General features: G+C 35.6%; 1 protein-coding gene across 1 annotated transcript; it reads left to right on the forward strand.

Moving 5' to 3' along the window:
- The first annotated feature begins 40191 nt into the window (after positions 1-40191).
- On the forward strand, positions 40192-52435 carry LOC131041479 (hydroxymethylglutaryl-CoA synthase). Its single transcript, XM_057974624.2, has 12 exons — positions 40192-40416; positions 41787-41893; positions 43737-43869; positions 44490-44633; positions 45210-45368; positions 46773-46846; positions 46964-47039; positions 47175-47230; positions 49723-49810; positions 49956-50096; positions 50208-50357; positions 51749-52435. The coding sequence occupies exons 1-12, from the start codon at positions 40345-40347 to the stop codon at positions 51965-51967; spliced, it is 1419 nt and encodes a 472-aa protein (XP_057830607.2). The 5' UTR covers positions 40192-40344; the 3' UTR covers positions 51968-52435.
- Positions 52436-72089: the final 19654 nt, after the last annotated feature.

Raw genomic sequence — 72089 nt, forward strand, 5'->3', positions numbered from 1 at the left:
TTTTCGATTTTTAGTTCTTTTTTTATGTTTTTGGATTATGTGGATCGATATTTGAATGTTTTTGGTTGATTTTTTGGGGACATTTTTTAGATGTTTTTTTTGGTTTTTTTTTTTTAGGACATTATATGGATGTTTTTGGTATTTTATGATTTTCAATGTTTTTGGATTTTGAATATTTCAATGTTTTTTGGATTTTAAGTTTTTCATTGTTTTTGGATATTGAGTTTTTCATTGTTTTTGGATATTGAGTTTTTCAGAACTTTATCTGATTTTTAATATTTTTTCAGGACTTTATATGGTTTTTTAGGATTTTTTTCAAGACTTTATATGATTTTTTGGATTTTTTCAGTTGTGCAGATCTATATGACATGATGATTAGAAGAATGTATGTGGAGACGAATGAATTTTTGACATGACCTATGTGAATGCAATATGCAGGATGAAGATGCATTTCCTATTTGAACAAGGTTGATTGTGTTTGTTTTTTCATTTGTAATACACCAATTGAAATGGAGGTGCAAAAAATTTCATAGATAAGCGGTCAATCGATCCCTAAGGCCCTTTGGAACATTCAACTCAACACACTTAGTGACTCGGATTTACAAATGGAGACACAGAAAACTTCCCCACTGGTTCTTGAAACTTAGATCTTTGTTTGCCCATTTGTGTGCAGATGAGTTAATTCCTTCTCTTGTGTTCACTAAAGATCCTTAGCATCCTATATGACTAGCTACATGGATTATCCTAACTTCAAAAGCATCCTGAATGGAGCCTCGCTACCAGCAAGCTTTTAGAGCTCCGACGAGGTTATAGACTGTAATTTCTCAAATATTGCTCCATTGCCAGTAGGCGTTCATATCCCTGATGGAGTTACTTACATGTTCCCATAGTCAATCTTTTTGGCACACTCGTATGTGTGATATTTCAGTTATATATCATTGCTCTTTTGCCTTGAGATGGATATTTGGCATAGCATTTTTTCTTTTTGTTTTCTTGCCTTGACTTGTAAGTAATGAAACCTACTTGGGTGTGACAATTACAGTGGCACTAAAGCATAATTTTAGATTTTTCACTAGTCATATGATCAACTAGGTGTCTAGAATGAATTAGAGATTTATTGTGTTTGAGATATAGCAATTGATATATTGTGGGTTAACAAGTCTCAAATAGTGAAATCATTACCCAGCCATGAGTAAAGCGTCGTCACAGGGTAATGTTGAAAAATGAATGACCTTAGGACCTCATAGACTTCATGTCTAAATATCTAAGAGAGGAGATGACCCTTGTTTCTCTTGAATGCAAGCGAATGATAAATTTGAACAGTTGCCTTGTGTTCTTGATGATCTAATATGAAAATGCAGAAACTTTGAGGATGTGATGCATTTGAAAAAGGAAACTATATGTAATGCAGGGTTTTGAATAATATGATATGCAATGCGGAAAGTAAACCCTAGACTAACCCAACCTTTAGGTATAATATCATGTAGGTAGTTCATTGGCCTTTGTTTTAAAAGTCAGATAAAGATGTCTTTTCCAATAGGATATAAGGACTCAGCTAAGTGTACATGTTCAGCATCTCCAATATTGATTTTATTAGTTTTTGGATTTTTTGGATCATCAGAGGGAAATCAAGCTCTAGAACCCATGAATTCAGCTATAGCCTTATCAGTTTCAAAGAAATTCAACTGTGGTAGATTCTCTTGCCCCCAATCTATCAAGTGCAGGTGTATGAGACAAATTGGTTTCGAATTTATGACATGAATAGGTGTTATGCCTATTTTTATTGATGCACTTGAAGAGGATGATGAAACCAACCAAGTGTTGATCTTATTAGCTGGTTTTATGCTTGTGCATGAAGAAGATGATAAAACAATTTAAGTGTTTATTTCATTAGCTGGTGTCGTGCTTGTTTTTGTCACCACTTTGGCATTTGATGATGGCACACATACAATTGTTGACAAGTTGCTCTTTGTAGTGTGATCTGGATTGGTGATTTCATTGATAAGGGGTTCATGAACAACTTGTGTAGAGGGATTGGGATCATGAGGAGAAATGGTAAATTTATTTGAGAGGAAATATTGTGAAGAACATGGAGGATTATGACATGGAGATGAAGGGATGGAGGTATCTTGATCAAGATTTGGAGAAATAATGGGATCTTGTTTAGGACATGAAGGTAAAGGTATGCTTTGATCTTGTCTTGGAAAGGGATTATTAGGAAGGATAGAAGGGATGTCTTGATCTTGTTTAGGAGGTGGATGTTGGATGGGACTTGAAATGACACTTTGCTCTTGAGATGGAAGGGTTTGATTATGAATGGAATAGAAAAGTGTGAGGGGATCATCATAAGATTCTTGGTCAGTGGGATCTTGATCAAAAATTGGGTAGGATTGAAGTGGTTGTTCTTGATCTTTATTTATTTCAGGACTCATTTCTTCTGATTTTGGATGATCCTCTTGACACGAGGAAGGAGTTTGGAAATGCATGGGAGATTGTTGGAATGTTTCAATATTTTGGATTGATGAAGAAGGATTTTGAATTAGATGCTCTGAATCATGATTTGAATTAGATTGGATTTGTACGATGAATAATGATTGGGAGGTTGTGTTATTAGATAGAGATGGCATGGATTGGTCTTGCATGACTTTAGGGGATGATGAAATGGTGGATAGATATGGTTGATTTGGGATTTGTTTGAAAGGGATTTGATTTTGGTTGAAAGGAGTATGATTTTGGGTGAAAGAGGTTTGATTTTGGTTGAATAAATTTTTATTTGGACTTTGATTGAAAGGGGTGTGATTTTGGTTGAAAGAGGTTTGAATGTTGGATTTATGTGAATTTTGATTTGGACTTTGGTTGAAAGGGGTGTGATTTTGATTGAAAGAGGTTTGAATGTTGGATTGATGTGAATTTTGATTTGGACTTTGGTTGAAAGGGGTGTGATTTTGGTTGAAAGAGGTTTGAATGTTGGATTGATGTGAATTTTGATTTGGACTTTGGTTGAAAGGGGTGTGATTTTGATTGAATGAATTTTGAATGTTGGGTTGATTTGATTGGTATGATTGATATAGTGGGTTGAAACAAAAAGAAGGTTTGCATGACTCTAATGTTTGTTGAACTGAGGTAGGAACAATTTTGTTGAAGAATGAAGGTTGGCATGTTTTAATGGTCTCACAAGAAGAAGAAGCTTGGTCTGATATTGATCCCCTCATGGCCATTACTTCTATCATCATGTTTTCTAACCAGCCCCTATGGTTGTCAGGACTAACCATGTCTGTCACTTGTTGCAAGGTTTTGATTTGTTGCAATAATATTTCTATTGATGGTGATGGAATAGGAATGGAAGGGATGAATCCTTCACCTTCCCTGTGAAATGTATAATTCCAATCCATGATGTTTGCTTGTTTGGTTTAGACCTAGGATCACATGTAAGATATTTTCTCCATTTCTCTGAATGTGATAATGTTTGATTTATTGAACTTGACAAACTTGTTTGAGTTGAGGTTGAGTTTGATTGATCCTTTGATTGTGATTTGGATGTTTAGGGTATGACTTTCTAGGATGATTATGCAAATGACGAAGGACTAAGACAGACGTATATGAGGTCTAGACAAGGATGTATATGAGGATGATAATGTAGACTCAAAATTAGGACTATGCAACAACTATGGATGATAATGAAGACGTGAATGAGGACTATGCAAGGACTTTAGGATGATAACGAGGATGTAAGTGAGGACTATGCAAGGACTTAGGACGATAATGAGGATGTAAGTGGGGACTATGCAAAGACTTCCTAGGGTCACAAGTATGTTAAACTTTTGAGTTTTTGGTTTCAAAATGGACTTTGTTTTCTGTAACTTCGTGTGTATGACAATGTTTTGTAGTTTTCCAAATCTGAGAACAATTGCTTGGAGGTAGGTGTAGCTGACTGACTCAATTTTCACACAATCTCAGAAAATTTAGAGATACGTAGGATAGGGCCTAAAATAGCCCAAAAGACTGACTCAATACTGGTATGACACACCGATACATAAAAAAGCACAGAATACAATCTTAGGCTGGAAAGTGGACACCATTCAAATGAGGCCCTTGCAATAAAATACTGAAACAAAATGAACAGATAGAGAGTCTGGCAGCACTAGCTCCACTCCATGGCACACACTTCTCGGACATGCCAGTCTCTCTTACCCCGAAGATCCGAAGATCTTATAGCCAAGGGATTTATGTATCATAGTGTAAGGTACATGAAGGGTATCTATGGGGTACGATCCGCACTCCCGGAATCACTGAATGTAGGATTTTTGGCAACTAAATTGGTTCGTAGTATTAGGTTTTGAGGGGTCCCAATCCAACAATGGATTCTCAGAGCAAGCCACTTAAGAATTTATTTGATCTTATCGGTGCAAGGAAGGCCCCCACATATGTCGAATTAACTCAACACTCTAGTCACCTGACAAGTATATTTATATAGCAGCTCGAAAAACCCGCTCGAGAGTACACTGGGAGAGATGATATCCCAAATGCATCCCAATTCAAAGTACCTTTATGGGGTGATGAAATCCCCAATTCAAAGTACCTTTGTGGGGTGATGAAATCCCCAATCAAAGATACCCCTCACTACGTAGAATAAAATAAAATTTGGATGTCGTTGTCACCTTCCTCCTTTCTCCCAAGACCCCGAAGGCGGGTGGAAAGTCAGTTAGTGCAACAATAGGTCCACCCCAGACACAATAAAAATTCTTTACCTTAAAAAAAAAGAAAAATTATTTAATCTAATGCAGCCTGATTCACGTTTGTTTTATAGCCCAAATTTAGGTGTTAGATACGAATGTGCATGTCTATTTTAAACACCAAATCGAAATATGAAGGCATACATGTCAATTTTAACCATTTGTTGATTTTAAGCACCAAAAGACCAAGTGTGAAATATATGCATGTCAATTTTAGCCCATGTTCATTTTAAGCACCAACAACGAAGTGTGAAATTATCCATGCATGTCTATTTTAACTGTTGTTGATTTTAAGCACCAAAAAAAACAAAAAAATGAAGTGTGAGGTGATGCATGCAAAAATACTAATCTAATCCTTTCTGCAAATCTGCCATAGGCTGTAAATAGGAGATTAGTAGTAAAATCAAACTAACAGAAACTCAAAACTTGACAGAAGCGAATGCGTAACTTTACCTGTGTGATTGCGTGATACTTACAGATCGAATGCGTAATTCTGACAGAGCGAATGCATAATTCTGACAGATGAAATGTGTGATGATGACTGATTGATTGTGTAGCACCAACAGGTCGATTGCGTGACAGACAAGCAGACAACAACAAAAGTTAAAAACTAAAAAAATAAAAGAAAATTAAACCTGATCAGGAACCTGCAAAACCAATTGTGAAGCCCTAGCCAAATCTCTCATCATCCATTCAATATTGATTAGATCATATTTAACTTGATAAGAAAGAACTAAGCTATTATATCTATCAAAGGCCAGTTGCTCTTCCGAATTGTATCAATTTTTCTACCTGGAGAACCTTTTGATAGCGTTTGGCTTCTCTTCTTTGTTGTTTCATCCTTCTTGCACCTGAAATCCTGAACTATACTTTTCTTGCCATAAACTTTATAATCAAATCAGGAAATAAAAGTAATTTGATCCCAGATTAACCCAATTTGAGACAGAATTAGATAGACGAAATAAAAAATTAGAGAGCAATTTTCCCTGCGAATGCATAATCCAGAAAAGGCGATTGCATGATCTGAACAGGGTGATTGCGTAACCCTATCAGAGCGAATGCATGACCCCGAGGGGTCGAATGCGTGATGATGTCTATGCGATTGCGGGACGATGTAATCGTGATTGCGTGATGGAATATCTGTGCGAAATCTATAAAAAGAAAAAGCAAAAAATTGTACGACCTACAAAATTACACAGAGAACAGAGAAGGTAAGTTAGTTGTGTTTCACGTCGGGTTCACTAAAATGTATGCTTGTAAAATTTATCTTATTCAATAATGTATCAATTAGAATCAAAGGGAAGTCATGAATCCCTATCTAATCAAAGAATCTAACAAACAAGACAATGAAATAATACAATATAGCAAAATAGGAATTAAAATCATTCAATAAAACTCCCTATTGCGAGATCAAATATAGCTTTCATTGCTCTTCTCTTCTCTATGGTATGATGGCTCTCAGATATTGTGCTGGTAACCTGCAAGTGACACAAAGATTCAAAGTTCATGATTCGGAGTAATTGTTCAAGATTGAGGAGGATTGAATTTTCAATTTATAGAAAATTGGAGAAGATTGATTGAAAAGTGGAACTTAGGTGAGCTCAAATGAAAATTGATAGTTGAATTGTTGATTGTAGGAGTGGAGCTCAATAGATTGAATAGATTAATTGAGTCAATTGATTGAGAAAAAGCTTACTGGAGGAAGAAAAAGAATGATTGGAGGAAATAAAGAAGATGACAAAGAAAGCTTAATTTAGAAAAAGCTAATTGAAAGATGGAAATAGAGATTGCAGAGATAAATGATTTAATTAATTAATTGATTGAGTTAATTAATTAATTTAGCATGTGCTTGCATTTAGATTTAGATTTTCAATTTAATTTTTGCATGAGATTTTAATTCAAATAATTGAATTTATTTAATTCAATTTAGTATTTGAATATATTTAGAACTTGACTTTGATTTTCAATTTGATTTTTGAAATCATGCACATGTAATTGAATTTGGAAGAAATTAGAAGAATATGAAATTAAATGAAATTTGAATTTGGGGATTTGAAAATAGAAGAAGTGGTTGTTAATTAAATAATTTAAAGAAACTATTTAATTATTTTAGAATTGGAATTTAATTAAATAATAAAGATTATTTAATTTAAAAGATTAAAACATAATTAATTAAATAATTAATATTTAATTAATATTTAGAAGAGGGTTGAATGATTAGATGATTAGAGGTAGAAATTGAGAATTAACTTATTTATTTAAATAATAAAGATTATTTAAATTGGGGAATTAACCATAATTAATTAAATAATTAATATTTAGAAAATGATTAAATGATGATAGAATAGGAAATAGAATAATTAGTAAGATGATGAGGAAATATGAAATTTGAAGAATAAGATTAATTAAATTAATTAAAGAATTAAAGAATTATTTAATCAATTAGAGGAATAATTAATACATGATCAATGAGACATTTTTAGTTGTCTAAACTTTCTTTAAATTCTCCAATGCCTCTTCAAATTCTGAACCATAAGTGGTAAAATCATCCATATAGATCTCCATGCTATCCTGGGAAATATTTGAAAAATATGCTTATGACTGCTCTTTGAAAATTAGTTGGAGCATTACACAACCCAAAGGGAAGAACAAAATATGCATGTGTTCCCCAAGGGCAATTAAATATGGTCTTTTCTTGATCCTTGGGAGCAATTTGAATCTGGTTGTAGCCAATGAATCCATCCAAGAATGAAAAGTATGGCTTCCTTACCAAGGAATCTAATACTTGATCCACAAATGGTAATGGAAAATAATCCTTCCTAATTGTTGAGTTCAAATCTTTGTAATCTACACATACCCGCCATTTACCTCCTTTCTTTGGAAATATGACTAGAGGCGACACCCACTGACTATCTGATATAGGATAGATAAATCCAACATTTAACATTTTTTGCAGTTCCTCTTTAACTCTCTCCCCTAATGCAGGATTGATTCTTCTTTGTGGTTGTCTGAGCGGTCTACAGTCTTCTTTGATATAAATACGGTGTGTACAAATCGTAGGATCTATTCCTTTCTTATCTTTGTAATCCCATGCAAAAGTGTGCTGATGGCATTTGAGAAATTCAATCAGTGTTAGCCTTTGAGTTTTTGTGAGTTGATTAATGATATTCAAACATTTATTTGGATCAACTTCCACCTTGACAGTAAGACCAACTTGAGCTGATTCAGAAAGATAAGAAGTGCGGACTTCCTGCGACAACAAGGTATGCAATATATCAGTGGTTGTAAGAAAATTCGATACTATAATACTTGATGTTAACTCCTGCGATTGCTACTCCAGATTATACTGATTTTCCATAATTTTAGAAAGGACAGAATCATCATCCTGGAGTCATATAAATGATTCTCTATTAATCATCATAAGATGACTCACAGAGTTGACTTCCCCTTCTAATTCCTCCCCCACGTCAGGCCAAACAACTTGTTCTTGATCAAGTTGGGGCTGAGCAGGTGAATACAGAGCTAGAGTTTTAGTAGTATTTCCATCAGAAACAGTCATGTCCCCTTATCGGCATCCAATATATGCATCGGTTGTAGCAAGCCAAGGTCTCCCTAAGATGATCAGATATCCCCCCAATGTAGCTTTAGGAGACAAGATCATACAATCTATCAGATATTCCCATGAGTCTAAAGTAACGACAACATCTTGAATCATACCATCAGGTCAAACCGTGGAACTGTCAGCAAGCTGCAGGACTGTAGGAGTAGGCCTGAGACTAGTTATGTTAAGTTTTTGCATAATGTCCTTTGTCATTACATTGATGGCTGCTCCTAAATCTTTTAAGGCATTATTTATATGAGTGTCATTGATGACTATTTTCACAATAGGATTACTAGGGTCAAAATATTTAGGTATTGAAACTTTTCCCAATATAATATCAGCCAGTTGACCCATTACATGCACTGTTTGTGGATCCTTTTTCTTCCTGCCAAGTTTTATGGTTCTATTTACGACAGTGTAATTATGTGTCCTTGTCCATGATGTGTTCTAATTTTCTTAACGTCATTTTTGAATGAGTTAGTACTGATGTGAAATCCTGTAGCACAAGTGAGTATACCTTTTCTACCGCCATAGTTGATGAAAGGTACTGAAGATAAATAAAAGGTTATGGGGCATGAATTTTCAAATCTCGCAGGATATTTCAACCTTTCATTTTGTTGTGATGATATTCATTTTGTTATGGTGAACACAAGAATTTCCATTAAGAAGAAGTCATCGGGTTAAGCAAAGAAATTAGGCAACAAGAGGTGTGAGTAAGGTTGTTAATGTGGAAACATCAAAATTAGGGCACGAAAGTTAGAAAGAGGGCAAGCCGCAGGAAGGACATGAAGCTGAAAGACTGTCAAACTTAGCCCAAATAGCAGAGCACTTTGAAGAACTAGGTGATAAGATCTTGAGTCCTCAGGTAACTACTCACAGGCTCCCTTCATGTCTCACTAGCTTATTTGTTGCACTCACATTTTATAGACAGTGGGAAATAGAAAAGGCTAGGCTACAGGAGATAATGGACAAGCAACAAAAAGAAATTGAAAAGAGGGACAACCAAATTGTTGTTACAAACTAAAGTAGATACTGAAAGATACCTGACTATAATTCTTATCCAAACTGTTGATTGTTTACAAATTCAAATTCTTTGACCAGCGAAAAGTGTTTTTGGAAGTTTATTGTATTTTCATTTTTTTGTAGTTTTTTGGATTTTTGACAATACATGAAAAATAATAAATGCAATACAATAAATATAAAACTGATAATAGTTTCCAGAATTTTGATTATTAATTGCAACAAGTACAAATAATTAATAAAGAGGATTCTTGATAGAAATAAGTCGTTCAAGGCCTACCAGGAGTCCAACGCTAGGGTTTGAAGGTAGAATTTGAGCCTAAACTAAAGAAATGGCTTCTCTAAGAACCTCCAGCTACTACTAAGGGTTGTAAATAACTTTATTTAACTCTAGCATAATTACCAAAAACTAATACTGAAGAATTATTCAGACCCAGTTGGAATTCCAAATTCTTGCCAGGCAAGATTCCCAAATTATGTCCCTTTTCCTCAATGAATTGCTTATGTAGACCACATGTGCTGGAATTCCTCTGAATAAAACATGGAACTATTCTTCCTTATTGCTAACAATAAAACTAATCCCAATTCCAACTCCTAAATACCCCTAGTTTATTTATTTGGCAACCACACCTCCAAGCTAGGGTACGACTGGCTGCAAAATGGTACGATTGGCATTAATTACTAATGATCTGCAAAGAACTCTCTCCAAAACTGCCCAGATCTGATCAATTCCACTTTCCCTTAAATTTGATGTCTGAAACAAAGGAATTTGGGCCCTCAATGGCCTGATAAGTGCATAAATATGAGTGTTGGAGTGATGTAGAAGGCTGGGGTAACGTCCAACCAGTCCAAGATTGAAGAGTTTCATCTTCAATCAAGCTTCCACAAGTTGTACCTACTATGGCAGACTATTGCAGAGACCAAATGAATAATTTGCAAAGCAAAAAAATTATACCTCTTTCGAACTCCAAGCCTCCTTTTTACCCCTCATACCCTCATCGTACTATTTGGCATCATTTAAAGATTTCAAAAGAATTTTTTTTCCTTACAAAAGTTTGACCAGCAATGAGGGGGTGATTAGTCATTAAGAAGGGGCCATAATAAAGTTACTTTACCACCTAGGGATGTGTGCAAGGTAACTTAATAAAGTATTTATTAAACATCTTTTAAATTAACTTTTTTTTATTTTTAGAAAAAGTAACTTATTTAACTTTATATTATAAAGTTACTTTATTATTTCCACCAAAGTCATAAGATGACTAAGTCTAGGTCCCCTTTGGCTAGCAAATTCATCTCCAAACATCGAACTTCACCTGTGGAGATGGATGACAGGTGAATCTGAGCAACTGAATGGCAACTAAAGAAGAGGGGACATTATAGTCCTCCCTTCCTAGAATGCTTGTCCTCAAGCAACTGAAGAGCGAGATGTTGAAGAATAGATTCTCCTTCCCAAGTGGCATCCTCTATGGGAAAATCCTTTCATCTAATAAAAATTCTCTAATCACCTTGTTCCTCAATGTCCTCTCATGCCTATCTAGGATCTCAACAAGAACCATGATCAACTTCCCTTCCTCATCCAAGGGTGGTAACACTGAATAAGTCATCATGCGTTGTCCAATTGCCTTCTTGAGGCAAGATACATGAAAGACATTATAAACCTTTCGCTCCAGTGGAAGCTCAATCTCATATGCCACTTCCCCAACTCTCCTCAAAACACGATATGAACCATAGAATCAGGGCTTAAGTTTCTCTGCCCCCACTCATCGTCATAAAACTTTGTCAATAAGGCTGGAGGCGCAAGAATACCATATCCCCAACCTCAAATTTTCTCTCAGTCCTATGGCGATCAACATATAACTTTTATTGATTCGAGCCTCGTTGAATGTTCTCCTTAAGTGCCTTGAGAATGTCTTGGCTTTCCTAAAGCCAATCTTGTGCCATTGGTGCTCTACTATCTCCAAGTGTCAAATCCATGAATGTCATAGCATTGTAACCATATAGTGCATGAAAATGAGACATATCAATAAACATGTGATGTGTTGTGTTGTAGCAAAACTCTCCCAAATATAACCAATGAACCCATGTACGTTGTTATCCTGACACATAGTTGTGTGAATACCCCTCAAGCTACTTGTTCACAATCTCAATCTGTCCACCAGTTTGAGGGTGATAGCTGGCGCTAGGTGTCAACTCGGTTCCAGTAAGTTTAAACAACTCCTACCAAAAAGAACTCATGAGCTGGCTGTCACAGTCACTGACAATGGTCTTTGGAAGACCATGGAGCCTAAATACTTCTCTGAAAAATAGATCAGCAACCTGTGAAGTTGTATATGTTGCTTCTATGGGAAAGAAATGAGCATATTTTGCCAACCTATCCACTACTACATATATGTAATCTTTCCCTTGCACCTTGGGAAGACCTGTGATGAAATTCATTGAAATACCAGTCCATTTTTTCTCTGGAATGGGTAAAGGTTGTAGCAGACCAGCAGGGTGTGTATTTTTAGTTTTATTTTGTTGGTAAGTAATACACTCCCTTACATGCTATAAAACATCAGCTTTGAGGCCTTTCCAAGAGAACCACTCTCTAATATGTCTGTAAGTCTTACCATACCCCTGATGTCTTGCTACAGGAGTGTCATGAAAAACATGTAAAATCTTATTTTTAAGTTTAGATTCCAAAACTAAATAAATTCTCCCCTTGTAGTAAATCACATCATCCACAACTGTGTACCGGTCATCCTGAATGATCTCATCCATAAATTCACATGCATGTTGATTTTTGGAATACTCTACTAAAAGTTGAGGTTTCCAATCAGCTGAAATCTCACTCAATGAACAAAGGGCAGCAATGGATGGCTTTCTAGATAATGCATCAACAGCTACATTATTTTTCCCCTTGACATATTCAATATCAAAATCATATGCTTGGATCTTACTGGGCCATTTTTGTTGCCTCTCATTAAGATCTTTTTGTCCTAAAAAGTACTTAAGGCTGTTATGATCAGTTCTAACAATGAATTTCCTCCCTACTAAGTGCTGTCTTAATTTTGTGAGAGCATGCATAATAGCCAACATTTCTTTATAATAGGTAGAGTATAATTTATCATTGTCTTTCAGTTTTCTACTCTCATACACAATAGGATGATGATTTCGCATAAGTACTACACCCACACCTTTTCCTGAAGCATCACTTTCAAGCACAAAAGGTTGGGTGAAATCAGGAAGTGCCAACATAGGACAAGTGCTCATTACTTGTTTAAGTTTATCAAATACCTTCTATGATTCCTGGGTCCATTTGAAAGCCCCTTTCCGAGTGAGATCTGTCAAAGGTGTTGCAAGCTGAGAATAACCCCTTACAAACCTCATGTGATAAGCACATAAACCAAGGAAACCACACAACTCTGAAATCTTCCTGGGAGGTGGCCAATCAATAATAGCTTGGATCTTTTCCTGATGGAATTTGACTCCATCAACTCCTATCACATGATCCAAGCATAAAATCTCAGTTAGCCCAAATTCATATTTGGACATCTTAGCATACAAGGATTGAAATTCCATAATGCTCAACAACTCATCTAAGTGCCTCAGATGTTCCTCCCATGATCTGTTGTAAATCAATATATCATCAAATAATAACAATACAAACTTACGCAGATGCTTATTAAATATGTGGTTCATACATGACTGAAATGTAGCAGGGGTGTTAGTGAGACCGAAAGGCATCACTAAGAACTCATAATGACCATAATGTCATCTAAAGGTTGTTTTGTGAATATCAGACTCCCACACCTTAATCTGGTGATACCTTGATCGAAGATCAATCTTTGAAAAATAAACTGAGCCATGAAGCTCATCCAACAACTCATCTATGCATGGAATGGGGTACCGATTCTTAATAGTTTTCTTATTAAGTGCACGGTAGTCAATACACATTAGTAGGGTCCCATCCTTCTTCTTCACCAACACGACTAAAGAAGCAAAGGGACTAGAACTTGGTCTAATGAATCTCATGTCCAAAAGTTCCCTGATGGTCTTCTCAATCTCATCTTTGTAGGCCTTAGGATGGTGGTAAGGAGTGGTCATGACTGGTTTCTCTACATCCTCTAATTCTATCACATGTTCAAATCCTCTATCAGGTGGTACTCTAGGAGGTATATCACCAAACACCACCCCATGTTTATCTAAAATATGTTGTATATCAATGTGATATGAATTGCCATCCTAAGATGAAGGTGCTTTAGATGAAATAAAGCACTGTGTAGCCCAAAGGATATCTTTGTGCCTGATAATAGTCTCCATCCTACAAGAGGAAACCTCCTTGGGGCCACCATCTGATAATGCCCTTAGTATTCTCTTCTTACCATCAGCTAAGAACTCCAACTGTATTCTGTGGTGATCAATGACATGTCTACCAATTCCCTGTAACCACTGCATACCTATAACAGTATCATAATCCTCTAAGGGTAAAAAATAAAAGTCATTTGTCAAAGTGTAGTCCCCCATCTGGATACAGAGTTGAGGAATCCTCTTGGTATATCCCAACACTGCACCATTTGCAACCTTCAAACCAAATCCTAAAAAATTCCTCTGTTTGTAACCCACATCTCTCTACCATATGTTGATCAATAAAGTTATGGGTCGCTCTAGTATCTACTAAACACACTACACGTTTCCCGTGAATAGTTCCCTTCAATCTGAAAGCGTGGAACTTAGGATAATGGGAAAGAGTGGCCATGGTAACATTGGTCATAGCCTGTGCATCATTAGAGTCAATCTCAATATGGGGAGACTCAATATGATCTCTCTCATCATTAGTGTCATGTATGTGCTCATCCTCCACATCTGAGCTCACTTCAATGAGATGAGCTTTGCCTTTACCAAGGCATCTATGACCCGGTTCCCAAAGTTCCTTACAAGTAAAACCTGGTTTCTTTCTCCTTAATTCATTTCTAGTCTCCTGATCAATCCTAGGAGAATATGTGTTACCCTTCTATGGATTGCAAGGCTTCTAGAAGGGTTTGGAGTTCCTGGGAAAGTTTTTGTTTTTCTGAAAAGTGGAGGATGGAGGAGTGGTGTCCAAGTATAACGTGAGTTGAATAGCCTCTTGCAAAGTCTTAGGCTTCAAAGCCTTGACTAAACCACGATATCTCTCATGAAGTCCCTCTATGAAGAGCATACCTACCCTCCTATCAGGCATCTCTGGTACCATCACTGCTATACATTGAAATTCATTAATATATGTATCCACATGACCCGACTGTTTTAGGAGAGCTAAATCCTTGTAATAAAGTTCCACATCTTTCCTGTCAAATCTGGAAATCGGCCTCTCTGTGAACTTGGTGTATGAATGAATGAGAGTGTGATTTTGCGTGACCAATCCATGGTGCCACCAGTCATATGCGACACCCTCCAAATATAGGACAACAATCTGAATAGCCTCGTTTTCAGCAATGGGCTTCAAGGAGAGGTATATATCTAGCTTGTAAACCCACGCTTGTGCACTAGTGGAACCGCTGCCATCAAAAGTAGATAAAATCATCTTATCTGTACCCTTCTTCGGATCATTATTCCATAGTTGTCTGGGTCCCCTATCATTCTATCCCCTCATGGAATCACGACACTGCATATAATATTAATGCAACGGGAATGCATCTCTAACATGTGCTGGTAGATGTGCCCACTCATCGCTAGCAGCCATAACTGTGTCCTGGAAGGTGATTCCATTCTGAGGCTCAACCAACGGTGGTACAACTCTAGGAGTCATCCGTGGGAGCATAGGCCTATGTGTTGTCCTAGTATGGGTGCTGACCCTCCATGGTGAGATGGATGCATTACTAAGGAAGATGGAATTCTACTATTGCCCCTACTTACTACAGCTGATATTGTCCTGCTACGGCTCCTGTGCCTTCCCTTATTATTTCCCAAATTCATTCTATCAAGTGTGTCATGTAACCTATTGATTGCTTCAACAATTCTTGGATGTGTTTCAACCAAGCTCCTCATAATCTCATCAGGATTGAGTGGAATTTGTCTCTCCTGTCTAGGTGGGCTCCTTTTTCCTTTAGGTATATCACCCATATTAGTCTCAAAGGGTGGTTCTGTGACAAAATTTAAATCCACTCTAGGTCTCCTACGTGTGTAATATATGTAGGTACCAAATCTGCCCCGCTGCATAGAGTTACTCTGATGACCCCCAGGCTGGCAGGATCATCGCTTTAATACCACTGAAAGATCCCTGACTAGAATTCTTATCTAAACTGCTAATTGTTTACAAATTCAAATTCTTTGACCAGCGAAAAGTGTTTTTGGAAGTTTATTTATTTTCTTTTTTTTTGTAGTTTTTTAGATTTATGACAATACATGAAAAATAATAAATGTAATACAATAGATATAGAACTGATAATAGTTTCCAGACTTCTGATTATTAATTGCAACAAGTACAAATAATTAATAAAGAGGATTCTTGATAGAAATAAGTCGTTCAAGGCCTATCAGGTGTCCAATGCTAGGGTTTGAAGGTAGAATTTGAGCCTGAACTAAAGCAATGGCTTCTCTAAGCACCTCTAGCTGCTACTAAGGGTTGCAAATGACTTTATTTAACTCTAGCATAATTACCAAAAACTAATACTGAAGAATTATTCAGACCCAGTTGGAATTCCAAATTCTTGCCAGGCAAGATTCCCAAATTATGTCCATTTTCCTCAATGAATTGCTTATGTAGACCACATGTACTAGAATTCCTCTGAATAAATCATGGACCTATTCTTCCTTATTGCTAACAATAAAATTAATCCCAATTCCAACTCCTAAATACCCCTAGTTTATTTATTTGGCAACCACACCTCCAAGCTAGGGTACGGTTGGCTGCAAAATGGTACAGTTGGCATTAATTACTAATGATTTGCAAAGTACTCTCTCCAAAACCACCCAAATCTGATCAATTCCACTTTCCCTTAAATCTGATGTCTAAAACAAAGGAATTCGGGCCCCCAATGGCCTGATAAGTGCATCAATATGAGTGTTGGAGTGATGTAGAAGGTTGGGGTAATGTCCAACCAGTCCAAGATTGAAGGGTTCCGTCCTCAATCAAGCTTCCACAAGCTATACCTGCTATGGAAGACTACTGCAGAGACCAAATGAATAATTTACAAAACAAAAAAAAATGATACCTCTTTCCAACTCCAAGCCTCCTTTTTACCCCGCATACCCTCATCGTACTATTTGGCATCATTTAACGAATCTTTTCTCCTTAAATAAGTTTGACCAGCAATGAGGGGGTAATTAGTCATCAAGAAGGGGCCATAATAAAGTTACTTTACCACCTAGGGATGTGTGCAAGGTAACTTAATAAAGTCTTTCTTAAACATCTTTTAAATTAACTTTTTCTATTTTTAGAAAAAGTAACTTATGTAGCTTTATATTATAAAGTTACTTTATTATTTCCACCAAAGTCATAAGATGACTAAGTCTAGGTCCCCTTTAGCTAGCGAATTCATCTCCAAACACCGAAATTCACCTGTGGAGATGGATGATAGGTGAATCTGAGCAACTGAATGGCAAATAAAGAAGAGGAGACATTACAGATACTGTAGAAAACATGGTTCTTGAGTTAATGCAGTGCAAGGCTCCACCGAGGGTTTATGCTTTGTATCTAAAGGAACAGTATCTATGTTTTAAACTTAACCGTATTGTTAGGGATCTCAGCCCTTCTTTGGAAACTCCATAAGTGTTCTATTGTGCTTACCAAAGCTCTTTTGTAGCCATTAAAAATTTGCTATGTGAGTTATATTTGCATAATTATGTTGTCTCTTTTGATAATGAATGGAATCCCCTTCTATATATTGGTGATATTCAATTAAAGGCATTGATGTCCTAGATACATAATGAAATTAGTATGGGGGTACAATCTAGAGTGCACAAAAATTTGGAACATGATTATCCACTTCCACTGAGAGCTGAGGCTAAAAACCCATGGTAGATGTATTATGACTGGCAAAAATTGTTGAATAGATCTAATGTCAGAAGCCAAGTTTTATCATTGAGGGAGGAAGTATTTCAGGAGTATGAAAATTTGATTGGATCTGAGAATCAAACTGTAGTTGAATGTTTGACTCAGCGTTGGTATAGCCTTCCAGAGGATCTAAAGCAAGGTGAACCCCATTCATTGTCCAACTATCATGCAGCCATACAGAGAGCTCACAAGTATATCCGCTTGGGCAAGACAAAAGGTAATAATTGGCTACCTTTGATATTTCAATCGCCTATTCTTCTTAGAAGAAGATCTGGAATACTTCTGACAAATTTGGCCAATGTCATTCCATGTTGATTGAGTTATATCACCACCTCCCATAAGGTCTAAAGCACCTCTCATAAATATCAACTTAAGAGAATATTCATTTAAAGTATTATGCTTGGACTTCTTGACACTGAATATAAATCTCTCCAGATAATCTTCTAGACTCTCATCCTCCCTTTGTGTCATTCTAAAGATATCATCCCCATGGTTGTCAGTCCCTCTACAATAATCTTTATATTTCACAAGAAACAATTGTTTCATCTCATCCCATGTATTGATTGTACTACTCCCTAGACTCATAAACCATCTCAAATTTGATTCTTTTAAAGTGACAGAAAATATTTTAAGTCTATGGGCATCTGTAGTTTAATCATAACTCCTACAGAGGACATTAAATTCAAACAAGAAAGTATTGGGGTCCTTTGTCACCAGTCCATAAAATTTAGGAAGAGAAGAAGTTGGAATGTTCTTGAGGTTAGCATTATCATGCAAATCAGAAATGGGGAACTCAAATGTTGGGTTGACAAGTGGAGGTGGGTTATCTCCACTGGGGGGTAGATTTCCTTGCATTGGTCTTTAGGAAAAGTTACTGGACAAGGGTCCTCTTCATGAGGTCCAAAGAGGAAATGAAGGTTGTTCTCAGAAAGTTCAAATGCAAGCGGGTTCAAATTATCTAGGGCTTGATAAAGTACAGCAAAAGGGTTTACATCTGGTGCTTCATATGGATTGAATCTTGTATGATCAGGATGGTTAGGAAGGAATCTACCTTGAGCATCTCTTCTTGTTGGATTTTGCCAAGATCAAGGGGTCAATGAAATGTACAAAATAGAGACACAATATAGGACAAGAATAAACTGTATTCTCATCAATAGAAAATGATTCAATAGTTATCAACTGGATTCAATAGTTATCAACAATGAATAGAGGCTTGCTTATATAGGCAAGGCTAGGGATATGTATGAGCACACAAACATGACATGTGGCTCAATAAGAAACAAGGGTAGGTAGAAAATAGGTGTGGGTAGGTAGGAGAAATAATATAATATTCCACATGAGGTGGATCACCCACCGAAGGTGGAATTATCACTCCACAATAAGTGGATATGATAGTGTAATAACAAGATCAACACCATAAAAGGTGGAATTTCTCCTACACACACTATCCCAATGTGGCACAAACACCCAAGTGTCTCATATCCAAACTACTATGAAATGCATTATCCTAAGTAAACTTAAGTAAGTGTAATAATATCCATGATGAATAATTATTTACACCAACACCCCCCCTTAAGTGCAACTTAGGGGAATGCACTTAAGTCTACAATGCAACTAAGCAATGCTAGATGGGTCCCGACAACTAGGCCATGTTAGGTACCCATGTACAAATGCAAATGCATGCAAACCAATGCAATGAAATCTCTCACAAAGTGGGGAAAGAGAGAAAAACCCAATGGGAAAAAACCCTCCCCCAAAAGAGAGATGAAAACATAGAAAGAACTCTCATAGAAGAATGTGAGGAACAAAACCCCATGTGAGGAAAAAGTCCCCCCCATATGAGAGAAGAAGAGAAGTCAAACTGTGATCCTCCCTCAATGAAGAATCTGCACCAATGATAGAAGCTCGATGTATGAAGAAACTGCTCCACGAACGTCGAACAACATTCCTCCCCTTAGGAAGAAACAAAACCAAAGGTGTATCCATGAAGTCTCCCCAATCATGAATGGAAGATGTATGAAGAAAACTCATGATGAAAGGAATCTCTGAAAATTGCTCAAGTGTCCCCATGTCGATGCTGAAAGATACCCCCTCCAAAGGTGGTAAACTGTGCCACACTACTGAAAAAGGCACTCCAAGATCTAGTGGAGATGGATGTAGAACATGTTCCAAAGAGTCATATGTCTCCTCAAAACATAAAGAGACCTCCTCCAACTGCTGTACATAAGTATCCACAATCATGTCAACCTCGAAAGAATGATCATGTAGAGAATGAACAAGAGGGTCAGAGTGTACCCTCGCAACAATCGAAGAAGGATCATCTTCATCAAAGAGAAGATGTATGTCATCAATGATGTCTCCCAAATCTGCAATGTAGGATTCCACAAATAAACCTGCAATGTCTATCAAGTAATCATCCCATGAATTTGAAGCTGGAAGACAATGAATATCCTGCTGCACTGAATCACATGAAGGCAAAACTGTCGCACTATCTGCATCATCAGGTGCAATAGGTGATGTGATATCAATATGAGGAGATGAAATACAAGACTCGAGAACGGGGTCACATGTGAGAATCCCCATGTTCAAGTGTCCAAAGTTCTCCTCAAAATCTGAACCATCACAAGAAATGTGATCATCAAATGTAGAATCATCAAATGTGAAATCATCATCATCAACAAAATCTGAAAAGGAGTATAACCGAGATGCATGATCAACCACCCCAGTCGCAATGATAGCTCTAGTCTCCATGTCTCTAATGAAAACTGAGTCAGGTGTGAACTCCACAACTCTCTTAGTTGCGCCATGTGTGATTTGATAGATAGAAAGGAGATTGTTTGTCAAGTGGGGTACACACAACACATCATTGAAGGAGTTATCCCCAATGTCAATAGATCCTTTCCCAATCACATCCATGTATGTATGATTGCCCATCAAAATCTGAGGCATGGTGCAAGGCTCAAATGTAGAGAACATAGACTGCGAAGATGCCATATGATGAGAAGCCCCTAAATCTAGAAGCCATCTCTCAGAATCATGACTGATAGTAGCACATAGAGCTTTTCCTTTTCTTGTTCCAAAAAGGTGAGTCTTTCCACTTGTAGAAGCCATGAATGCTTGCCCTTTTCCTTTTGAATGTGAGGAAGTGGAAGTTGATGAATCATCCTTCTTGTAGACTCTAGGCAAATCAATGTTATGCTTTTTGATGATATGTGTGAGCTCATCAATCTTCTTGGAAAAGCAACGATGCTCCTCATGACCAATCTTTTTACAATAAGCACAAGTAGGTCTCTCCCTCTTTGGTGAATTATCTCTCTTGGAAGAGGATGAATCTCCTTGTTGTGGAGAAGATGGTGCTTTTTCCTTAGGCTTTGATTGCCATTTCTTCTTGTTTGAGTTGTCCTTTCCTTGATTTCCTTTGTTCCCTTGATTTGCCACTAATGCTTGAGACTTAGAAGCCTTAAGAATGCCCATGCTTATCAACTTAGTTTGTTCCATCATCAACATTTCATTGAAAGCATCAAATGTAGGCATTGTGTAGCTTGAACCCATTGTCATCCTATGGGTTTGGAAACTAGAAACAAATGCTGCATATTCTTGTGGAAGCTTGCCTATCAAGTTGAATATCAATTGAGTATCTTTCTTATCAATGCCACAATCTTTGAGTTGTGCCCTCAACTCATTTGCCTTAGTGACATAATCTTGTATAGTATCAAAGTTCTTGGGATCTAACATGGTGAGATCACTATCAATTTGATATCCCCTAATCTCATCAACTTGACCATACAAGTCTTGAAACTTTTGCCAAGCATCCTTGATTAGAGTACATTTCTCAATATGAAAAATGAGATCCTTTGATACATACTTTCTTAAGGTACCAATTGCCATGATATTTTTAGTGAGCCAATCCAAGTGACCAACTGGATCAACCTTAGGATCAGCGGGAGCAACAATAGTTCCATCAATGTAATGAGTGAGTCCTTTTTCCATAAGTTTACTCCATGCATCAATTTTCCAAGTAGCATAATTATGTGGAGTTAAGAGAAGAAACTTAGAAAAACCCATAGCAGCAAAAAGAAAGGAACACAAGAGCACAAAAGCACAAGAGACACCCCCCCAAATTCACTCAATCAAAGTACCCCCCCCCCCCAAAGTGATGATTTTGGCACTTTATACTTAGTGCGATTACAATGAGCCACTTGCAAAACAAGGCAAAGTGGACTTATGATGCAAATTTTACAACTTCTCAAATGAGATTCAAGAGACTTAAATCAATAGTGCAATGAATCTAACTAAGATTCAAGCAAATATACAAGTACCAAGAGAGCCAAAAAAGGCCAAAATTTGAAAGTACAATTTCTACTTACAATGGCATCAATCTGATAGCATCATGTGAAAGTAGACAAAAAAATACGCACTTTCAAAAAAAACGGCACCTGAAAAGGAGGGCGTATGACCCCAAACGAAGCCTCTGAAGTTGCAAAAACTGGGATTACTCAGGTACAGTCACCAAAAACTGCATTTTCTGAAAAATTTGTGCATCAAAATCAAAAAAATTCTTCAACACTGCGGAGAGCACGAAATTCTAGCCCATTTCAAAAAAAATTGCACCCAAAAAGGAGCAAAAATGAGCAAGTTATGGCCATTTGAAGTTGAACTGCAAAATCAAAAATGCAAATGGGAGGGGGTCAAAAAAATTTCAAACCCTGCTGATGTGGCGCTGATGTCAGCAATTTATGGGATTAAATTTGATGGCCATCTGACCGTCGGAAAAACTTTGCCCCTGCTGACTGAGCGTCCGTACTGTACGGACGTGATGACTGTGCAGGATGACTATGCGTACGGAAAGCTGACTGGGCGAGCTGATTTGGCCGATGATGTGGCGATCCGTACGGAATCTGCGTGGCAAGGTTTTTACCGCGGGCCAGTGGCCGCCTGCCACGTGGCGGGCGCGGTCCTCCGGTCTTCGTGACTGGTCATCCGCGTTGTGCCGGGAGGCGGCGGGAGGCGCCGAAGCCGGAGCGGCGGGAGGAGCCGCTGGTGGCGCTGTGCGGAGGTGTTGGGAGCTATGGTCGGGAAGCGGGGGTGGCGCCGGGAGGACGCGGCGATGGTAGCAGGCGGCCGGAGCGACCGGAGAAAGAACTCGGCGATGGTGCAGCAGCCGGCGAGCGGAGGGAGCACTAGGGTTGGTGGTGGTGCCGGGACCTACGGATGGCGGTGGGTGCTACGGCCGGATGGGACACTGCGCACAGACAGGTACGGGGCAAGTACAACCCTACAAAAACCAGTCGACACAGGGTACGAAAAGCACGGGGGGTCTGCGGACCCCCAAAACAAATTGATTGATTTTTTTTTTGATTTTTGATTTTTTATTTTTTTATTTTTATTTTTATTTTTTTTGAAAAATATTTTTTTCAGAAAATAAAGATTTTTTTTTCCGAAAATAAAGATTTTTTTTTCCGAAAAAAAAATAATAATTTCCGAAAATCCGTACGATATAAGCAAAATTGGAGAAAAAAATTTTCTCACCAAAATAGGTCAACTTTATAACCAAAATTCATGGAAAGTGCCTTCTGGACGCAATGGCGGGGTCGGATCTGGTCTAGGACGCCTCCAAAAGATGTTGCTCCTCAGATCTGCCTCTTGACGTCGCAATAATGCCTCTTCAAGACGAATCAATGAAGCCCCAATGGCTCTAATGCCATGTTGGATTTTGCCAAGATCAAGGGGTCAATGAAATGTACAAAATAGAGACACAATATAGGACAAGAATAAACTGTATTCTCATCAATAGAAAATGATTCAATAGTTATCAACTGGATTCAATAGTTATCAACAATGAATAGAGGCTTGCTTATATAGGCAAGGCTAGGGATATGTATGAGCACACAAACATGACATGTGGCTCAATAAGAAACAAGGGTAGGTAGAAAATAGGTGTGGGTAGGTAGGAGAAATAATATAATATTCCACATGAGGTGGATCACCCACCGAAGGTGGAATTATCACTCCACAATAAGTGGATATGATAGTGTAATAACAAGATCAACACCATAAAAGGTGGAATTTCTCCTACACACACTATCCCAATGTGGCACAAACACCCAAGTGTCTCATATCCAAACTACTATGAAATGCATTATCCTAAGTAAACTTAAGTAAGTGTAATAATATCCATGATGAATAATTATTTACACCAACACTTCTTCGTCTATGCATGCAGAATCATGAGAATTACTTTTAAAAAATTGAGCTATCAAAACCAACTATACTCAAAACTTAAAAATTTATAACTATGACAGGTTCTTAGTTTGACACCATCCCCGACAACGATGCCAAAAATGTTTGCCTAGCCAATAAGAACAATAACTAGATTTAAAGTCTTAACTCAAAGATTGGTCATCCATTATGAGTAGCTATCATTTCCATGACTGAGGTTCATTTACTTGTCAACCCAAGGACGTATTACTTGAAATGGGTCTGCATTGTATATGCACTAAGTTCTGGTGAAAGTCATTCTTCACTATTGCAACAACTAAGTCTATCTAAAATAAACAAGCGAAAATATGACAACTGAACGACTACAAAAAATCTTAACATTAACAGAATATTCTAACTAAATAACTATTAACTAAGTTTAGAGCTGACAAATAGGAATTACTATGTTTGCTTTGGTTGCAGGAACAATCACAGGATTTGTTTCCAGTGGTTGCAGGAACAGTTAGTTGCTAGAACATCTACTGCAGCAAAAAGGAAACTTAATCTAACAATTATACAGGAATACTCACCAAATGGGCCCCCTTGGATGAGTATATCCAGACTTCGAAATGATTCTATATACTTAGAATAACATAGCTTTTATTCATTATTTCCAAAAGTCGATACAATGCATAAAATAAGAGAAATGCTTCTAATTCTGGAAAACGTTGTCTAACCTCTATGAAGAGGTCCAGGTCTTTATTTATAAGAAAGTTATAACAAAGTTTCAACTACTTGATCATTCCCATGAAATTAGGCGGAAACATTTATTACACCAAGGAGAGGAAGTTAATCCACAGAGAATGTGGGACTTTACTAAACCGCAACCAAGAATATAGCATGACGGTTTTTACTAGATTGATGCTTGCTGGAGACAACCATAAATGAGTCTGGTATCGCCTCCTATTCCTTTGCCGATTCACTTGAACACCATCTTCTCCACTGTTTTAAATGTTCAACCACCCTGAAATGTCTCCAACTGTTTACATGGCGTGATTCTCCAACGGGCTTAACATAACCGTTTCTGCAGCAACTTATTTACTCCTGCATTAAAGGTTAGAACATACAAGCATATATATATCCATTTCCATTAATCACAACATTTATACATCCACGCATGATATTACCATGATAATCTGCATAGCTATAGGAATATTAAGTTAGAACGATACAGGGTTCAACGGGTTTGGCTATCATTCAAAATGCACATAATTGAAACTCTGATACATCACATGACTTAAACATTGTCCCAATATGCAACTTAAAACATAGGAAAAACTTATAAGTCATAGAAATAAAAGAGCTATTATTTTAGCTCATCACCTGGGTTGACAACTAAGCTTTGGGAAACATCATTTAAGTCATGTAGTGGTGTCTTTTTGTATGGTTAATCATTGTATGAACTTATATACTCAATGAATATATGAGTCGATGTGTATTGTCGACAAAAATAGGAATCACTGTATAGGCCCATTTTCATTGTAGGGTTGTGTGTGTAAGTCTGATAGGAAATCTCATACTGCTTCTTGGTTTGTTTACCTGATACTGTGATAACAGTTTGATGATGTATAAGTATTTTATCTCTATATTTAATTATTACTACTTATCAAGTTGCCATTTGTTTCATGTCAAAGTTATACTATATACTCTAACCGGTTACTACTACCGAAATATTCAGTTGGTATGCACAGTCTAGTCGGTTACAAAAGAAAGTAGTCTCAGAGCGTACTTTACACTGAGTTGTCTACCAAGTATCATTCCATGTCTACTGAGCAGAAAAGATGACACACCGAGTTGATATACACTGAGTTAAACGTGTTACCAGATTCATTGAACCTGGACATACATATGAAAACGTGTTACAAGATCGAGGAACATCTTACCGTTATCACATTGGAAATTGCACTTAAAGATTGTGTATGATTTTGAGGTCATCTAACCAATGAAATATCTTGCATGGTTATTCATTCGATAAATCATATTTGTAAGATTGAAGCAATGAATGGATCACCAACATAAGAGATCTATTTATACAGCATGAGTTAAGAATTAACCAGGTGTGTACACGAGTGTAAGAAGACTGTTACAGAGACACAGAGGTCACCAAGAAGGTTTTCAGAGAACAGTTAAAGAACAGAGTAAACAGAAGGGTTTACCGAGTTACTATATGGGTTACCGAGGTATGCTATAAGCAAGGTAATCATATTCTGAGCACATAGAATCTGCTATAACATTCCAGATGTAAAGTTGTAGATATTTGTAATGATTTTATTGTAATATTTTGAAGTTGTAAGAGAAACCTTTAATAGGGTAAAAGACTCTAATCAAGTCTATAAATTGTAAAGCCTCTAACCAGGTGCAGCATTTAGTTTAAGTGTTGTAAAATCCTTTAGCAAGGTAGATCTAACAGATCTTATTACTCCTAACAGGGTAAGCTATCAAAAATAGCTAAACATGGAGCTCTAACCGAGCACTCTTTATTATTGCAGTAGTGAAGTTGTGGGTGCCATCCCCACCGCAGTTTTTCTCTCTAACCAAGAGTTTCTGCATAACCAAAATATATGTGTTATGGAGTGAATCATGTATGATTGTTATCTATTTGTTTTAGCTTTATATTATGTTACTGCACTATTCGGTTTATGCATAACAATAAAGTTCTTATTGAAGAAAAGTTTTGAAGTACTGATTCACCCCTCCCCTCTCAGTATATTAGCTTTCCATATTGGGCCTAACAATTGGTATCAGAGCTTCAATCTTGAAAAAAGGTTTAACTGCCTAAAGAGAAAGATCTTATCAATGGAAGGCTATAAACAATCTTGGAGGATTGTGTATCTGCAAGAAGAACTGGATCATGCTAATCAAGTGATTGCAGACATGCAAAGGCAAATGCAAAAATCTCTGAAAGTGAGAAGAAGATTATCTGATGATTTGCAGGACTCTCAAGAGTTAGTGGAACAAATTGAGTCGTCATCTGAGAACAGTATATCTAAAGAAACTGAAGAAATGATTGGAGTATTGAAAGAAAAGAACAAAGCACTGGCTGATCAACTGAAAGCAATGAAAAGAGAACATGAACATTTCATCACACAGATGATTGAAAATCTTGATGTATTGAGGACAACCAAGGATAAAGTAAGAGATCTAGAAAGAGAGAAACAACAACTTTAAGTCTTAGTATCTGATAAGAATGATGAAATCACAAGGTTGACTGGAATTCAACAAAATATGTTAGATCAACTAGGTTATGCACATCATGAAGCAATTCTGAAAAATGATGAGAATCAAGCATTGAAACTTGAAGTATCAAGCTTGACCGATGAACTTGAATCAGAGAAGAAATCCAAAGAAACACTGAAGAAGAGTTATGAAGCATCAAAGATGTTGGATGAGCAACTGAATACAAGAAGACCCAACAAGGATGCAGGACTCGGTTACAAAGAAAAAAACTCTACCGAGAAGAGAATTCATACTACCGAGAGAGGAGAATCATCAAAGCAAGCTGGAAACAAGAATAACATCAAAAGAAAGAAGCCTATTTGCAACTACTGTGGAAATCAAGGTCACACTGCCAACATGTGCCAAATCAGAAAAGGTAAGCAACCGAATGTCACTAAGTCCAATGGTTATTGTTACAATTGCAATAAATATGGTCACACATCTAATCAATGTAGGACAAAGTCTGTTAACAATTATCAGAAGGCAAAATTCAAAGGGTTTTGTAAAAACTGCAATAGATATGGACATAGTATCGAGAAGTGTTGGTTTAAACAAAAGAACTATATGTGGTATGCACACCGAGCAAATGCTAGAGGTTACCGAACTCACACAGATCCTTACCGACAGTACTCTGCAGTACCATGGGATTACAATACAAGGATATGGTGTGAATGTTGTGGAAGATATGGACATATAAGTGCCAACTGCTTTATAAGGTTTAGAATGGACAACCGAAGATCATGGAGAAATCTTGGTATGGCATGTTTTCATTGTCACAAAGTTGGACATTTAGCTGGAGATTGTAGAGATCAACCAAGAAAAGACACTAAAGAAATAAAAGACAAATTAAAGATGATTTGGAAAAAGAAGGAAATTGTGTCAAATGAAGTAAGCACCTTACCTACCGAGTTAGGTGCACCTATTCCAAATTAATCAGTAAAGGTATGAAGGGACTGCATTATCTCAAGGTTAAATCTTAACAGTTCCTATTTTATTATGTACTTAATTCAAAATTTGCATAATTAAGATGTAATAGTAAATTTTGAAATTCTATCAAAGTCTTTTAAAGCACTATACAGGAAAACTGTCAAGTAGGTGAATAAAGGAAACATGTCTAGTCGGTGAATGAAGGAAGTTTGGTTACTCGGTTAAAGCAGAAAAAGGAAAGAAAGTTAAAGTGAACCAAGAGCATTTAATGTTTTTGACCTAACCCGCACGGAGCCCGATAAGGTATAATGTGTACTTAAAAGCATTTTCGCGGTCATTTTCACTTACCAAGTTTTCGAGAGAGCAGAGCAAAGCGAATCCAAGGCGATCAAAACCTCCTACAAAGCAAATTCAAGGTATTTACATCAATCTCAACGCATTGTTAAGCTAGTTTACCGATCTTATCTAGTTGCCATTATCTGCTAAGTATAAAGCGTCCGTCGTTTGAAAATCCTGAAACCCTGAGGATTCTTTGTTAGCTTTTATCTGAAATCTACAATGGCACCTAAGATCCAAGATCCCATTGTTGTCAAGAATGTAGAGAAGCCCTCACTAAAATACTCTTTGACTCCCAAAGTTGCATCTAAACCGGATGACAAAACCGCTTTTTCACTCATCCCGGATAGAGTATTGTTAGTCGAAGATGTGAGATTCTTCACCAAATGTCATGTTGAAGAACTCGGTCATGTTGAAATTAAAGACACCTATGATGAACTATGCACAGATGGTAAATTGAATAGCAAGTATGAACACATCAAGATCAAGGGATTAACTAAAGCCCTAACCTATCCTCGTGTGTTCAAACCCCAGTGGGTTAAGTTTGTTCTGAGTAGATTTCACGATGATTTCATGTGGCTAGAAGAATAACCATTTAAGATTACCAAGGAAATCATTCATCTGATTACCGGTTACCCCATTTATGATCATGCCCGAGCCCAAAAGATGATATCACAGAAGGAATTGATCAATTTAACCGGAGTGGAATCAAATTGCAGAGGATTGAAACTAAATAATGTCACTAATGAAGAACTAAAATTTGCCATAAGAGTAATGGGTTACTGTTTCTTCCAATCAGCAAGGGAAAACAGTGTACCCTGTGCAGCAATAGACTTGGCATACAAAATTGTGAAAAAGGGAATGAAAATTGATCTATGTGAGGTGTTGCTAAAGAACCTGTTTGAGAATCTGAACACCATCAGGAAGCCGAAGAAAAACAACTCGGCTAATACACTAAAGTTTGGATCATTACTTGTATGCATGTTTTTCTATTTTGAAAAATTATTTCCATCAATCGGTAAAGTTGTTTGGGAACTACACCGACCAATCACCCATAAGATAAATGACTTCATCAAGAAGTTAGGTGATAATTTCAATGATATTATGGATGACTACTTCAGCAAATTTCAAGAGAAAATGCATAAAAGATACCGGATTCCACCCCAGGTAGTAGAGAAATACAAAAATGATATATGTTTTGAAGTTGACACTGATTACTGTTATGTGAATGCTATGGAACCGAGAACTCAATCTTTGTCACCTATGGGATACGAGATTGATTTTGACATCACATAATAGCAAATTGATGCATTTCTCACATTACCGAGGCATGCTACTGAGCTAAGGTATGGAACCTATGAGGAAGTAAAGGAAAAGGTAAAGATGAGCATTGTAGTACCCAAAGCTACAAGAAAGGCAACAAAAATGATAAAGGCATTGTCAGAGAAATTCAGAGAAGACTCTTCCTCTACACTTGTCAAAGGCACCATTGCCATTACCGAAGAGGAATCTGAAGCCCAAGAGGCAGCAATAGCACTAAGCACTGAATTGCCTAAGGGTAAAGTGTTGAAGAGAAAGAAACAAGACACATCAAAGGCCTCGTCGACTCCACCTCCAAAGTGACCTAACAGAAGAACATTTGCAACCTCACCGAGTAAGAAAACAAAAAGTGTTATTGCTCCCAAGCTAACAAAGACCTACAAGAAATCTACTCGAAGACTCATTTTGGCAAAAGAGTCTAGTGATACCGAATCAAAGGATGCAAGCAAATTTCAGATTGTCAAAAGCAAGAAGGTAAATGTACATAGTGTTGAAAACTTATGTGCTAATCTTAAAGAATATGGAGGATTTGGTTCATTCAGAGATGCAAAGTATGAAACCAGAAATAATGATGAGAAGAGACAAATTGAAGAAGCTATCATCTGCACACTTCTAAAATTCTGGTTAGCTCCATTGGAACTAGCAAAGTCACTTCCAAATGAACTTTACTTGCATATTGATAATAGGTGGAAGTATGCAATGGACTCGAAGAAACAGATCAGAGAGAGAAGTCTGGTTCATCTATTTCCTGACATGTCAGTAGCTGAAAGAAAAGAACATCTGACAACCTACAACTCAAAGTTTCTTGTCAAACAGAGAGCCTTAAAACTGATGAATGGGTTGTACATTGAAATTGAAAATGAGACAAAAGCAAAGTGGTAGGAAATCTTTAAAATCAAGGATGTCGGTGAGCAAGCTACAATTGAAATTGTTGATGTCACAAGATCCTGATGTTACCGAGCAAGACCCTGCTGACACCATACAAATAGATGAAGATGTCATGGATACAGAGGCACCGGAACAGGAAATGATAGAAGGCAATGCATATGCAAAACTTGTATCTAGTGAATCAGTCTTGGAACAAGTTCAGCCTTATCCACCAGTCAAGCAACCTGTCTCAACCGAAATCCCTCATGACATGGATCAAGGCACCGAAGGTCTCAAGTCTACAACAGGAGAAGGTACTACTGAAGAACAGATATCTCAAGCACCTTCTAGCACTAAGAATGTTGCAATTGAGACACTGAGTACCGAGACACCGAAGGACACTACAAAGGCTAAAGAAACCGATCAAGTACCGAGCAACCTACCGAGGGTCATCAAGCCTCACAAGCCATTGTCTTAGTTCCATCAGTGAAAGGTAAAGAAAAGAAGATGAAAAAGCATAGTTTTAAAGTTGATTTGTCAAAACCAATAGTGTTGCCCAATGTTGATATATCAAAATTAAAGGGGCAAGCACTCATTGATTTCGGTGAACTATGCAAAGCAAAGGCCGAACAAGAGAAGCAAATGGCCATTCAAAAGAAAAATAAAGTACTTCAGAAGGTGAAAGCACTCTTAATAGATATGCTACCTGAAGCTACAGTATCCACTAATGCAGCCATCCACATTCAACTAGATGAACTCCTAACAAAAATAGAGACATATGGAGTAGATGCATTAGAGTATTTGAGCAAACTAAAAGACAAAGAGCTCACTGCAAAAATGATAGAAGAGGTACAGAAAGCTATAGCTATTGGCAAAGTTAAACTTGTCAAATTTATTGTTGAGTTGACTCCTCAACTCAAGCACATTCTTTATTTATTTCAGAAACTCTACACATTCTCTTTATTCATTAAAGACATTAAAAAAAAATAGAGGCAATTGAGAAAGAGATCACCGATCTCTCAAATAAGTTGACTACAGAGCCAAATTCAGTTCAGAATTTATATACCAAGCTACAACAGCTCATGGCTCAACAATTGGACTTAAGAAATGAAGAACACAAGATTAGGATGGATATAATGACACTACAGACATTATTCCTTCCTCATCTTTCATCCGTCCAAGAACAGATCAACCGAGCCACCTCCTTATCTACTACACAAGAGGGAAGCACTCTAGATGGCTTAATATCATTATTGGCTGATATTCAAGCACATAATTCTTTAATGAATAGTGTAAAGAATGCACTCTCTGTCGCTCTCACCGAAGCCCGAACCAAGTACAAATCCATTTTTGATCAGTTACCACCCCCGAATGGTAATTAAGTTTTGATGTTTGTCAAAAAGGGGGAGTAATACAGTATTGGGGGAGTGATATAGTATTCAAAGTATCAAACAAAAGGAGTATAGTATACAGGGGGAGTATACCGAGAAGAGCAAGCAAAGTATCCAAGAGCAGTGAACCGAGTAGTGAACATGATAATAAGCAAAGATCAAGAGCAGCACACGGAACATTAATCACCGAGCATGCAAAATCAAAGTTTTGTACAGTATATTGATAAGGGGAGTATATATGGATATATTATTTTATTGACTATTGTACATACTGTCAGTATAGTCAAATTTTGCAAGTATATAGATTTTTGAGTTATAACTTTGAAAGTAGTTTTTTGTCAAACATCTCAACTAATGTCAAAAGGGGAGATTGTTACTACTTATCAAGTTGCCATTAGTTTCGTGTCAAAGTTATACTATATACTCTAGTCGGTTACTACTACCGAAATATTCAGTCGGTATGCACAGTCTAGTCAGTTACAGAAGAAAGTAGTCTTAGAGCGTAGTTTACACCGAGCTGTCTACTGAGTATCATTCCATGTCTACCGAGTAGCAAAGATGACACACCGAGTTGATATACATCGAGTTAAATGTGTTACCAGATTCATTGAACCTGGACATACATATGAAAACGTGTTACAAGATCGAGGAACATCTAACCGTTATCACATTGGAAATTGCACTTAAAGATTGTGTATGATTTTGAGGTCATCTAACCAATGAAATATCTTGCATGGTTATTCATTCGATAAATCATATTTGTAAGATCAAAGCAATGAATGGATCACCGACATAAGAGATCTATTTATACAGCATGAGTTAAGAATTAACCAAGTGTGTGCACGAGTGTAAGAAGACTATTACAGAGACACAGAGGTCACCGAGAAGGTTTTCAAAGAACAGTTAAAGAATAGAGTAAACAGAAGGGTTTACCGAGTTACTATATGGGTTACCGAGGTATGTTATAAGCAAGGTAATCATATTCTGAGCACATAGAATCTACTATAACATTCCAAATGTAAAGTTGCAGATATTTGTAATTATTTTATTGTAATATTTTGAAGGTGTAAGAGAAACCTTTAACAGGGTAAAAGACTCCAATCAAGTCTATAAATTGTAAAGCCTCTAACCAGGTGCAACATTTAGTTTAAGTGTTGTAAAATCCTTTAGCAAGGTAGATCTAACAGATCTTATTACTCCTAATAGGGTAAGCTATTAGAAATAGCTAAACATGTAGCTCTAACCGAGCACTCTTTATTATTGCAATAGTGAAGTTGTGGGTGCCATCCCCACCACAATTTTTCTCTCTAACCAAGAGTTTCTGCGTAACCAAAATATATGTGTTATGGAGTGAATCATGTATGATTGTTATCTATTTGTTTTAGCTTTATATTATGTTACTGCACTATTCAGTTTATGCATAACAGTAAAGTTCTTATTGAATAAAAGTTTTGAAGTACTGGTTCACCCCTCCCCTCTCAGTACATTAGCTTTCCATATTGGGCCTAACATTTAATATATAAAAAAATGGGTTTTGACCTTCCTTTTAAATAATTAAGATTGATTCATATTCAACACATGTATGATTAAGACACCATTTTTTCAAAATCAAAATATAGTGATTTTTTTTTGGTAACATGTACAATTACAAAGTTGTTAACCAAAATAAACATACCACTAAAAGAATGAAGCAAATTCATATAAAAATAATAGCTTTGAGACAAATCATCAATCTAAGATCAAGATTATATTTCAAAATTATACACAATTTTATATATATATATAAGGTATTGCAAATTAAATTACTGCATCTTGTATGCACATATCAAATTATACTCTATAAGATATAATTTTTTGTATATATTTATGTGGACATGACCCTTACACCTTCTTTAGATACAAGTGGTAGTTTATTTTTACAGCAAGTGGTAGTTTATTTTGAATCATCTTGCAGTGGTTTTCCTTAACTTTCAACCTTAGATTTTAAATAAGAGGTTGTCCATCTCATATAGGAGACACCTTTGGCGTTAATAAGGTCAGTGCCCTTCTTAAAGGTCTCAAAACAATGCCATTGAATACCTTTATTTATGGTTGTTACAAATTTACGATTCACAAATAATGCCTAACTTGCATACACAATTCACACTTTTTTCTTTGGAATCTAAAGGAAATTAGTGAAGATTATATAATTCTTGTATTTCCCCAATGTTGCACAGGGTTTCAATAGATTGTTATGTCTCCCAATTTCACAATTTCCAGAGTTTAATTGAGAATATTTTGGTAGGAGGATTAAGGACTCATATTTTTTATCATTTACGACAATCTGGCGTAGGATTATTTAATTGCAATGTGAAAAGCATGATGTATATGACTGGTCTAGTTCAAAGGTTTCATTATTTTATGTTTTTTTAATGTAAATAGAGTTAATAGATAAAAAAACATCAGAGGCTGGTCATTTGGACCAAAAGTGTGGGTGGTATATAGATGTCCAGTCTAAAGAGGAAAATAATAGGCCCCTGTAGGTAGTGAGGATTTGTGAAGAAATAAAATAATAATAAGTTTTGTTAGAGTGAAGCATTTTAGGTTAAGTTCTCTAGTCGTTGATCTCTTCACCAGATGGACGACTCATATCTCTTGAGTAATTTTGAAACAAGTTCAAAGCTTTATCTATTTACCCGTGCCTTCATTGCATTTATATTCCTTGTCGTTTATAACATTATCTATCTTTATAAGGGAAAACTATTTTTGTATGGGGTAAAAGTTTAACCTGTTGCAATATTTCATTAATAACATTACTTGGAACCTGTTAATATTAAAAAATGACATATTTATTATTCGCTTTAAAAAATGTTAATGGGAAGAATAGCATCATGATGATGATGATGATGATGATGATGATGATGATGATGATGATGATGATGATGATGATGATGATGATGACGATGACGACGACAACGACGACGACGACGACGACGACGACGACGACGACGACGACGACGACGACGACGACGACGACGACGACGACGACGACGACGACGACGACGACGACGACGACGACGACGACGACGACGACGACGACGACGACGACGACGACGACGACGACGACGATGATGATGATGATGATGATGATGATGATGATGATGATGATGATGATGATGATGATGATGATGAACATCATTGACATGAAAGATAATAATGATGTTATGTCATTAGGTATGATGATGATGATGATGATGATGATGATGATGATAACCCTTATCAATGTTGTGATTTAAGAATAATAATAATAATGATGTTATAAAATTTAATCATTCATATAATTGGTAATATAGTCATTAGGTAAGATGATGATGATGATGATGATGATGAACATCATTGACATGAAAGATAATAATGATGTTATGTCATTAGGTATGATGATGATGATGATGATGATGATGATGATGATGATGATGATGATGATGATGATGATGATGATGATGATGATGATGATGATGATGAAGAACATCATTGACATTAAAGATAACCCTTATCAATGTTGTGATTTAAGAAGAATAATGATAATGATGTTATAAAATTTAATCATTCATATAATTGGTAATATAGTCATTAGGTAATAAGATGATGATGATGATGATGATGATTATGAACATCATTGACATTAAAGATAACCCTTATCAATGTTGTGATTTAAGAATAATAATGATGATGATGTTATAAAATTTAATCATTCATATAATTGGTAATATAGTCGTTAGGTAAGTAATAACTTTAGCCAGATTGATACTAATTTTTATTGTAAATTGGTATGCAATTTTTATCAAGTTTAAGAAAACTCTTTATTGTAGGCTTTGATCACAACGAGAGTTCTAGCAAGATTACAAAAGATGCATATGTTAAGACCAATATTTTATTGTTATCTATTGTTTCCAATAGAGTGTGGTAGAAAAACCTTATAACTTGGACTCTCTCCTTCCATCTCTCCCTCTCTATATATTTATCCCTCTCTATTACCCCCTCTATCTTTCCCAAGTTATATCTATCTCTATATATTTATCTCTCATCTCCCCTCCCTCTCTCTTCTATTCACTCCATCTCTCCCTCCATATCTCTATTGAGTTATCTCTCTCCCTATCTCTCTACCTCTTACACTATACCTCTCTATATCTTTATATCGCCTTCTATCTATATATCTCCCTCTCTCTTCCCCTCCCCCTGTCTATATATTGAGCCCTCTCTCTCTCTCTCTCTCTCTCTCTCTCTCTCTCTCTCTCTCTCTCTCTCTCTCTCTCTATATATATATATATATATATATATATATGTATATCTCCTTATTATAAACATAACATGAGCTTATTGATAATGGAGGTTGATTATCTTCATGATTTAAAGGTTTTGTTTAAGTCATGTTTGGATATCTGAAAGTGGATGCATAGTTGATTTAAACTTATCACTTCCTTATGGAGACCTTTGGTGTACAAACAACATCATTTGCTAAATACCCTACCAAATGACTTTATATACTACATAAATATATACAAAAAATAGACCAAAAAATTCCTTAATTGACTTTCCACACCTCTTCGGTATACCCGTTGCACACCAAAGTGCAATTGCTCGTGTTAATGTAATTCACTAGGATGAAAGATGATCTCTATGTGGTTTGATATTGATGGTACAATTTAATTACCAAAATAAATACAAGAAATGGCAAATTTATCTTTCTAATAAAAGACCCAGCGCATGCTCTTACACACATTTTTCAAACTCGGTCAATATCACGTGCTTTGAAGTTTTAAGTTTGTTTATTTACCAATATGCTTTAAAGTTTATTTATCACGTGCTTTGAAATTTGTTTCCCACGTGCGTGGAAATTGTTGAATAGAATTATTTTGACTCAACGTTGTGGAAACTTTTCTCACCAGCATGGTCCGTATAACGTGCGGAGGAATTTTGTATTGAAATCAAAACGTACATTCATTCAAAATAGTTTATGCAATTCGGACTCATCTTTAAATTTTATTCAGTCCACGAATTACCAAACACACATGAAAATATAACATTTAAACATAAAACTAATCCTTACAAGTGTAATCCCTTTTTATTTGGAACTTAAAACTAAAAGCATTTAAACATATTTTAGATTTTTCAATTGAAAAACTAAAAGTTGAGCTGGTTCAAGAAGAGGTGGTGGATTATAAAAATGTTTGGAAGATGAAGATAAGGAGGTGTGACAACATTATTAAAATCTTAGTTTTTATGGCATTAGTGATATCAGCTTTCCACAATCATAATATATCTTTATGTTATTTTTGGATTTGATTGTGTGTTTATTTACAAATAAGAGACACGATAAAATTTAGAAACAACATAAAGATATATTTTATGTCATTGTTTTGATGAATAAAGAGATGGACAAATTAGGGGGTCATTGCGTATAGAGACTAGCCCCCTACCTTGAGAGTAACTAGAGGCCTTTCCTTGCATGCACTTGCCTATAGCCCCCAATTGCTAATACGACTTTTCCATTGATGATGTTAGTCCTACAAAATAAATTCCATACCTCTAACATCATAGTTATAACCTATACCTATTAATGATGACATAACATCTATGTAGGGAAAATATTTTGATTGATATGCCAATTTTCTATGTAGCAATGAAGACCATGCTTGTTAGACCTACATAAATACATGTCAATATAGATCCATATAGTCATGTAAGTTTTTGACAATACGTTTTATAAACCTTAGAAAATGCTCATTATTTTTAAGTGTCAAACCCTAACAATTTTTATATCAATTTATATAGTTTTTGTCCTTTTGAGCTCAATTACAAGATCTATTTTGCATTATGATTCACCATATAAATTTACCTTGGTGAAACATCTCTAAAAAAAGGTGAGGAATTATAGATGTAGAGCTTTGATGCCATATAAGAGTTTAATCAATCCCACATGAGCCCATGATAACCTACAATTGAAACAACCTTCCACACAAGATAAGCAATGGAAATGATATGAAGCCGTAGAATTTATCAAATGCAAAAATGAAACTTGTACATGTACAATGATGAAAAAATTGTTATAAAGATAAGGATGAAACCATAGGGCATACTAAGATCATAGAAAGTGTCTTACTCTTATTATATGATGCACAAAAAGTAAATGACCTAAGTAAGATTAAGTATGCAAGTGCAAAAATGACTTGATATGAAACAAGTTAGGTAATATACCATGTGTACACAAACATTGAAAGGGTAAATGGCTTAGTATTTATATAAACACAATCCAAAACATGCTAAGGAGAATGGACACTAAAATGAGTGCACTTCAATAGAGCGGAAATGGTGAAGTGGGCAAATTTTGACTTTACAAATACCTTGCACTTTCTCCCTTCATTTTTGACTTAATTTGATCCCTTTGTCCCAATATTATGGCTAATTTCTAATTGACATATTTTACACAAAATACGACATATAACATGTAACTTTCATTGTTATGAATCTTGATCCCTTAGTGGTCCAAACTTGACCAAATTACTTCTATTATTTTTCTTCTTAGTTCAAAATCACAATTGTAGCCCTAACCGAGTGAAGGAGCATAAATGTGGGATTGAACCCCCCGAGCCTTCAATTTCATAGCTACTCATGGGCCTAAGTTGACTCATGGCTCACTAGTCATTCCTTGTAATCTCATGAATGAACTATTAAAAACTTTGAAATAAAGTGTTATATAAAAGGAGAGATCCTATTTTATTTAATGCATATTTGATTCATCCATCATGTCATATCATTTGAGCACTAGAGAAATGAAGAGTGTTACATTAGAAATTTAGATAATATTGATAACATATGCATTTGCATGATTTCTTGAAGTGTCTTCAATTTTTTTCCATAATTGTTGAATTGGTCCAATGGTTTGAGTAAGGCAAGAGGGGGGAAATAAGTCACCTTGCATACCCAATATAATGAAATCGACTAGTGATTATCAACACCACAAAGTCTAGACAATCGAGATGAACAAGTTCCTAAAGATAAAAATTTAAAAAATGAAGGCCATAACAAAAGGCTTGACACTCTACTAGATTATAACTATAGGCACGAGAATTAGTTCTTTAGCTACATGATTAAACCTAAATAGAGTGCGTGCTATTTATTAATTTCTCAATATTTCACAATTTATGATTTGAGAGCTCGCATAATAGAGTTGGGACATTGATCATATTTTTCATCATAGTATCACCATATCACAAACAAAGCTAAGTACTTGCACCTTCTTTATCAATTTTGAATAGCATGCTTGTGTAGCATTTCAAGACTCAAATAATTGTGTTAAGGTAGTTTGATTATATTTGCTTCTTGCATTTAATTATCTTACGTTAATTTTGCTAATGGTGAAAATTGTATACCTTGCACTTTTCTCTTTCATTTTGGACTCACATTGATCCATTTGTCTCTATGTAATAATTATTGCGTAAAAATGATTATTTTTCCATGGAACTTGGCAAATAACTTGTCCTAGGAATTGTTCCTATTTGCATTTATTCACATCTTGTTTGGACTTGATCCATTTACTATCTTGGATTAGATTGTACTCATAGAAGTAATTTAGATTAGATTTGTAGTCATGAAAATGATCCCTTCGTTTTTGAAAATAAAATACAAATTTGGGCCTAGCTTATTGTCCCTTCAATTGACCATTATGGGTCAACTTGGAGTGTAAAATAATTGAATTACATCTTAGAGTGTTATATGTAATGGACAACTCTAATTCATTTAGAAATATAGCAAATACATGATTTGAGCACATACATGATAAAGAATTATCCATGTTATTGACAATACAACATCCTATGGCACGCACGTGACTTCTTCTTGTCCTCAATTTTGTTTAAAAGCTATGTACATGACACATCTCATATGGTTTGACGCAAGGCAATAGTTATTCCCACATGTAAAATAGGAAGCAAAAATAAATATTTTATGCAAGGACAAATATAATAATCTGAGACAAGTGGAAAACAAAATTCTAAAATTAGTAGATATTGAATTTACATGTAGATATTAGATTCGTAGGTTTGATTTAAATTTGCAATTGTGAATTTTCTTTTCAAGTTGTAAAAATAAAAATTAATTTGCTAAAAGAACAAATACTTTATAAATTTTGAATCATTTATTTGACTAATCATGTTTTTTTAAATAGTAACACTAATTAAAATCATATTTTGTATTAAACCTATAGTTAAACAGGTGCATTTTCTTTTTATTTAAATCTAATCATATTCATTATTTTCAAATTTGCTAAAATAGTTTAGGTAAAAATATATGTAGAAACATAGGTATTATTTGTTTAACAAATTGAAGATTTTTTTTTTATCTTTTTTCTTTTCAAATAGAAATCCAGTGTAAGGAAAGAGGTCGGATGAGAGTCGATTATGGCTTTGGATTGAGGACAAATAATTGATTTCCCTTGTTTTTCCATCGTAGGAAGTAGGTCGGTATTCAAACTCGAAAAAGTCAATAGTCTGCACACACGTGCGGGAGCTCCTATTTAAGCATGTCGAATGTAGAAGAAAAGCAAAGCAATTGCAAGCAGAGGAGCAATAAAATCTGACGACTGACGCTTCTTTCCTTGCCGTAAAATTTCTGTGCTAGAAGAAAATGGATTCTCACCCAAAGAATGTTGGGATTTTAGCCATGGAGGTCTACTTTCCCACTACGTGTGTTCAACAGGTAAGGCCTTTCCTGCATTTTTATCATATTTGAACAGGGTTTATGGGCCCAAAGTGCTTTTTCCCTACCCACTGGTCGCTGGTTCGATTCCCACAAAGTGCTTAGTTCAGCGGCATATTGCTGTCTGAACCGTAGGTACGGGATGTAACAAAGGGGACAGGGATGAGGATGGCGATTGGAGTGAAATTTTAGCATATTAGATCATTGTGGACTACGGGTCATGGTGAGATTGTGATCAAATGCATTAGAATACTTACGGAAGATGTTGAGAGAGGATATGAAATGTCCGCAGTGGTTCTGTTGCAAATCGCAGCAGATTTTAGCAGCACTTAAGAGTTAATTTTTGGAATCCTGTTAATTTAATACCTCTAATCTTGAATTCATAATCTCGTTACATGGCAAACCTAATATGGAATAAGTTCGAATGCAGTCATTCTTTTCATGTTGTAGCTATTGCAAATTCTTCAAAGCTTCTATAAAATTGAACGATATTTCAGCCTAGACCTCCTGCCAAAACTAATAGAATGCCTTTGCTACGTGCATTGCAGTACTATTGTTGTTATTTTCTAAACTCACAATAGAGTTTCTTCAAAATTGTGACATCTTCATTATTTAAGTGGAAGATACAGAATTTAAACTTTAAAGCTACTGTGAGAATCAAAGCTTGCATGGTCTTTGAGTGGAGGGAAGATTCTTTTGTATGTCTTTGCTACATGCATTGCAGTAATATTTTTATTGTATTCTAACTCATTCTAAAAATTCTTCAACATTGGGCTATCTTCATCATTTGAGTGGAAGGTAAAGAATTTAAAGCTACAGTGAGAACCAAAGCTGGCGTTGTCTTTGACTAGTTAGAAGATTCTTTTGAGTAGAAGCTTTGGAGGCACTGTAGATCAGTCTATATCATTGGTCACAAATCTATATAGGCAATGCAGATCCTACATGCCAAAATTTAATTATAGTATTGATTTCCTTCTGTTGTGATATTTAAACCCTATAATTAGGAAAACATCAACCAATGCAAGGAGTGCAACTAAAATTTGGATAATTAATCAGACGAGCACAAGTTTGAAATCATGAATATGGCTCAATCTCCAAGTAAAGTGCTTCTTATAAGGGGCGACCAATGTTTCTATTATATTTAGCCAAAACAACCTATTTCCAAACAGGGTTAACTTCTTTCTCAACTCATTGTCAAAGAGCACAGGTGAACCCATACCCTGAGACTCAAAACTGAGATCGTTTGGTTCATTCTTCTCTACCTGTAGGCATTGATTCTGAGCACAGTGGATATGAATTTTTCTTTGTCTGTTGAAGTGTTACTTTCATAGTCAAAATATTCTGTTTACATATTTTTTCCTTAATTGCAGGATGCCCTGGAAGCTTTTGATGGAGTAAGTAAAGGAAAATATACAATTGGCCTTGGACAAGACTGCATGACTTTCTGCACAGATTTGGAAGATGTGATTTCTATGAGGTTTGTCTCTGTCTTTCGTATCCTTCAAATTCATTCAACTAGTTTACAAACAAATCTACATTATTATAATGAAATTTTAGAATTCTAAGGAAATGTGAATTTTTAACGCATGCTTGTACTTACATGATTCCATTTCCCTGATCTTTTTGTAGTATTATTGCCTTAGTATGCATGCACTCTTGACAGTTCAGAGTTTTGCCACCCTTATTGTTTCATGCCACGGATAAATGAAAGCATTTTTGCTTCAGCTCTTTACTGTTGGTTGAGAGTTTTTCTTTTGTCATAAACCAGGCATACAAAGTGATCTGTAATTGGTTAAGTATTCTACGATAAGAACACTAAAACAAAGGAGTGTTTCCCACAAATAGAAAACTAGAGTATCCTTTTGACTCCAAACTTTTTTAGCTTGTTGTGTTCAAAGAACAGTAAAAACAAAGATTATTGAACTGATATTTACAAGTCTTAACTTTCTCTGTAAGAAATATGGTACAGAATAAATTGAATAAACATGCAAGAAAACGTTCCCCTTTACCTTGTGAGGGGAACAAGAGAACAGATAAATGTCCTTGTTGGCGCGGATATGTACCAAAGAGGCCTTGTTGAACTGCCAATTGGTTCAGTGCTACTTCCTTGTCGCCACTGGATTTCCCATTTTTTCCTTATTTTCCCTTTTTCTGACATGATCCATTTTGGTCCTTGGATCAAAAGAGACTCTATAATTTGAAGGGCATTAAAACATAGAATATCTGTGTCTAGTTGCCATTGAATTCTTTATTTTCAAGCAACAAGGCATTAAGGGAATTTTAAAATTATGTCTGAGGGAGTAGAAAGGACAGCCAGTCACAATAGAATATTAGAAGATACACAACTACCATATCCTGGGTGTCTTCATGGTATTTCCACCACTTTGTAATATCCCATGCGTTCTTGTCACTTAATGATCCATTCTTTGGTTAGTTTGGTTGGAAGGTTTTTTATTTCAAGATACCGACAAGACATGTTCCACTATTAGGATATACATCTCTATGCTATCCATGGCTCCACCACATGTCAGAGGCATAGTTATTTGGTTTGGCTGAACTTAATGTTGTTTGCTGAATCCTCAACTTTTCAGATGAGCCATGCCTGGTCAAAATTTTAATAAGGAGAAAATCTGGAAAATGAATAATTTTTTGGTTGATTATAAATTCTATCACATAAAGAGTATCATTTGTGTTCTAAAGGAGTTGAATATATAAGGAGAGATTTTAAACGAATCCAGAAAATGACAACAAACTATATATTGAGATCTTTTCTTTTTCACTCAAAATTTCTTTTGTTTCGAATTCTATTTTTATTCATTGATGTCTATTCTTCTGTACAGAGGTCTAGATGTGTGTAAATGTTCCAAAATATAAAAAAGGAATAATATTTTTGACAAACAAATGCAAATTTAGGATTAAGCTGTGTATACTTTTTTAATTCGATCTTTTGGAACACACACACAGTGATCCATCATCAGGAAAAATGTGTAGTACTCAATACTGCATTTGTTAATCTATGGACTGTAAAAAACTAATACCATCTAATATTTTTGATGTCATACTTTTTGCTGCGTCTGTTTATAGTAGTCATCAAATAGTGTTTGAAAATACTAAGATGTATAATTGATTTATGATGCCAAGTTTCTCACTGCTTCTTGTTTATGTTATTCAAATCAAACTTTGGTTACAGAAATGAATTTCATGAAAGTTGTTTAACATTGCAATTAGTTATCTTTAGAACTTCATGGAAGTTGTTTTATATTGCAATTAGTCATCATATAGAATTTCATGTGCTAATTCTTCATCTGAATGCCTTGCAGCTTGACAGTTTTAACATCTCTTTTGGAAAAATATGCTATTGATCCTAAACAAATTGGCCGCCTAGAAGTCGGCAGTGAAACTGTTATCGATAAGAGCAAGTCAATAAAGACTTGGTTGATGTCAATTTTTGAGGTTTGTTCTGTTCAATTATCTTTAAAAAAGAATTGCACACAGTTCTAAGCTTGAGATTTGGACAACTTTAAGAACATTTAATTTCCGCTTTTTTACTTATGATTCTACTCAATAGAAGGGTTTATTTTTAACTACTTTATTTCAGTAATTTGAAAGAAGTAAAATATGACATATTGACATATTACTCAAACATCAGTTCTGTTTATTTCTGTAGCTTTTGATTATTCTGATTATTTTAAGACATGATATTAGATTGTACAATGTGGGTTGATCAAGGGTAGGAAAACCATTTCTCAATGCTACATTGCTATATAGAACTATCTAATATGTTGATATATCAACATTGTATCTTGGTGAATTACGAATTGTCTGTTTGGGGCAAAGATTATTTATGATCCAAATGTTTTAAGATCTTCTTATTTACCTATGTAGGTTCTACTTACACCCTAACTTCTGTCTCATTTTGTTGAAATTATATTTAACTTGCAAGACTTTCTACATCTCCCTTAAGTTTCCTTTCATTAAAGAAAATCCAATCTATTTGAAGTTGCATTTAGTGTTTTTTCCCCTTAAAACATATGTTATAGTGCTAATGTACGTTGTTCTTTGTAATTGAACAGAAGTGTGGCAATACTGAAATTGAAGGTGTGGACTCAACTAACGCATGCTATGGTGGAACTGCCGCTCTATTGAACTGTGTTAACTGGGTTGAAAGTAGTTCTTGGGATGGGCGATATGGTGTTGTTGTAGCTACAGATAGCGCAGTATGCTCTTTTCTCTATTCTGGATTTTCTTGGGGGGAAAAAATGATTTTCTCAGTGGAGAGCTTTTGTGCAATGCACTTTTTATTATTTAAGGCATAATTTAGCAACCCAAAAAATTGTCATATTTATTATGCAGCCTGTAAAATGCATTTAGAATGTTGAATCCTTACATTTCAGACAATTTAGGGGTTTTCAAATCGAGTATTGCCACCCTTGTTCTTCTCAACCCAGTCTTAGTACAGTCTTGTGTATGTAATATGGTTCTATACGCTTTTAATGCTCATCAGAGAGAACTGTGTAGAAGTGGACCTTGTGATGAAAAGTCTGTGCCATTGTACGAGCTAGTTTTGTTGATTTATCTTGTTTAGTGGATGAGTTTAAAATTTAAAATTTAAAATTTTATGATTATTAAACTTTCAATATAATCAATATTTGCATTCATTTCAGGACCGTTCATTATCCAGCAATGTCTTTTTAAAGAAAAGATTTTAAATGCAATATGGATATGCATTGCTGCGATTGTTTTGTCAAAAATGATTTTTACATGCGTGGACTGACATTATTCTCTTGTTCAAGGTCTATGCTGAGGGATCAGCTCGGCCTACAGGAGGAGCAGCTGCTATTGCTATGTTGATAGGACCCAATGCTCCAATGGCATTTGAGAGCAAATACAGGGGAACCCACATGGGTCATGCATATGACTTCTATAAGCCCAATCTTGCTAGCGAGTATCCGGTTAGTTCCTCCTTTCCCTGCAGTTTTGAGCCTATAATTGTCCGTGCATTTGTAAATTTTATACTATTCATCATTGCATTTATTCCCTGGCTGGGATGCAGCATTAGAGCTTCAATCTGAAATTACATCCTGCTCTGTTTTTGGTTTTCTCAACAAGGATATCACTACATTGTGTGGGGCATTAGCTATAGGCATTTTTTTAGAACTCCTATTTCCATTTCATATTTTTAGTCCATTTTCAGACTAATGTAGATCATATAGTTACAGACTCTGGTAAGATAAAAATGATGTTGATTCATTTGAAGTCTCGGTGATTGAGAGAACTTTGTCTCTTTGTCAAGTTTGAGTGAAAGATAAAAGCCAAACCTCTTCAGGGCCATTGTAAGCACTAGATTTAAATTTTTAAAAAGGAAACTAAATTAGATTGCATGAGTTAACTGCTTTAATGTGAAGAAAAATGGATATGTTCATACTGGGAAAATGCAGATTTGCATAGAGCAAAGTTGTATGAGGGATCTTATTTTGAAATACAAACTTTAACATGTATATTCCTTTCTTTGCTGTTTATGCCAACTGAAATAAATTCCAGAATGCACTTGTTAGTTGATCATGAAAAGTTGGCACACAATCCATATAGCAGAATCCAAAGCATAATTATGTGCTATTTCAAAGCTTCATTCAATAGGTGAACAGTCGATTATAGATATGCATATTAGTTCATTTGTTTGTTTATTAAAAATCAAAAGTGTCTTGTTTGTTCTCACTCTTGGCCACATGCCTTTTGTTTCCATTTGGTAATCTTGGGCAATGACATCACCCTCAGACAACTTTTGTCCTAAGAATGATCATGAAGATGAGGTTGCTTATTCATATTATGCTTTACTGAGATGATAGCCCTGATATAGCTAGCAACCTAGATATCTTGAAAGTTGTCGTAGACATGTATGCTTATAAATGTCATTCCTGAGGAAAAGGTGGGGTCTCATTTTTGTTTAAGGTGGACAATCGAGACAGTCTGGTTCAAAGAGTAATCTTCTGTTTGATTTGCCATAATTTCCCAAAGTTTTACCGTTAAGAATCATAATTTGCATTATCTAGTTAAACCTACAAGCTATCACATTAAACTTGAAAAATTGAGTGAGATGGATGAGCAAGGTTTAATTGACAGTAGGATCAGATCAGCTCCTAAGCATTCAGTTGGTTGACACCATTGCCATTTCTATATTCTCTTGTAAAATCAACCTGATTGTAGGACTTTCTTTGATTTAGGTGTATCCTTTATGCTTGATAGCTCCTGACATTAAATATACTGTTTTTGAGAAAGATATGATGAATACATCAAATACATTGCATCCTATATCATTTTGACGATTTACATTCATGTAAAAAAATTTGATGAGCCAGGTTGTAGATGGAAAGCTTTCGCAAAATTGCTATCTAATGGCACTTGACTCCTGCTACAAACGACTTTGTAACAAGTGAGTTTCTGGATTCTCAGTTACACATGCTGAAGTTACATGTTTATGTTCAAATTAAGGACATATGGTCTGGAAGTACATACGTGGGAGCTAAATGTACTATTCGTTGTTTTCCAGGTTTGAAAAGGAGGAAAAAAGGCAGTTTTCTCTTTTAGATGCAGATTATGTTGCATTTCACTCTCCATACAATAAGGTATCTGTGTTAAGAGAAGATCTTGCCCTTCCAACCATACCAGAACCCATTTAAGTGTTTTATTTCTTATATATTATTATATTGTAATGCAATCACCAAATGTTTACTGTATTAGATTGTTTTGATTTGGTGCAGCTTGTGCAAAAGAGCTTTGGTCGACTATTTTTCAATGATTTTTCCAGACATGCCAGGTATGTGCTTAAAATGAAAAGATTTGAATATGGTCATTAGTGAGTTCCCATATAACGGTTGAATACAGTGGATGGCTGTAAAGCTTGTTCTTAAATGAGGGTTAAAATTTCACTAGTTATTTTGGCGAATCTTTGATCTCTTGACATACTCTTGCAGTTTCATTTTTTGAGAGAGTTGTGATTTATGGTCCTATAATTATCTACATTTCATGTGAAATTTCAAAGCATTTATAGAAAATTTTAATGTGCAGAATATTGTCATTAACATTTGTTCCCATGTCATCTTTATCTTAATTATGTCCAATTGAAATTTGAAGAGGTTGAATACAGCAAATAGTGCTAAAGTTTGTTTGAAAATTTAGGGCAGAATTTCACTAGTTTTCTTGGCAAAGTGACAAACATCGTTGTGAGTTATTCTTATTTCCGTAGAGTCTCCTGACAATGGGACGGGGAGACCAACGGCCTAAGTTTGAGGACAGCGCGGGGATGGCAGCACCAGAGTGGTGGGCTGGTGGTGCAAACACATATATAACTTGAAAATTTAGTTATAAAAAGATTTGTAAGGGATAAGTAAAAGAATTACAAATGAAACTTTGGCGTACTAAGTAAAAGTTAACAATAAATACATTAAACATTAATAGTGGCGGGCAGAAGTTTGGGAGCAAATGCCCTAGTAAGTAGTACCCCTCACAGGGGTTTGGGGGCAAACTGCAAAGCCCCTAGAGGGATCGAGGGGGAAAGCTCCCACCACCAAGCACAATTTAAGGCCTTCAAAACCTCACAAGCCTTCATGGTGGATGTCATTTTCACAATTCTATCACTTATTTTTTGCAACACCATATCCTTACTATTCTAAATTTCTAACACTAATGAGTGATTTAAAATGAGGCTTAGAAGTTAGATGCCTATTTATAAGTATATTGTGAGTGCTTCAGGTTTGGGTGGAGCCCATAGACCATTAGGGTTAGGGTTTGCGATATGTAAATCGAAAACACTTTTTAATTTTTTTAAAATATTGAATTTTTATTTTATTGCCATGGGGGGTGCTTGGAAATCCCTAGGACAGATGGGAGACTCCTTGGAGTCCCTTTGATGTCTTGGGGATGCCTTGGAGTCCCCAAGCCGTCCCCAAACTAGGAGGTGTCCTAAAAATGTCTCAACCTTGAGCAATGGTGGTGGGATGGTGGGGGGATGTCTTCTCCAAGTCCCCACGTCCCAGAGACACTCCCATCTTGAAAATGTGGGGATTTTTTGGGGGGGGGAACCACGTCCCCATGGAACAATGGATTTATTGTGCTATACTTTTCCATACATTTTTTGTGTTGCTTGAACCAATTTAAGAAAGTGTTGCTATAAATCTGTGTTTCTGCTTTCACTTTGATTGTGTGGCTTCTGAAGATCTATGGTTTCTTTTTCTTCGGTGTTCTTCCACATTTTGAGTGCAAAACTGAATCAAGGAAATTCCAAAGGTTCCCTTGTTTTCTAGGCCTTTTTTTGGAATTAGGGTATAACAATTCTGAAACAAATTTTAAAACAAATAAAGATGGAAAAGTAGCAAAATATGAAAATACCAAAAGTTGGGTGAAATGTAATGTGTATGGATTTGCAGTTGCACATATGTGTACGTATAGGCATACAGTATAGCCTAACCTTACACATCCATAGTACATAAGCATGCATATGGACACAGACATGCATAAGTGTCCTGGCATGAAAGGATCATAAGGTCCGAGTATCTGGTCAATTACTGGATCAACATGCTTAAGTTCGAGTGTCATTTTGTGGCTCCCTTTTTCTAGTGTTTTGAAAATTTAACTTAAAAGAGCAGGCGTCTAAGCAATAAGGGAGTTTATACACTCCAAACAGGTGTTGTAAGGTGATCACTTCATTCAATATTTATTAATAGTTGCTTGGAAGTTCATTTTGTGCTTGCTGCACGTGTCATGGATGTAGACACCTTAAATCAAACTTGTGCGTTAAAAGCTAATCATCATCCCATGAATTATTTTACTGGGCTGATTTTCGTGGTCTGTTCCATCAATTAAGAGATGCAGCCAACGTGCTTGTAGGCTTGTAGCTATAAGCAGTTCCATATCAACAACTTAGGAAAGTAAGAAAGCACGGTGAAACAATTTAGGGTGTTTTATTGTTAAATCTTTCTTCTGGGCTGTCTCCAGCACAATCCTGTACGCTTGGATTTTTTTTGTAGAGTATATGGTGTAGCTCTAATGGGTCTATTTTGAGATATGAAAAACTGCTCCTCTTTATTTGAGCAACAAGGTTTCTTTTATATCAACATGATACATCCATTGTACATTTCCATCTCGGTTGTCTTTCTGGATTAGAGTAAATTGGGGACAATATCCAATAGAACAAAGTTGTCTAGTGTGATATCTATCGGTTGGGTTGTAACAAAGATGTTTGGTGAGGGTTTATGATCTCTATTTTTTGGAAACCAACAAAGTAAATTAATTTGTTTTATCTATTTTCAGTTCTGTTGGGAGGGATGTACAAGAGAAACTAGAACCCTATGCTAGCTTGTCTGAAGAAGAGAGCTACAATAGCCGTGAACTTGAAAAGGTTTGTTTCTGGCACATTTTCTCTATGGTTGTTTTCTATGTGGAAGAATTATATGGTTTTTTCTAATTTTTAAGAATTTATCTTTGAAATCTTCTGCAAGTTTCCTGCTCTCATCAGTTGGCTTGATCATCTGGAGTATTTTCAGGTTTCTCAGCAGGTTGCAAAGCCAATGTATGATTCAAAAGTCCAACCATCAACCTTCTTACCAAAGTTGGTGGGCAACATGTATACGGCATCTCTTTATGCAGCATTTGCCTCCATTATACATAACAAGCATAAGTCACTGGTAATCTGATTCATTTTTAAAAAAATTCCTATCAAATCACACATGTTAATAATCAAAAGGATCTTACCTTTGTATCCTCTGAAGCATAATGACAGTTTTTTACTGTTGCAGGAAGGTCAAAGGGTGTTAATGTTCTCTTATGGAAGTGGTCTTGCTTCAACAATGTTCTCTCTTAAAATTCGGGAAGGTCAGCACCCTTTTACTATTGCAAACATTGCAAAAGTTATGGATCTCCAAAGCAAGCTTGATTCCCGACATGAGGTATGTTTTTTCATCTTTCCTAGACATCTTTCAAATGACTATAATGTTAATTAGCCTAACTGGAAGCCATTGAAGATAGGGATGCTTTTAGGCCATTATATGTGAATAAAATTAAAAAGTTCACTTACAGATTCATTGAACTTCTATTATTTGGTGGTATTTACCTTCCTCATATCTAGCAACTGGATACTTAAAGAACCTACAAGGAAAACCATTTTAATGCTACAGCTATTTCATATAAGGAAATAGAAAAATGAAACATCACGATGGATTGTTGTTTCATGTCTTTCTGGGACATCAATGGTAATGTGACAAGAAATCACACGAATAATTAGAATATGCATAGAAAATTTTAAAATTATGATACAGTTTCAGACAAAGAAAGACACGACAAAAAGAAAATTGGAGTCAAATAATATAAATGAAATAACAATGGACCAGATTATGCTAATAATTATCTAGGATGAGTGATAATATAGACACTATATTTCCTGGCAAAGCCCTTTAAAAACTAGGAATTTAGTTGGAAATTTTGAATGAATAGAAGTGTTGTAGGTCATACTAAAGTACAGCGAACTGTTTTCAGAGAAGCACGATATAGAGAATTCTCCAATTCCGAAATACACGTAAACACAAAAGATGTAAGTGATATCTTGAAGTAATGTCAACTATATAACCCTGCTTCTAGGCACTGAAGTATCCTTTAATTTTTAAAATATACATGAAAAATTTAGAAATATGATACAGTTTCAGACATAGAAAGATGTGGAAAGAAAGAAAATTGAGTAAAACAAAATAATAATGGACCGGATTATGCTAATAATTATCTAGGATTTGTGATAATATAGAGTATTGACACTATATTCCCTTTGAAAATTAGGAATATAGTTTGAACTCTGACAGGATAGGTCATAGAAGTGCTGTAGTTCATACCAAATACCGGAATCTGGTTTTATAGAAAAACATTCAGAAATGACACGAAGGAAAGATTAAGAACACTTACAATATTATTATTAATACAAATGTTTTGTACAAGAAATATTCCTCTATTTTCATCTACCTCTTATACAATAATCAATATTCCTCTGTTTTTAATATTCATCTAGTCACATGCATATCATTGTGGAAGATGGAACAGTTAGTACTCCATGGTTTGAGCGCTTATCTTTATGCACTAAAATTTCTTTAGCATTCGAGGCAAGCAGTTTTTATTGTTATTTTTTGTATTTAGTATATTGTTTTTATTAATATAGTTTTCATGAGATTAGTTTTTAATATATATATATATTTTGGATTGAATATATAATTTTTATTAATTAATTTAGTCTGGATGAGATTAGTTAGGTATGTAGTGTTTACTAAATGTGTGCGTCTTTGGATGGTTTATCTAGTTTTTCCCTGAAGATTTTGTGGAGAACCTGAAGCTGATGGAGACTCGATACGGAGCGAAGGACTTCGTTTCTCATTCTCAACATAAATTTTTAAGGCCTGGGACCTTTTATTTGACCAAAGTGGATTCAATGTACCGGCGATTCTATGCTCAAAAGTTAATTAACACCAACGACAACTGTGAGAAGGAAAAGATTGCGAATGGTACTGTCCACGGTTAATTGTAATACATTTAAGGCTGAGGTAGTCTTGTTGGGCTTACATAAAATATAGAAGAGATGCTGACCAACGTTTTCCATTGTAAATCATCGTTCCTGAGCCTTTCCCTCTGTCTATTATTTATTTGCAAAATAAACATGGCAATGCTGTTAGAATTTTTTTTTTTGAATAATATTCACCTTCCTGGTTTTAAATTTTAAGAATGGAAGGAGCATTAAGAGAAAATGCTGTATCAAGCTTGGCCATTGCCAAACTACAACAGTGAGTAGTCCATTGTAGGTTTCTATGGCTACTCGGTTGATCTAGTTCAATGTATTTTTCTTTCGGCCATCTGTTTTCTACTTTCATTCAATATAAAAAAGGCTTGACCATTGCCCTGGTATTTTTCTTTCAGCTATCTGTTGTAGCTGTTGTTCTTTGTAATTCTACTTTAATTCAATATAAAAAGGCTTGGCCATTGCCCTGGTTAACTTTTGCCTGTTCTTAAAGATAGTGGCATGTTGCCCATTAAATTTTAATATGTTAAAAATAAATGAAACATGATGAATATATAACCCAATCTCAAATATATCTTATATCGTTTAGCCAAAAAAATGGTTACAGTTGGCAGCTGTGATGAACAAAAACGTACTTTTCAGTTTGTCTCTGGAGTTTTATTTCTCTATAAATTTTGAAGCCCATAAAATTTTTGGCAATATTTTTTGACAATCCTTAAAAATTTATTTTAAAGTATTTTGTAATATGGTTATAGTCATTGATATAATTAATATAAAGGATGTATGATAAATTAGAAGTTGTGATGTGATGTGGGTTCAGCTGACATGAATATTAAATTGTAATTAAGAAAAAATCTGATGTAAAATCTTTCACCTGTTACTGAATGAAGATAATGTAAATCATGTTTATTTCATATTAATAATGGTTTGTAATTTGTTGTTGCTTCCGCATTCAACGTATAGGTTCAATTTCAGATATCTATATTTTCATCTCATTTTCTATCATTTAGACTTTGAAAGCGAGAAGATGAGACTTTCCACTGGGAATATATAACCCATTCTTAAATATTTTTTTTTCTTGTTTAGCCAAAAAGCATGGTTATAGTTGGCGATATTATTTGACAAGCCTTAAAAACTTATTTTAAGCTATTTTGTAATATCGGTATAGTCATTGATATAATTAATATAAAGTATGTATGATAATTTAAAAGTTGTAGATGTAATTTGGTTTCAACTGACATCAATATTAAATTGTAATTAAAAAACAAATCTGATGTAAAATCTTTCACCTATTATTAAATGAAGATAATGTAAATCATCTTTACATTAGAACAATGTCTCGTATTTTGTTGTTGGTTCCACATTCAATGTATAGGTTCAATTTCAAATATCTATTTTTTCATCTCATTATGCTAAAGGTGTTCTTTATTTGAGATGGACAACCTCTTTCTTCGAATGGACGATTGGAAGGTGTTAAAAGCACTACAAGACGAAATCTCAATCGTCCATCTTTTCATTGGTTGTCTTCTCACTTTTAGTTGTCTTTCTCGATTTTCACGTATCTGTTACCCCCACCCATTTTTTCAAAATTGCTTGTTTATATTAATAGGCGGGTTTTCGTTTTCTTTCTATCACTCATGTTCTATCGGGAAAACCTTGGCATATCAGAATCATATTTTAGAGTTCTCAAGTTCCATTTCCACTCGATGTCACGATCCTAAAGGAAGAGCTGATGTTTATCGAGCGACAACCAATGGACCTTGTGGCTTCCACTTTTAGTTTCTTCTCGACACTTGATACTCTCTTGAAGGCCAATGTCAGAGTATCGAAAGCTTTCAATTTCCTTTCTGTCAGTTTTAAAGCTGGCGGTAGCTATGCGACGCACAATTTTCACGGAATGAATCAAAAGGAGATTTGCTAGTACCATCATTAATGACAGGTTAAACGGTTAAGGACATGTAAAGGTGGTGGCGTGAGCTGTAATTTTTTGATATTATCACCTTTTTGTAGGGAAATTTAATGCACCACCCTTAGGAACTGATCAAGTGACGCATGCCATCATTGAGTTTTCTTTACCAAAATGGTTTTGCCTCATAATAACCAGTTGTTGGGCGTTAATCTTGACCTCAATTGGCCGGAAAGTGAATAGGGGAATATTATTCAAGGGTTGCATGCTCTTGCGTGGAAACAACAATATGATTTTTCAGAGTATAGAAAGGTTATCGTCTTATTGGGAAAGATTGCCAAGCAAGCCGAAAATCACAAAGAGCATCTCCAAGAGGAAATAATTGCAGAAAGAAATCCTAGTATCTAAGTTTTCACACAGTTAAGAAGATGGTGCTCAAAGGATGTTGAACACATGCAGGATGACATTCTCTTTGACATGACCAATCTCGCTCAAGAGCTCGTAGAAGATAAGGATGAGTTTTTAGCAGTTCTCTGGGTGCTTATCGAAGAGGAGACGAAGGCGGAGATAATCGACAACCAGATCATTGGTCGGAACCCGGTCTCTGATGAAGAAGTATAAAGTTGGTAGCTGATTATAATGCGGGATTTAGTGCTAATATTGGGACCTTCTGGTAATTTTTGTTTTATCTAAATTCATTTTTAAAGCGGTCATTTTCGAGACCGTTACTCTGGAAGGAACCGTTTCTTGAAAACGGAAAAAGGGACTTCTAGATATAAATAGATAGAAAATAGATGAGCATGAGGGGGGGAGGGGCGGAGGGAATTTTTGGAAAAGACGGACTTTGTATTTTATTTTTTTTAAGACAAGTAGGATATGGATATGGATATGGATTGAAATTTTTTGTATTGAAAATTTGAGCAGTTTATCTCTATGACTGGACTTTGTGCCACAGTAGATGAATTTCGTATTTTTCTTATATGAATGCATTTTGTTCAAGTTTCCATACGATGAATAATTTAAGTCTTGTTTCCCTCTAATGTTCATTGTTGTATGATATTCATCTTTGCATGAATGTTGAAAGATAGTGATTAATCGATGGTTGATTGGAAAGATTCTTTCATTTTCCTTACTGTTAATTACTTTTGCCTTTCCTGCTTTCTGGTTAGAAGCATACCCTGGAAAAACCCTAAATTCATATCGTAAGAGGGAGTTGTACCTCTAAAAATTTAGAGGAAAGTTGCAAAACAAATGTAACTTCTCCAACTATTATTAATAGTTTGTTCCCTAACCCAGGGCTAGGAATCATATTGTCATATTTTGAAGGGAACAAAATTTGTTAATCAACAGTATCTCAACTATTTTTCTGTTTATTTGGTTTCCACTATACCCGCATTTTGTTTGGCATAATATTATTCCCACCTTTTTATTTGTTAAGAGATTGGTGCGAAATGATAAAAAAATGAGTCATCTGATTTTGGAGCCAACTATCCAGCTGAAAAGATGGCACTCTTGTACAAAAAATGCATACATAAAAGCCATGGGATGGTATGGCATGGCATCCCCATTGACATTAGCAAAAAGGTATGGAAGTTGACATATGGGGACCGGAAAAGAGGGAGGAAAAGTGCAAACCATGTGTTTGTGATGATAGATGTGATAGTAGAGCGGGGAACAACAGATGAGTTGGGCGAGAAGAGCTAGGAAAGAAGACAGGAGCAAAAATGACAAATGAGTTGGGCGCGAAGAGGCCAAGAAATAAAGATGGGAGGCAAAAGTAAAAAATGAGAAGAGAGCATATCACGTCATTTTTTAAATAGTGGTCGACTAAATAACACGTGTTTGCGTTTGATGAAACAGTGCATGACGACAAAGTGGGTTGAAGTGGAATAGGAAAGGCGACAAAATAAGAAGCAGGTGTGTATGAAACTGAGGGCATTGTCATTTATTTTGTTGGTTTATAAGTTGTATATGGTTTAATATATTTTTAGAGTTTAAAAGGGTTCAAAGGTGCAAAAGAGAGGGTTTATTGGATTTTTTAAAATTATGTATGAGGTTAAAATTCTTAGAGTTGGGGATGCAATTTTGTTTGCAGGGTGTGAAAACGCAGCATAAGAAAACAACAACCAAGAAAACATGATGTGGGAAAAAAAAACGACAATATAGCATAACATGTCGTGTTTGAAACAGTGGAGGACTGAAGAACATGTGATGTTTGCTGACAAATTAGGTTGGAGGGGATTACGAAAGGTGACAAAATAGGAAAGCAGGTGTGTATGAAATTGAGAGCATTGCCATTTTTTTGTTCATTTATAAGTTGTTTAGGGTTTAATAGTGTCCAAAGGTGCAAAAGAGCAAAGGATTTTAGTGGGTTTTTTAAACATATATGGGGTTAAAATTCTCAGTTTTGGAAATGTAATTTATTTTGCAAGGTGGGAAAATGTGGTTGTCATGTTTTTTTGCTGGTATATAAGTTGTTTAAGGTTTAATAGGGTTTACAAGTGCAAAAGAGAGGAAGGTTTTTTATTGGGTTTGTTAAATTATTTATGGGTTTAAAAACATGTGAACCATTTATATTTTTCAAAAATTTATTCACATTTGGGTATGCAATTTTTTGCAGTGTGGGAAAATGCAATGTAAGAAAACTTGGGAGAAGAAAACACAACGCGTGGGAAAGTAAAACCCAAAAGGGAGTACACAACACGTCGTGTTGTCGATTATAGTCTTGGGCAGGAGAAAGTGGAAGGGTTGAAGGGAAAAGGAAAGGCAACAAACTCGACATTAGGTGTGAACGAAATCGACACCATATCAAATATGTTTGGTGGTTTTAAAATTTTATAGGATTTAATAGATTTTTGCGTGGAAATGAATTTGCATTGCTAAAGTAGCATGAATGTGATGACAATAATGACATAATAAATGAAATCATATCCAAGTATTATGTGAATTGTATCAACAATAGCTTACAAAGTCAGAGATGAGAATAAGCGTTTTTGCAATATGTTTACTAGCTTTAGATATCCCCATCATTTACATGTGTAATGTTCCCTCTTCTGTATTGCCCAAAAATCACATTTGCAATCAAGTAATATTAGAATGTCAACTCACCAATGGATATCCCTCATTGGTACAGTCCAAGGTTTGAAACTTGCAATCATACTGAAACAACAAATGCAAACATATACATAGATTTATTCAGACTTTAGATAATGAAAACAATTTATTTTTGGTAGTATTCTTTGCATTCCTTCCATCGATGCCTTCCTCTCTTTATATGCTCACTCCATTGTTGGAATGATGTGTCCCTTGGGAAAGAGCCTCCCTTTTGAAAGGTGACGATTTTCTTCACAACATAACCACTGCCCTTAACTACTTCATTTGCCTTAACAAACCAACTCTTAATGTATTCATTTTATTACTTCCCTAAAGTAATGGATTATCTTCCTTTCATTGTGTCATCCATAGTCAAGTCAATGCAAATGTAAATTCGCTTTGGGGGTCATGAGAACATGATAAGGAAACTAGCAATAAAACATAGGTGTGATCAAGGAGTGGCAAACCTGGAGCACTTCCAAGTAGTTAGGAAATAGATATAGACATTTTTGTGCATAATAATTAGAAGTTCAAGTAGAAATAGTTTTGCATCAATAAAGATAGTTGCATTAGGACCGACAAAAATACCCTATCAAGGAAAATGGACTTATCTATACAACTTGCCAATTTTCCTATCCACCATCTTCAAGTAAACACCTAAACAATAAGATGGAGTCTTGCCATAGTAAGAGAAAGTGATCAATTGCTATTCATACATTCATAGGAGCAGAGTCTAAAGATATCAAGTAATGAAGCAACATATATAAAACTAAGTTTATTCCATGTATCAATGAACATTTGATTTCATGATCCGGATCTTGAGACAAAATGATATCAAACAAGTTAATCTTGTTGGTTGCCAACCTTACGTACATGAAGATCATGATATAAGCATAGATTAGATCAAATGGGTATGCTTAATGTAATAAAAAGCAACTTCATATTCTGACATGTCCACAAGATGGTATTTCACATATTAATCATAAAGTTCCTTCGGTCAATGTTCCAAGACAAGTATGATATCAACAATATAGCCTTGAAGGAAGTATAATGCAGATTTGAAACGTTCCTTTAATCTATCATTGAACAACAAAACAGAATATTGATAGCATTGAGCAAAGAGAATATTTGGCATACATTGTTAAGATAGAGGGATCATCATATTCGCTACAAATGTCACTCCACATTTGGTGTATATTTTGATGACTGGTATTTCTTTTGTTTTGATACTTGATGTATGTGTTGCTCATTAGAAAATCATATGAACGGGATTGAACATCATTCATGGCTCTATCTGACTATCTTCCTCACCATCATGTCCTCATGTCAACTATGAATGCATTTGTTTACTAAAACTAGTATGATAAGCTTTTTGTGGCTTGTTAGGGAGAATGCTACAACTACTACAAATAATCTATGTGACATCACTCATATTGCCTAAGATTTCACTTGAAGACCAAAAATGCCTTATCAATGTCACTATGTATACTTTTTAGCTCCATCTTAGGTGGATTGTAATGCATTTGATTTAGGCCTTCAAACTCTCTCTTAGTTATTGTGCTCTTGAAGACTGGTTTTAGCACATAAAGATTTGATATGCCATGACTATCTTTGATATTTTGGTGACTGTCATTTCTTTGTTTTCACACTTCAATATGTCTCTACGACATTTTAGAAAATCATATGAACCAGACTATTATTCTTGGTTCTATCTAGCTATATTCCTCACCATCTTGTCCCCATGTCAACTATGAATGCCTTGTGTACTATCATTCCCTTGTATCAACTGTAGATTGTGTATTGTCATTCCCTTGTATCCACTATAGATTATCATTTATTCACATAATACCTTTATGCAATGACACTCTCATTGTTGTCTTCCTTATACAATGACTGCATGCCCATTATCATTAGCTTTGTGTGGTTTGATAGGGAGAGAGCTAAAATTATGACAAATGATCTATGTGTCATCGCTCATATTGCCAAGACTATACTTGAAGACTAAGGATGCCTTCTCAATGACACTGTGTATACTTTTTAGCTTTGTCTTAGGTGGATTGTAATGCATTTGATTTAAGCCTGCAAATGGTGTCTATTAGCTATTGTGCTCTTAAGGACTACCTCACCTTTGGCACATAAAAAATTGATATGCCAGGACTTTCCTTGATAATAGAATAGTGTCTTTGCCATTTTGGTGACTATCTTTTCCTTTGTTTTGACACTTCATGTCTTTGTTGCTTCTTAGAAAACTATATGAACTGGACTGTTATTCATGGCTCTATCTAGTTAATTCTCATTGTTCTCTTCCTTATACAATGATTGCATGTCCATTATCATTAGCTTCATGTGATTTGTTAGGGAGAGTGCTAAAACGACTACAAATGATGTATGTTTCATCACTCATATTGCAAAGACATTTCTATTTAATTGGTTGCAAAAACTTGCATGGTTAATAACACATCATGTTTTTTAAGACATAGAAGTTAACTTATTTGATGATTTGATATCATATTTATCTTCATTTCACATTTGTTGAAAGGAGCAACATGATTTGACAATATCTATATCAAATTTGTCATTGCATGTGCACATTGATGATAATGAACATACTGTGTTTTCCAAATTGTAGAGGTTGGGTTAATTGTTTAAGAACAGAGACATACTTGAAATTAACTTTCTTTATTAAATATCATTATATCCCTTGTGTACTTCATTAGGATGGTGAGGCGAGAGAAATGGAAGCTCTTGATGGATTTGGAAGTCCAAGATGTTGGTGAAGGTGTCTGACATTTCTCATCTAATGATATCACGTGGACTTCAATTTTTATGGAAGACAATTATGTAACAGACCTTTGTGCAACAATTCCACTTACGAGATTGGATGCATTTCTCACAGCATAATAAGAATAAAGAATACTGGACTATGGTGTACAATGAACACAGCACAAAGATGTAATCCTGGTTGGTATATCGGTTCATTGCAATACTTTGTCGATGTTAAATTTTTATAACATGACTGCTTGACAATATGAGAGGTTGTATTGCAAATATTGGTGTTCATATGGTCCATAGGACCATAGGAACAACCCTCCATGTAAGATGCATGTTAGGCACTTTTTTTAAAATGGGGTTGTCAATGCCATGTGAATGTTAAGGTGTTGTATGGTAGACAAGAAGTGGCAATTTTGATATACAAAAAAATGTTTCATGTAGATGGCAAAGGTGATTTTTTGTCATGGTGTGGATGACACAATGAAGGAGCCACAGTCTCAATTTACACCAAACCTTTCAAGTGAATGCAAAGGTTATATAGAGAGCTTGTTGGTGATGGATGTTAATATTGATGCTATCATGGAAAGACATCTTTTTTATCTTGTTTTCTCTAATATATTGAGGTAGAGAGATAGATTCCTAAAACACAAGGATGTTATCAATGCTTGGAAAAGGGTACGGTATGTTCGAGTGCAAAAGGATTTGCATGATTCCACTAGTATCATACTATAGAAAATATAGGATAAGGATAATTTCTTCTTTTTTTCCAACAACCACAAGGAGCCAACAAACCTTTCATTATGGGCATCCAAACTCCTTGGATGATTGAGATGATGGTTCGACACTCATAGAACTCAATCATCTCAATAGATTTGACATTTAAAACAAATAAATGTGGGGTAAGACACTTGAAAGTCCTTCCAATTAGTCTTCATTATATTTATAACCATGTCTATGCCTTCATAGATACCGATGATTGTTGTTGTCATTAATTCAAACAATACTAAATGTATTCGTTGCTAACTTTTGACGAGTGGTAGACAAGAGTCCTTGTTGCATGAGTTGTGTCATCTCAGAACAAGATTGAGGACATTCAAGTATGGTTATTTGAGGTGCATAAATGAGGGAAGGAGGCAAGATTTGACTAGAGGATCAATGCATTTTTGACTGATGATGTCAGTACAAAGATACGAGCCATAGAGTACGTGCATGTCTCATTCACTTCAATCATTTAAATCAAATCCTATGATGTGTTGGTTTCTATTTTATTCATTTCGATGAGATAGTTACAAATCATTGTTCACTTTCAACTAGGGCTATTTTTTAAATTTCATGTCCCCTTTGTATTTGGCACGTGCATCAAGCATGGCTCAAGAACGTGTACAAGTATGCGACAAAGGAAAGAGCTATGGATATATTTTGCCGACTAGGGATGATCATGATGGAAATTGAGGAAAGTGAAGATAATACTATTGACCAATTGCATGCTTTCTTAAACAACTTTAGTGATCAACTGTAATTTTTGGAATACTTCTCGAATACATGGTGCAAAGGAGAAGGCCATATTGGTGAGCTTACATTTGAATAGTTCTTCCTGTCATCATTTGTTAATGTGTGCGGTGAAAATGAAATCTTAAACTATTGTAAAACCAAAAAAGATCCAACCACATAAATCCCTAGTTCTTCATTGGTGTATCAACACATTTACTGAAAGTTAAACCATTCCATTTGTAGATTAAACATTAAATCATATTTGTAGAAAGAAGAACTAAAAGTAAATCATGCACCGCAACAATCAACACAAGGACACCAATATTTTCACGTGGAGCTATTTCACAGTATAAATGAACAAGTTTTACAATTTTGTTTTAAGGCTCGCTACCTGAGGAAGTTCATTGCTTCCTAATGGACTTGCTAAGTAAGATACAAAGATACATAGAACTACTGAGGAGATTCACTATCTGACAGTAGGATACTTGAAGGTTACAATGAAAGACACGAATGTGAACTGCTATAAAAGATGCATCTAACATATGCAGAAGTTGCAATGCTTTTTTTGCACAATTACTCCATCAAGTTGAATGAACACCCTTCACAAATAATTTGTTCTTCTATTTACATACTTTGCAACATCTCAACATACAAATTAGGTCAGCTTCGATATGACCTTTAGATGAAACTTCTAATACTACATAGTTCATCTTCAAACATATGCATTGTGCAATAAAATGAGTTGTGGATCAACCCAAAGCATAATTGGGCCCAAAAACATCACAACACATTCTCCAAAGCAAATGTAATAGGTCAAGATAGAACTGTAAATGAAGGAAACAAGATTGTCAACTGAATCAACAACAACACTACCTAAATGACCAAGTGTGCACCATTATGCCACTGGGGAGAGACCATAAACATCATGCAAACCAATATATGAGAATGTAGAACAACCATAGCATCCATACAAACTTCTCATGAAGTATGTGATCATTATGTGTTGGGGCAAGTAGAGAAACCTACTGAACCGATGAGAACAAAGCATCCCAAACTGACTATAACACTTCAACACTTTGAATATTGCACTACAGTACACCAAATCATCTAAAACTCGCATGAATGAACCCTTAAACATCTCTGATCATATTCCCAAGTCCACACAACTATATTTATCACTTTGGAGGAATGCAAAGCATTCATATAAGCATTTGAGATATATTACACTATTCTACTACAATATGGAGAACAATCAATTTAAAATATTCCTGTAGAAGATGTTACAACATTAAAATTTGGGAATAACCTCTTCATTGATTGCCAAACTTAACTCCAAAATCGCACATTCAGATCATGCAATGCAAAGGAATGCAAACCAAAATACAAAGACACAATCATAGGAAGATACACTTTTATTTCTTGGACAACTTTTCTCAACAATATGTATGAAAACTCCATTGACATTCATCCAACTCATTTAAACATGTAAATATCATTCTATGTGATTGCACTCGACATTAATGCATGAATGAAGTGCTAGAAGCTTAATCATGTACATACCATACTTTCAAACTATCATATTGTCATGGATACATCTGGTGGTCATCCAGACTATCTTGCTTATCCTCAATCATGCTTATCCCATGTCTTAATCTGAGGCAAACCATGTCTCTCAAATATGTTGATCTCAACCCATTTCTCAGCCTCTTCAATAACACCAATGCATCTCTATACAACATCTCTATATAAATATGATACTATCATCAATGGTAAGTTGACATCAATGACAACATATAGCACATATTGCCAACAATCTTCCCCCTTGTCATTGATGGCAACACACATTTATCTACAAGTATTCTCTCCCCCTTTGACATCAAGGGGGGAGGATATAAAGACTCCTACTTATGACAATCAAAATTATGCATGAAATCCCGCCAATTATATAATCTCGACCAAAATACACTCCTCTTGAGATAGAGATACCTAAAAACTAATGCTATGTACAAAATGTCTTGAACAAAAACCAAAAAAATGACACTGCAAATCTTCGCAAGTCTATACAAGGACAAAATTGTCTTGTCTACACTTTTAGCTTAGAGAGAGATATCGCCACTTTTCTCTTACGCAGGGTGATTATTCTCAGAACCAGAGCATAGTCTCTTAGAGTGAGATGTCACGCCTTTCTTGACATTTGTACTATACAACTTATACAGGTTGTAGCATACTCGGGCATAGACTCCTATGAGGTGCTTCGAACCTCACTTGCACACACGCGCATGAGGTTGAGTGGAACTAATAGTGTTCTCACTCTCCTCCTTTACATGGATCACCTAGTTCTAGGGGTGAGATTTCTATGGTTCCTTTTGTTCGCCTTTCTTCTCATGGATCACCAAAGTGTGTATTCATGTCCTCTCTCTTCTTCCTCTCATGAAATCATAGTTTTACTATTGATAGTTCATGGATGATGTCAACTTTGCTCTTTTATGTAATTATTGGTGTTCATGTGATGGCATTTGTCTTTGTGTTTCAATTAGTTGTTGAGACATTTGAGTATCGACGTCTCTTCAGCTAGTTGATTTGTGGTCTTGTGTTTTGGTTTTTATCATGTCTCTTTTGTGTTTTGTTTTGTTTTGTTTTGTTTGTCTCGTTCTTTTTGTGTGCTTTTGCATATGTTTGAGTGAGTTAAGATCCTAAGATTGGGGGCTTTTGTTCCTCGAGATTAGTGATGTCTTATACTCCTTGTGGTATTGCTCTGCATCTCTCATCTTCATCTCTCTCTTTCTTCTACTTTACCAGCAGTATTGGCGTAAGTCATACTCCCACTAAAGTGGGGGCTAAATATAGCATAAAAAAATTGCAACCCTTGCAAATTTGACTGTGTTTTAGGCCCTCACCCTAGCGACTGCATCTCGCTACTCAATTGGGAGCCTTCTCTGCATTATTCTTCCAAATCTCCCCCTGTTTCAGCCCTTGTGCCACCTCATGACCCTGTCCAAGCACCAAAATAGGGCAGGACAGGGGCGTGGTGCCCCTATCCCCCTTGAACAAGGGTGTGGCACCCTTGTCCTCCCTCTATGTGTGGCCCCAAAATGGGTCCATCCGACCCTTGGACGTAATTTTCTATTTGGGATTTGATTTCCCCTATGTCGGCCTTTGGTGAGAAGAAAATTAAACCCTCCAAGGCAAGTATAAAAGGGGATCTAGTCCTCTCATTTGCACAAGTGAATATAAGCAAAAATTGGGTAAACAAGCGGAAGGTCTTTATTATCGTCATCAAGCGTTCAAGTGTTCAAGCCTTCAAGCATTCATCAAGTCCTCTTCTCCTTCATGTGTCTTCTTCACTCATCCATTGGAGCAACATTACAACATTCATTTGCAAGCATGTGTGTGTGTTAGGGTTTTGTCATGTTACATGCCATTTCATGAAACACTCGTGATTACATTCAAGAAGCAAAGCAACCATCATCAACAAATTGCAGATCTACAAGGTATACATTTCCATTATTTACATTTAAGCATTTGCAATTACTTTCTTTCAAGATTGATTCCTCAGTTGGGGTTTGACTAAGGCAAACCCCTATTCACAACCCTTCTTCCCTTCTTTTATGCGTTCAAGTTGCAAGTGCGCAAATGCAATTGCAGATTTAGGCTTCATTTGCAGAGACAAAAAAACCCTTTTCGACTCGCGGATTTTTCGAAGGACCGTGCATAACTTACACACGGTCCCGATGACTTTTCTCCAAATTTGTAGGGCAGATCTGTATCAGTCTGAACATCTCAAATCCGAAGTTACAACACGATCCTGAATTGGTAGCTCCTTGTTTCATCTATTTTGTCTTCCTTTTCTACATAGTCAATAAGTCAACATATTTATTTACAAAAGAGGGCAAATTACATTCCAATACTTGCAATCCACTTAGCATTCACATCCTTATTTCCCTTGGATTTGGATCTAGTGGATTGAATCCCTCTTTTGAATGTAAAGTGCATTTTTGCGTCAAGTGAAAATCATCCTAGTGGTTTCCTTTCTCTCTCCTAGGTGGGGAACCACCAGGGTCCAATTTTCCACTTTACAGAGCTATGTTGACATCTTAAAGGGGGGGGGGGGGGGGGGGGAGGCACCCATATTGCTCCCTTTGTATCATATTTGTATTATATATTATTTTTGCATTTCTTAAGCGGGGTGTTCATTCTTGAAACCAAAGCAAAACTCTTACACGAGATGCTTCACGCTCGAAACCATATGCAACATTTGATATATGTCTTAGACGGGGTTACACATCACCAAAACCAGAGCAAAACTCTTACATGGGATGTCCTCACAACCAGACATGTATTTGTTCCAATCAAGGTTACACATTCTCGAAACTAGAGAAAAACTCTTAAATGAGATGTTCCCGAAGTTGCACATTCACCCCTTGGCATTTGCACACACAGTCGCCTCTTGGCATTTGCATTTGTATTTACATTACATGTCTTAAACAAGTTTAAGCACACCCGAAACCAAAGGAAACAAACTCTTGTACGGGGTGCTATAAACTTGAAACTAGACATCACTTGCACACATACTCCTCCCCAACATGGATCACCTAGATGCAAACATATAGGGGCGAGGTATCTATGTCCTCCTCTTTTTCATCATTCTTCTCATGGATCACCTAGATGAACACATCTATTGTGTATTCATGCTCTCTTCTTCCTCTCATAAACTTATAGCTTTGCTATTGATAGTTCATGGATGATGCTTGCTTCGCTCTTTTATGTGGTCACTTGTGTTTGTGAGATGGCATTTTTCAAGAATAATATTAGTTATTGAGATATTTTGATATCGAGGTATCTTTAGCTAGTTGACTTGAGGTCTTGTTTTTGGTTTTTAGCTTTTGTTGTGTGTCTTTTAGTATCTTTGTTGTTGTTTGCCTTTTTGTCTTTGTTTGTCTTTTTGTATTTGTCTTGTTCTTTGGGTGTCCTTGCATACATTTGAGTGAGTTAAGATCCTAAGATTGGGGGCTTGATTCCTTGAAATTGGTGATGTTTAACACTCCTTGTAATCTTTCTTTGCATTCCTCTATCTTCTACTTTACTGTGAGTATTTGTGTAATCTCATGCTCCTGCTAAAGTGGGGGTTAAATGTAGCATCTTAAAATTGCACCCTTTGCAATTTTGACCGTATTTGAGGCCTTCACTTTAGTGCTTGCATCATCATGCTTGATCATGACCTATTTATGTCTTCACCGTGCAATAATGGCCTTTATATCACATTTCACCTTGCCGGGAACCTTAACCCTAGCCCAAATAGTAGGACTAGGGTGTGGCACCTTGGTCCTCACTGGGACCATGGTGCCATGCCATGGTCCTCCCTAATTGGGACTTATTTCAAACCCTTTGCCCTATCCTAATTTTGAGCGGGAAACCTTGCTTCATGTCGTCTTATGTCAAAAAATTAATATGTTTGACGACAAGCAAGTATATAAGGAGGTCGTCCCCTCTCATTTTGCATATAGGTGAATAATAAGGAGACTTGCACTCAAGCAATCAAGCATTCAAGCATTGGAGTATTCATCATCAAGCATTTTTGGAGGTCTTCAAGGCTGCATATTCTTCATCTATCCATTGTGGAGTGACTTTACATCATTCATTTGCAAGCATGTGTGTGTGATTAGGGTTTTGTCATGTGCATGCCACTTTCATACAACATATGTGACTACATTCAAGAAGCAAAGCATCATTATCAATCATTGCAGATTTGAGGTATATCTTTCCATCATTTATTTCAAGTATTTGCAATATTTCATTCAAGGTTAATTCCTAAACAGGTGTTTGACATAGGCAAACCCCTATTCCCAATGTATTTCCCCTTCTTTCTATGTGCGGGAAACAAGTACGAAGCTGCGATATTCAGAATAAGCATTATTTGCAGAGACAAATCAAGCCTTTTCGACGTGCGAAAAAAGTTGGAGGACCAGGGCACCCACCACCACGGTCCTGACATTTTTGGAGCTTTTTTTGAGGATTGGGTCCAAATTTGCATATATTGCTTGGATCCAGATGCGTGTGAAAATATCACATCTATAGCTCACTGTTTTCTTAATTTTACCTTCATTTTTTAGCACTTAACCTTAATTCAACATTTCAATTCACAAAAGAGGGTCAATAAATTCACACATCCCCCTTAAATCCATTCAATATTCAATCCTTATCATCCTTGATATGAGCCTGGATCTATTGGATTCATCCCTCTTTTGAATGTAATGACAAATTAGTGGCTTTCATCCCTCTAATGGTAGAAGCCCTACTTTTTCACCATTGCAAGTACCTAACATGGTCTAGTTGTTGGGACCCATATTGCATCATTTTGTCTAATAATCTCCCTCCCTAAGTTGCACTTAAGAGGAGGTGTTGGTGTGATTGTGGTAATATCCTAATTAGTTCTTAGTTAGAACCTATTCATATGTAAAGTTTACATATGACTTAGCTTGCATTTAAGTTAGCTGGCATAAATTTTCTCTATGTAAATCGTCATTTAACAGTGTTCATAGGATCATGTTAGTTATCCTAGGTGACATTCTAGAAGATTTGAGAAATGCCTCATTATTTAATATTTTCTTTAGGCATTGATCATTGTGCATTAGGCATTTAATGTTTGTATCAAGGGTAGTTGTGATCCTACCTCATTATCTTGCCTATATAAGCAAGGCTCATTTGTACATTCTAACATATCAAATTCATATCATTTTCAATCTTGTTGTTCATTCAAGCTCATGTTAGAATATTCTCTTGTGGTAGGTATTGTTCTTGGTTGATCCTTGAAGTTTGTAGCTTCATGGTGGGTTCTTTATCATTCCAACAGGATCAACTTTGATCATCATGCATGATATCAAATTGTTCTTTTGTCTTTTATTACATGCAACTCTGTGGAAGAAGGTATGTTTTTATCCCCTACCAAAAGTCAAATAGTTCTAGCACATTGTTTTTGTTAGATTTCATTTTGAATATCAATATCTTCAACAAATTTATGAATAGAATCATCTTCATCCTTAAGTAGGTCAGTGATGGTACCATTTCTAAATTGATGGTGATTCTCATCCCATTGGGCAAGAAAAGAATCACATTGGTTCTAAAAATCATATCTATCACATCTCTTCCATCTTTCAAGTTGATCCTTATCAAAATGAAGTTGTTTATGAATCTTGAACATTGTAGTTCCACGAGACTTGGGTAACCTTCGGACCACCATAAAGTAATAATATGCATGAGATCTTGCTCTTCAAACTAGAAGTTCTCAATTTTAAAAGGTCTATCAAAAGAGCTAGAAATAGTACCACATTCCAGGAGAAGAGGGGAATAATAAAAATTTGGACCATCAAGAACTGGAAAATCTAGACTCCATTTTATGAAAGCCCATTGTAAAACAAGAAATCTATCCAACTTGACTTTCTCGGTATGAGACTCAATTCTCTTGTAGGTCTAGGTAAATTTAAATCCTAGATCTTTAGTATCAACTAGGTTTAAGTCTTGAATTTTGGCTATCATAAACCTGTCTCTGTTGAACACACATCGAATGCTGAGAGGGGGGTGTGAATCAATATTAACTAAAATTTTGGACTTCAATATTGCATTAACCAGTTTATTCCAGATATTCACATCAAAGAGAATTAAATAAAGACATCATAAAACATTCACATAAGAACACCGATATTTCATATGTGGAAAACCCAAACTAGAAAAATCCACGATGAGTGTAACTCACACAATTGATCCACTATATAGAAATGTTAACAAAAGGGAGCTCACTATTTCAGACTTGCTGACCAAGGCTAACAACTCTCGACACAAGATACAAAAAGATACTTGCACATTGAAATTAACTACAATGGGGCAAGATACAGTATTACAATTTGTAGAAACATAACTGCATGAACAAAAGAATCTCTATATGTTGATCACAGTTTCTTTTATAGCACAAATCTAGGCCTAACAAAATATCTGGACCTCCAAGTCTCCGGATTACTGACCTTATACCAACTGATGTCTTTGCATTACTTACATTGTCATCTTTACATTAAGTAGCACACTCATTCACTATTGTATTTCGTACTCACGCATACACACATGTTTCATCTATCCTGTAATTCACTATTGTATTTCGTACTCACGCATACACGCATGTTTCATCTATCCTGCATATGTACATATATACCAATCCAAAACAATCATCTTCACCATGTCGACCACAAAAAGAGATTTTAACATGTATGCATGCTTCTGACCCAAAATATATAATCAAACCAAAATATGAAATGAATTGATCTTAATCCGAACTAAAAACCAAACCAAACAAGAAGCTCCAGACAAAAAAAAAACACCTAGATCATCGACTGATACATGAAAGAGTCTTATGGTAAACTCCAATGACAATATTTATATACAAAACTCTTCTGGATCAAAACACATATGCACTAGACCTAAACACAACTTCCAAACCCAAAAATCTACTTCTAGTCTACTTCCAGATCAAAGGGGTTGGCATCAATGACAAGATAAAGAGATATTTGTAACAATCTCCCCCTTTGCCATTGATGGCAACACCTCCCAAATAGCTTGTTAATCCATTTATCAAAATTTTATTATGTCTCTCTATCTTGTCCCTTCCTAAACACCTTGTAGAATCAAAGCAATGGCTCCAACATGCACTGTCTGCAATTGTTGTAGAACAACATTCCAATCTATGTCTACTAAATCAAGCACTCTGATCTAACTCTGTATTTCTAAAATACATTTTTCATCTTCTTCACAGCTTGATGGAGATGAGACAACAACAGACAACTTCTTTGAATTCTTTGTCACTTTTAACATTCCAGATATATGTATTCAAACTGTGTCCCCTAGTCTATCAAAGTCTTTCTTAACTGTTTCTTTCTAAACATTCCATAGCTCCAAATCCTTGTTCAACTGAAAAAGTTTCACCCATTCTATACCATCTTCATCTATCCATGGATCATAATTCTTTGAAATGTCCAAGATTGCTCATTTTGTATTTGAAATCCTTTTCTGAATGTCTTCAGTGGCCTTCGGCCAAGACAGGCTGACTCTAAATGTTTCTATTGCACAATCTATGCTGGCTTCAAGTGAGGCTATCTTTTCCTTTAGTCTGACATGAGATTTTGTACACTTGGTCTACAATGACTACAATCTTTGTGATGTCATCTTCATCTTAGCAAATTTAGCAAGTTTTTTCTTCAAAATTCACTACTCCAACTTTCAGCTTATTGAATGCATTCCTCATTTGCCCTTCATCATTCTAGGATTCTACTTACATATCCTCAACCAAAACTATTGAAACATAACTTTTCTTTCTTCCTTCAGAAAGTAAAGAGTTACCAAGTAATAGCATTTGTTGAAGAGATAACATATCAATATCTAGCTTACCTTGTGAAATGTCAAAATCAGGAACAACAACCAATAGAATTAGTAGAGTCTTTTCAAACTCTACTCCTTTCATTTCTTCCTTAGGTCTTCCTTCTTCTTCTGCCTCTACATTCTCTCCTTAATCACTTCCATATGACTTTAATAAAGAATCCAAGACATTATCCACTTGTAAATCTTCCAGGTTATCAAACACATCTTCAGGCTCTTGTTCTGTCTCTTTCTCTTCTACTCTCTCTCTACCTCTGTATCAGAAACATCTACAATGTCTGAAATGGTTTTTGGTTAATCTGTAGGCACATCTTCTCCAGATACTGGAGCAACACTGCTTCCACTAGGCTCTCCCAAATCAATTTCCTTTTTGATCTTCTCGAGTTGAGAAGATAACGATACAGTGACCTCTTCAACAACTTCTTCTGCAATATCATCTATATGTCTTCTTATTCTCTTAATTTCCTTTGGGTAATCACCCATGATAATATTTACTCTTTCCTCGATGTGAAAATGGATGTTTAACACTTGTTGAACCTTCAATTGATCTTCTTTGCTCAAAGGACTACTAACTTTATCCATTGTACCAATTCTTAAATTTGTTTCTTTAGTCATTGCATCTTTTCTTTTCTCTACCAAAATTTCATAAAGCTATTTCAGAATTTCATTTTTAATCTCATTCAATGTTTTGTCAAACAAAATCATATATCTAATCACAACTTTTTGCAACATATCCTTATTCACTAGTTTAGATTCAGCATAGGTTTCTAAAACATAACTCAAAGATTGATTATCAACTAAAGCATTAACCAAGCTATCCAAGCTTAGGAATTCTACCTTCTAAGTCCCATCTTCCTCTTTAGGCTTTGTCTTTCCTTGTCCAAAGGACGATCCTCTTTTCTGTTTCTTCATTAGAGGTTCTTTCCCAATAGTATCTTCATATTTCACTTTTCTACTTTTGGGACTCATTACAAATATCTTTTTTTGCATCCTCATCAGTGCTCTCATTTGAATCTTTTCCTTTTCTCCATTATTTTGTTTTCCTTCTAGGTTTCCTTTTCTTCTCTATAGAAATATCTTCACTCTACACATTTCCAGATCCATCTAAAATACTGAGCTTAGCTAGAGACGACAAGGATGTGGAATAAGACATCTAGTGTGCATATTTCTATGCAACTTTTGTAAGCCCTATTTTAGTGAATATCTCATGCATTCTCATATTTAAGTTTTTTGTTGATCTTTCTATCCCCATACTTTCTTCAGTTTCTTCCATAGTCTCAAACTGAGACATCGGGATCCCTGTCGAAATTATTTTTATGAGTAAGTACTCTTGAAAATGTTCCATCTGTATCATTCAACATCACGAAAAACATACATGGCTTCAGCACTGGTGGAGACTTCAATTTTGGATCAATGGCAACTAGAATTGACATATCACAAACTTAGGGT

This window comes from Cryptomeria japonica, chromosome 9 (genome assembly GCF_030272615.1).
Source record: "Cryptomeria japonica chromosome 9, Sugi_1.0, whole genome shotgun sequence".
Lineage (NCBI taxonomy): Eukaryota > Viridiplantae > Streptophyta > Pinopsida > Cupressales > Cupressaceae > Cryptomeria > Cryptomeria japonica.

What these genes read in the sequence shown, in the direction of transcription:
- LOC131041479 (XM_057974624.2), top strand. Translation starts at nt 40,345, where the DNA reads ATGGATTCTCACCCAAAGAATGTTGGGATTTTAGCCATGGAGGTCTAC. An exon ending in TTCACTCTCCATACAATAAG is followed by an intron (nt 47,040 to 47,174) that starts GTATCTGTGTTA and finishes GATTTGGTGCAG; the next exon opens with CTTGTGCAAAAGAGCTTTGG. An exon ending in GATTTTTCCAGACATGCCAG is followed by an intron (nt 47,231 to 49,722) that starts GTATGTGCTTAA and finishes ATCTATTTTCAG; the next exon opens with TTCTGTTGGGAGGGATGTAC.